General features: G+C 38.1%; 1 protein-coding gene across 1 annotated transcript; it reads left to right on the top strand.

Annotated features, from left to right (window-relative positions):
- Positions 1-18,264: 18,264 nt before the first annotated feature.
- On the top strand, positions 18,265-55,490 carry GRXCR1 (glutaredoxin and cysteine rich domain containing 1; the record flags this gene model as incomplete). The annotated part of the gene is made up of 4 exons (XM_082282522.1): positions 18,265-18,711; positions 45,724-45,963; positions 53,334-53,399; positions 55,311-55,490. 4 exons carry the CDS (start codon positions 18,265-18,267, stop codon positions 55,488-55,490), a joined length of 933 nt encoding a protein of 310 aa, XP_082138648.1.
- Between the last annotated feature and the right edge of the window lie 16,599 nt (positions 55,491-72,089).

Raw genomic sequence — 72,089 nt, 5'->3', positions numbered from 1 at the left:
GTGTGCACCTTATTGATGCTGTGTAATACTGCTATTTAGTCATATTTTGTCATGTTGCAGTATATCAAATACCTTATAGGGCTGTGTGGATTACATCTGCTTAGTTATTTTAAATCATCAAAGCCTATGCTCTTAAGAAATGCAATTAGATTTGTTTGACAAAGATGATGTATTTCCCATATACCATGTTGACTGACTGACTGATTCCCACAACTCTTAATCAATTAAATCGTGTACCATTTCCTCCTTGAATTTATCTAGGAGTGAGGTCATGCAAAATTATGCTCTTTTGAGTCCTTTTCTGTTCCTGTTTTGCAAACACTTCCTACCAAGAAACCCATAATAGACAGTACGTTTGTATACAGCAGCTGGGCAGTTGAAAATGCATTAATTAGTATATTTTAGCAGTGACACTTATTATTTATTATGCTATCATCAGAGAACACAATTAAGTTATTGTAGAGTTGCTATGGTTTCCAAAGGAGATACAGTGCAGACTAATTACCTCAAGATGCCAGATGGTGCTGAATAATTCCTGAGCAAATGCCTCATCACCTCTGCCTCTCCATGTTTGTATAGTAAACAAAACATGAATAAAATGGAGGCTGAGAATGTAGTGATTTCCCTTTATAGGTCTCCACAGGTTTGTGTTTGCCCTGAGCATATTTACATTCTTTAGACTATATTGTTTAAATTTCTCCCATCTGTGCAAATATCCTAATGAATGAACTACAAAAAAGCATGGAAGAAAACTCTGCTGCTGGACATTTTGACTCAAAATGTTTCACCTGCACTATACATGCAGTTTCTGTATTGTCTGTCATGTCTATCCCAAGAATATGTCAGATAGAAAGATACTTTATCCTGTTCACAGGGCAAGTAAGCTCTAAGAGACACTTTAAGCATAGTCTACACCCAGGATTTCCCTTTAGCCTAAAAACTTTGCAGACCATGTGACATCCTGGGCTGCAGCAATGCAGATGAACATCATTTGGACCGTAAGCCTATAGGGTGCTCCACATAGCAATGTACATGCAATCACTGGGAATCAGAAACATTACAAAGCTTAAAGACATTGACGTTTGAGGCCACTCAGTCTTACAGACAATATTGTTTGTAGATCTGTGCCTGATCTCATGACTGCTTTCTTGTATCTTTCAGTGATCACAGTTTAATTGGATATCTCCAAAACCTTCAATTTTACAACCTGAGGGGCAGATAACTAGTTGAGCTCCAGGTCTGCATGTGTAGAAAGTACCAAACTACAGCTTTGCCATCAAGGGATGCAACAAAATATAAGGCCACAAAGAAAAGTCTTTGGGATAGTGTGTCAGAAAGACACATGCCATAGTGCAAAATTTCTGACTGACTGTAGTGTCAGTGGGTATAACCTGAAGCATCAGGTCAGTACAATAAATAGGTCAGTCTTTGAGCAAGGGCTTTTGTGCCCAACTTCTGCCACCTCTGTCATAGGATTGTCAACACATGACCATAAGAAACAGCTTTTTAATTTAATATATTTAGTATATACTCAGAGTTTAAATTCAGATTTGCTCTGTGGTTGGTCTAGGAAATCAGCCATGGAAAACCATAACAGCAAATGTTTCCCCTCCAGATTCAGAGCTTACCTATACAGAGATTGCTTAGGCTTTTCCAGATATGTGCAGTTACTTAACTGATATTTCACTTCTACAAAGCTTCATGGGGCTTACTTTTCTCTGAGCTGGTCCATGCTGTTGGGATTCTGTGTTCTTTTAGCTTCTCTGCAGGGTTTCAGTGGTTCGTGCTATGGGGACTCTTATGAGCACAGCTAACAGAGGCAGCCACAGGTGTGACAGCTTTTATGGGTTCTTCTTAGGGAGCTTCTGGGCCTTCTGGGGACAAGATCCAGGATTGGTGAGGAATGGCCGTGAAACCTCTGAGAAAATTAAGGGTGCCTGCTGCTGTCAGATAAGGATGAGGTAAGAGGAGATAAAAGGGTGCACAGTGTCCATACCTAGTCCTAAGGTAAGTGCTGCCTCTGGAGAAGTGAAAGGATGGAAGCTGGTGACTTCTAGCACCAAGAGGAAGGATCCTGCACTATCTAAGGGCTTACAAGTACAAGATAGGTCCACTACACTCAAAAGTGAAGAGGAGCCAGATATGCCTTCAAGAAAAAGGTCTGGTCCACCTTTGATTCGTAAAGAAGAGTTTGGTCAAAGGAAAGGAGATGCAAGAGTGGCAAAAAGGTGGTTCTAGAAATAGAATAAATTAGAATAAGGAGTGATATCAGGTAAGGAACACAGGAGGGGGTGAAACTTCTGATGCCAGGAGCACAGATATCTACAAACAGTGAAGCTGACTTGTAAACTGAGATATTGGCCCATCTTCTGGGATGCTGGAGGGAGCTCTCCTAGACAACCCATGGAGCTTTCCATGAGGTCTATGTCTGAAAGATTTGGTGTGGGGTATGGTAAAGATAGGTGGATTTGCAGCCATGTGCTGAGTGGTGGTGGGTGGAAAGGGGGTGATAGAGCTCTAATTCAGTAGTAGTTTTGTGTGTTTCATAATACTTGAGTGATAATAGCTTTGTAATTGTATGCAATAATTATCCAAAATTATGCAGCTAAATCAGAAGTAGTGAGATGCCTATTATTTAATTATATTATTAGGTAATTACTTTCTTAGTAGTGTATTACTAAATCAGTAAATGCTTAATCATTATTTCAATATTGTATATTTTAAGCCTGCAATTTAGGGAGTGTGAGTTAGGCCCATGAAGCAACAGTGTCCAAAGGAAAATATACATAAACCAACAAAGATGTAAATATCAACTCTTACTTTGCAGTGTTGGACTTTAAGTACGAAATGAGTCTCTGCCTTGTCAGATTGTTTGAATATTTAAACACGAAATTAGTTTAATAAATGGGCATTGGAATCATTGCCTCAGTTCAAGCTACATTTGTAAATGTAATTTAATTTCTTATTCCTGCATAAATTTTGTTTTGTTCTTGATTTCAGAAAAGGAAACAATAATTGAAATGCTCAGATCAAATGAAATATTACAAATTTTCCCTTAAAATAATAGGTTCCTAGGAGCACTGAAGATAGATAACTTTCTCAGGCCAAACTGTAAAAAAAACGCTGTTAAAGTATCAGCCAATTTACTAGGAATATGTATGTTTCCCAAGATAACACATGAAGCTCTAGTTAGTTTGAGGATAATACATATGATTCTGGTGTAATAAAATTATTTTATTACAGGAGCCAGAGAGGTAGGAAATCACTTCTTGAATTACACCATCTATTGATCATGAAACAGCAAATTGCATAGTTTGATAATTTGGTGGGAAATGACTTGGCTGTAATCTATCTTTTTCCAGTCAGAGGAATTATGCATTTCTTGTGTATAGCTAATAAACCATGACTAACTGAAAATAAATTCTTATACTGCTGAAAGCTTACAATCTAGACATTCTAAATAATAATTTTGTTTTACTGTAAAAAGTAGTGTAGAGATTCGCTCCTCCAAGGAAGGATCAACAAAAGAGATCAGGAAGAAGCAGGTAAAGCAGCAAGGCTTGAGTGGAGGAGGAGAAGGTGAGCAAGGGGTTCAGAGCAGTAGAGAAAAAAAAGGACTGTGAAAACTTTGTTCAATGTTTCTGCTCTGAATACTCTATTTGCCAGGAATTTTGAATCTGATTAAAAGGCTTTCAGACAATTTGCCATAATAAAATATTTGCTCCTAATTAAATCATTGCATATGAGAATAATGGAAATTTTTATACCAATTAATGTCTTTCCCACTCTGTTTTCTTGTTAATAGTGCCTGAAAGTCAGAGAAAAATGTTTTAAACTGAGAGAAGTTCGGACAGAGAAAGGGAGGTGCAAGGACTTCAAATGTGACACTGAAACACACATGCGAATAGTTTGTCGTGTTGAACAACATATGGCAAAGAAATTGTGATATACACATGAAATACATCAATATGTGTTTGCTAAAAATGAAAGATCATAAGCATTATTAATTTTCTGTAAGGTAAAGTGAGACTCTTGACTCCAGCTGATGGCACCAAATTCAATTACTGTGCACCAAGAAACCTACTAGCTCTTGAAATCTGTCATCTCATATGCTGGCTAGTGTAGTCTTATGAAGTAAGGGCTACAACTATGCACCAACAGACAGGAAACAATCCTAATTTTCTTCCAAAAAGAAAAATAAGACACATTCATGCATTTCATTCCAGTGAGTGTGCATCTGTGTAGTTCTGCTCCAGTTGTAGTCACAGAAAACCAAAAATGGGATTTAAACTTCAAGTTTATTCAAATCAATTATTTATCAGCATAAAACAGCATTTTACAGCACATATGTATTTTCAGTAATACAATCATGGTATTCTTGTAAGTGATATCATCACACTATATGCCAACTTTTGTCCCAGAATGCACATTTGTTCAGGTCTATGAACGATATAAAATGATAAGTAATAAGTCCTAAGAAGCAGAAATATATGTAGCCACAAGTGTAGAAATTTCTAATGTGTTCAGATACAGTGTTTACTTTAAGTATTCCTTGTATAATTGTGGACATAATATGTATAAAAATTGACATTCTTGTCTATAAGGAAAGAAATCAATCTGTATTACATGAACAGATAATGGTAATACAGAGCTCATAAAAGCATGGAAAGGCATTCTGTGAGAATTTCTTTATTTCTGCTCCCTATTTGACAAATAGTATTTTTTAAAAAGCAGTATTTTAGCAAAGTCTTTAGGCAAATACATTGTTAAAGCTGTAGCTGAGATTCCAAAACCAAAGAACCCTGCCTGTCAGTGACTGAATCACGAACTCAGACCAGCAGGGAACGGGAATCGTTTATTCAAAGGAGGGAGCTGGTTTTACACATTTTTCCAAGGCACAGTGTTTCCTTATGTGGCGTGACCTATCCCGTGTTGCCACATCAGCAGCACACTTTGTAGGGGTCTGCTGAGTGACACCTCCTCCCCCCAGGGCCCAGTGGACACAAGGCTCTCTGTGCTGCCATGTGCTCCCTTGTTCTGCCATGTGCCTCTGCAGGCAGGTTTTACAGCTCACAACCTAATTCTCTCTTATAATTCCCATACCTGCCCTTAGTGTTTCTGACAGGAACTTTATCCCATTTGCTCATGCAAATTATAACTTGATTCCCTGCAATACTCTGTGTTGCCCTCCACTGTCAAGCTGCTGAAGGGAGACATCAGAAAAAGCCCCCACTTCACCACTTGACTCTGTCTTGACTCAGTGAGGCTTTAACCTTGTGCCTTACTGTGTGCTTGTGATATTTTTAAAGGAAAGAGGGACTGAAACAACAAAAATAAAATTTGACAGGTGGTCTAGGGTTCAACTTTTTCATCAAGAAAGACTGGTCCAGCCATCTAAATGCTAATGGTGGGGCAGCTCAGGTAAATGCTGTACAGTACCACAGTTGCTGTGTAGTCTTTGAGCTGCTCAAAAATTCTGTCTCCTATCATAAGACTTAGGCCTGTGCAGGAGGGCTGAAGTGCCTGAGTATCACTGGGGACCTGGGAAATGCCATAGCATCTATGATTACTTGGAAGGTCAGAGTGCTTCTTCCACCAGCTGCTGGCATCCATACTGTGTTCACATAACCTTCACACGTCACCCCTGTAGCAGGCAATGTGAGTATCCCTCTGAGAAAGGTCTGTGTTGACCCGGGCTGTAATTAAACATCAAAATGCTATCACTAAAATACCAGGTAGGACAATAAAGGCCATGTGAAATATAGATGGGTCTGTATCCAGCATCTATAAATTCACCCTGAGGTCTCTTCACATCTGGAGTCCTCCCACAGCAAGTGGTGGCAATTTGCTACCCAGCTGTTCCCTGATTAAGCAATGCGGATTGCTGATGAGTGGTTTTGCATCACATTGTGAAGATATTTTAAAATAAGGTTAGGTGCTTATCCACTGTGGTAATATGGACCTGGCAAACTTAACAGTAGAAATACATGTAAACGGTGGCTGATGGATTATCAGATGCCAGGTGTTGAGATCTCACTGAATAACTTTTGCTGTGTGAGTTAATGGCTATATCTTTTGCTAGCCTATCTTGATACAACAGACTATACGGAAGAGGTTCAAGAGAGGTGCAAGGTGCTGTATGCACCCTGCTGCAACTCACCCTAAGAGACTAGTTTTGGCAATCCTTGCAATTTTGTTGTATCACAGTGACCAGCGAGCTTCAGCACAAGGTTGGAAAATGTCATTGCTCAAAACCTGACTGGATGTGGTCGTGGGCGATTGTATAACTGCTGAAGTGAAAGGATTGCATGGAGATCTTAGCTTCTCTGAAAAAATGTGATTGTTCTCTGTGTTGTTGCAAGGAAAGGTTTGAAATTAACAAATGAGTTCAAGATCAAAGAGAAAAGAAATATGCACATTTTATAATTGTACTATATTTACCCAGTCTTAAGATTTTAGGGGACCTGGCTCAGTATTTCCAAACATTTAGAAAATGCCATTGATAACTAAGATTCATTTGTGTCACTGACTGGGTCATCCTTAAAAAATCTGATCTCTGTGCTAGAGATACACCATCAAAATGCTTCACTTTTTAAAAGGAGTCTTTGCCTGACCAGCTGATTTAGCTTTCATCTGGGTTATTTTTGCTGAAAATAAACAAAGCCTGCTGTAGAAAAATGAGAAACTCTCCATCAAAATGTAAGATACAGAAAGATTTGTGAGGATAAACCTCATAAATTACTTGGCCTGGAACTGAAGTCCCAGCAAAAGGAGATTTTTGATCCAATAAATACATGCCTTTGGAGACCACAATAAAAGGAATTCTAGTGACAGAGCATGTCTATGAAAATTCACTGCAGTATCAGACATCCCAGGTTCCTAATTTATCAAGAATCATTATGCTGCTCAGTGTTCCAGGGACAGGTCTGGACAATGAAATAGCTTTTACATTCAAAGAGGTGACATTTAGTCACCAGGCATTTAACTGCCAGGCATAAAGGCCACTGCTTGTGAATGGGGTTTGTTTGAGACCTCTGTGGTTAACTGGAGACTAAGGGTAAACTTTAGAATTAAGTATGCTGCAGCTCAGTCAATATCTTGAGCTCAACATCATTGGTGGGGGGTGATGAGGCAGTTTGAGTTCCTGCTGAGCTTATTTAGAATTGGGACTGCCACAGAACCTCACCAAAGATTTGGTTTGAAATTGTGCCTTTGAGAATACTTACTTCAAATGTAAAAACCCAATAAAATGAGAGTGTATGTTTGAATTTGCCTCTGATGAATACATATCACAAAAGAAATAGTCATGTTTATATATGTGTTCAGCTGAAGGCTGCATCCTTTGGGAACTGATATAATTCAGCTCCGTGGAGCAAACAAGAAATAACAAGTTAACAGTTACAGTAAAACCAATGAAACCAAAACAATTCAATGCAAAACAAAAAGCCCCTCCAAAAGGTATTCTAACCAGAAAGTCATTTATAAATTAAGGAATCTCACACTTACAGAAGGAATCTCATAACTAAAAGGTGGAATAGCATTGTGATGAGTAATAATGCTGTGAGGCTGGCTGCATTGGAAAAGCCTGTACAGGCAGGCTCAGGATACAGCCCTCAGACATGCCTTCTGGAAACAGCGCTGAATGCTGTCACTGTCTCTCAGCAGTGACAAATCAAGGTAGAGCTAGAAAGACAAAGATTTGGAGAGAGAAAAATTATTTCTTTTGTTTTGAAACAGCTTTAAGGTAAATCAGAAAAAAAAAAAAAAAAAAAGATTTAGCATACAAGCCTTTTGTCAAGTCAGTCGTTATTTGTAAAGATTTTACCAGGAAGCCTACAGAGAAATTCACACGCAACTTAGTATATAGTGGAGAAAAATAGCTACAATTTTCCTTTCAGTTTCTTTTGCCACTATTGGATCCTATTTTGGATTGCAGGTATAAGAAATCAGACTGATGCTGCATCAGAAGCTCCTGAGATTTTAAGACCCAGAGACCATTCTGACATTGAGAATTCCTGTGGAGATACACTGTCTTCCACTTTCATTTGCAGTCTGGTTAATGAGCCTGTAAATTGAATTAACTCAGCTGAAGTCCTCAAAACCCAAGCTGAAATGAAAACAAGATAAGGGAAGTGTATGGCAGCAATACTTGGTACCTTTGGCTTCCTGAGGAATGTAGTAAGACTGAAATAATAATAATAGTAGTAGCAATGATAACAACAACAATGACAACTGAATATGTGACTGAAGATACATGATTCATTATAATTTACAAAGCAAGCTATTAAACAGTGTTCATATATCAGAGTGCTGGGTACTCAGTGAGTCAGTGTTTCCCAGTTCTAAAGAGCAGTCTCTAAAGAGATTAAGAGTAGCTAAAGAGGAAAGCTTCATATTTTAATTTTTTCCCTGGTACTATGGTATGTGCATATCCTTTTGGATGATGTTTGGCATCTCTTTTTTAAATAGAAAATGAGTGGCCCAGGGAAGTGACTGCAAATTGGAATAGTAAATAAATAGATTTATGATAGCAACAGTGCACTGAAGTGCAGGGAAAAAGGTGGATATCACTGCATCATTTTTTCCCAGTGGTTTTGAAACAATCAGTGACAGAAGAAAAAAACCATAATCTGTCCTTCCTCTATAGATGAAAAAGTACCTGTTTCTTTGTTGGCAAACAGAAAAGAAAGGCCTACCTCCTCTGTTGGTGGTGCCTCTCCAGCCCCCCTGCACCTGCCTGGGGCTGCTGTGTGCCAGCATCACCCAGAGACTGGCTCTGACAGAACCTGACATCCCTGCGCCAGGGCGTGAATCACTGCCCCGGCTGCTCATTTGCACTGACTACACTCTGAATTTCTATTGGTATGAGGCAGTGATTTCATCCAGCTTCAGCGTGGTTTCATCAGTCAGTCCAGACATGCATTTGCTGACATTGTTTCCCTGCTCACAGTAAGGGTTTCTCTGAATCAGACTGAGTGAGGTGATTCCCCATTTGTTTGCTGAGATAACAGAGCCTAAGTGACTTAATGATTCATCCCTCTTGCAATTACCTCAGCCATTAAACAGACCATGCCCTAATGCCCTGCCCTCTGTCTGTCTTTCTCTGCCTCTAGACTCAGTTTTGGTTTACTGTCAGGTGGAAAAGTCAAACCTGTCTCACCTCTTCTGTGTCCATGAATGGTTCTTCTGCCTCAGGTGTCATAAACATTTACCTTTGTGAAGTCATGGCTATTAACTCTCCCCAGAGGCTCACAAGAGAAAGCTGATATGTTTCTGATATCCTGAAGGCTGTATGAAATGCCATCTAGGTTTGAATATATTTGTATATAAATAAATATTTCTGTCACAAAAACTGATATCCACCTTAAATTAAAAACAGCACAGCAATCCAGGGATTGGATGGCATTTCTTATCAGCTGATGCATGTATGGGGAATCACCGTGTATGCAAATCATCTTCTTTATACAGGAGTCAATCTGATGTCATGTTCAACAAGAGAATTTGGAAAAAACCCAACTTCACAAAATTTTTTCTTGTCTCAGCTGAGAAAACTGAAGACATGGAGAACAAACATACAGAGATTTATCAAGTTTTGAATGAAAGAAACTTGCAGCAAGAATACTAGAGGTGATATCAGTTAGTGACAATGGAACTAAATGAAAGTCCTTTGTCTTATTTTCATCACTTTTATTCCTGGGTATGAAATGAGACCTAAACTGCATTATTATATATTATAATCACTAGAGTATCTGCTGTCTACTATCACAATAATGACGTGATTTTCTGGGGAGAAAAAAATGATAGGAAGAAAGCCCTGAATATATTTTTTCTCCTGTGAAAGCCGTAGATAACTAGTAGTCATGTATTGGCTCAAAAACAAATGTGAAAAGTAGTACATAGTGGAGGGAGGCATGCAAGATATGTGCTTCAAGTCAGATCAAGGGTTCTGTTAGACATTTGCATGCTCAGCAGCAGAATTTTCTGTCTTGTTAAGATCTGGTTATTAAAATTATTAGGGAGATGTCTCTGCCCAAATTAAGGTGCAAACAAGACCACATACCAAAGTCAATAGTATGGATTTTAATTTAACAGTAAATGTGAGGTAGAGAGGGAGAGGGAGAAAGAAATAGGAAAAGAGAGAATCTGTGGATCCTCCAGCCAAGGTGTGCACGCCCACTGCATCTGAGCTGTTAAGTGGTTGATTGTTTGAGTCATTAAACATTAACAATCCAGTCTCTCACAAGTCTGCAAGCAGTAACTACCACAGAAGAATAAATCTGACCAAAAAAAGGGCTACTTACATGTTGTTAGCATTGATTCCCTCAGAGTGAGAGCCCCAAAATAACTTTTGCCCATCCAAAAAATCTGGTTGGATATAAACCAATCTAAAAAACATTTCTATAACCTAAGAATAAAATTTAAGAAAACATAAGCCTACTCACAGTACTTATAAGTTCTTTTCATTTCTCGATAAGAATCTCTGAGTAATTCCATTAAAACGATATAATTAAACTTTTCTTGCCTCCAAGGAACATTTGGGAAATATGTTTAAATAAGGCTACTCAATAATGAAGTTTAGAGCTCAGCAATAGGACTCAGAAGCTGTTTAACAGAACAGAAGAATGTGTGTGGGGAAGACCACCACCTTCAAAATTTAACAATGCAGCATTTAATGATGTACTTGGTGTTTGTCCAAAATATTGAAAGCAACATGTAGGCCTAATATACCTACCTTAAAAGAGCTATAAGGATTTTGTGTCTGATAAATATATATGTACTTATGAGCCAAAAAACGACAGAAGTTTGATAGAATTTGAAATTTTATTTAGATGATATTACCCAGACATGCTATCCGTAAAAATGGATACCCTGGAAAGCATACTTGTGGTACTTAATAAATGGTTATAAATCACATGAGAAAGAGCAGCACTAAACTGAATTTCACTAGAGTGTTAGTTCTTTCCAATGTAATTGAATGCCAGGTCCCTTTATTCCTTATACTTGTCTTGTTTATATTTTCCAACAGGCCAAACACAGAAAGATGGCCTATATCGCTAGTGGGAGGTAAGAGAAATAGATGTATGAGGAATTTCAGGACAGGATTCAGGTATCTCTGCTGCTGCTGAGACTGTTTTGTGTGGAGCTCTGAGAATGGAAATGACTCTCTGAAGCTTTCATGTTGATTTTTTCATTGTTTGCAATGAAGAGAGACTGTTTGCAATACTTGAAAACGAGCCTTGAAAACTGTCATCAATCATTTTTCTTTACAAGCCAAGAGTATATCTCTTTTTAAAGTTCCTGGTTGTTCCTTAGTCATTGAAACAATGACAAATGCAGGGGATATTCTTTCTAGTGAATCAGTGCTTCCTGTAGTAGGTTCTTCTTCCAAAGCTCTAGTATTTGGATTGGGACATGTGATAGAGAAGTGGTATCAGATATTAGGTCAGATTTCAAACAAAAGTGTCATAAACTAACCAAAAAATATGGGAAGACATTTTCACATTTAGGAAATTTAAGCAGGACTTACAAGGACTGTGTACAAATATTTTGCTCTGCTATTATCTTCTAATCTCAATTGCTTTCTTTCACAACACAGGCCTACCTATAGTTTCCAGTACAAATGACAGTAAATCCAAGCCCAGAGGAGTTCAGACAGAGCCACTGGAATCATCAGACAGAAAACAACATTTTTGTCTTTTTTTTTTAATGGTTGCTCCACAGCCTAACAACCCTTTAGTTTAGCCTCAGATGTGTCCCGTGCTAGATTCTGGCACGTAGATATCCTTCCCTGGGACTTGCCTGTCAATAGGGATGTGGATTGGTGGAGGGGTCCACACTCTGTTCTTAATCCTACCCCCAAGTAGGACATGTCTTGTGGCACCACAAACTGGTGGTGGTACTTGGGTGAGTGGAACTTAATGTCTATTCTAATATCTGGCCAGTACATCACATGAAGAAACAGTCTGGCTGAGTTATTACATCTTACAACATACTTTTTCCATTCTCTGCTGAACTGAAGATTTTTTTCTCTGATGCATCATGTCTATAAAACAATTTTTTTCACAACAAATTTTTTCTTTCCTCTACAAGCTGCTGCTCTAATGGAAATATTTTTCTGTCATTTTTTTTCCTGTTCAACTAGAACACAGGAGAACATGTAACAGAACTCTTAATGGAGCTCAGCATTGGAATTCAGTCCTAATATAGACTGTAAAATTTGTGTCCACCAAAAACTTTGGCATCTAGCTACAGGCTAGAGCTTCTGGAGAGACAGCTAACATTTACACACATCCTATGATGACCACTTACATGCCTTGAAGAAAAAAGAGCTACAAACAATGAATTTTGATACCAGCTAGGTAAGAACAGTAATATAAAATAATGCTTGCTATCAGCTATCTGACATGGATCCAAATTTCCAGCCACTATTCTTGCTACTACAGGTAGTAGGCTGTAAGTGTTTTCCAGGACCTCCTGAAGGAAAACTGGTCTTTGCCTTGCATGACTCAGACATGTAACACATGTAAGAGCTGATCTTTTACTTTGTCCAGAGTAAATAAACAAATTGAGTCTTGAAGTACCACATAATGACAGAAGCTTTTCACATACTGTTGCTTCTGTGTTTAGCTCAGCAGCTTGACTCCTATGGAAACCTACAGTGGGAAAAGTATAAATGAATGAAGTGTTGAAATGGCTGTGAATTTCAAGTTCAGAATAGTAATTGTTTGCATTTCCAAAGGCAATGTAGAGCATTTCTCCCTAAAAATTTTGGAAATGGAGGCTTTCTGCTTACCCTGGCAAAAAGGATAGCAGAAAGAACCCATATATCCCTCTATGTCCTTGTGCACTTGTGTGCATGGCCTAGACACAGGTCTTGATTTCCTCATTCATTTAATTCCTTCATTGTATAAATTGAACAAACAATGCACCCAATTTACTAATGTAAACAGAAACGCTGGCATTCTGTCTAACTGTTTAACAGAAGTAAAATGAAATCTACTAATAAAATGAAATTACAGTGTAAAGCACTTGTCATATGAATTATTAGGCATTATAACAGCAACAGTATGCTTGCTTTGTTCTTGTCCATATTATTTCCATTTAGCAGCTGCTACACCTGACAAACAACTGCCAGATGCAAGAGTTCCCTGATGGGGACCTGAATGTGCTCTGTGTGTCCTCATGAACTTTAATACAGTTAAAATGTTCTCCAGGACCTGCAGAAAAGTAGACAGATGTTTTGCCAACTTAGCAAATTGGAAAATTCCTTCTCTGAGCAAGTGGGAAATGCACTAAATCTGTCTCAGATAGAAACAATTTGGATAGCATTCACATTCAAATCATCTGCTTTTGTAATCTCTAAAACATGGAGCATGTTGTTCACAAACTTACTTGTAGCAAAATAAACAAACTCAGCTTACCACACATGCTTTTACAAACCAAAACACCTGCTCTCCAACAGCAGGTGGGAAATCCAGATCTTTTAAATATCTGTGTCCTGATGATTCCTCTGCTAATTTTGCATTAAGAGTTAGAGATTACAGAATATGCTTCTGCTTACTACCAGTGTAATAGAGCTTGGGACAGTTGCAAACAGTCTTTTTTAGAGTGAAAAAACCACCTAGCATCACAAGACTTGTCACTGTGAATTCATACCATCTGTCTAATGATGAATGACACCAGTGTGGATGGTATCAAGTCAGCCTACAGATTTGCTATATATACTTATTATCCTGCAAATACATCACACAAAATGGCCCTGCACACACTGTGCATCAAAACAGAGCATATAATGCTTTATCACAGGGTAGACTGGTCTATTAAAGTGATCATGTGTTCAGAAATGAAGAAGGCAGTTGTTGATTTCAGCCTATAATTTCTTTTTGTGGCATTTTTTCTCCTGAAGTCTCATTTCATGATTCACATTCCATTTTGCTGCTATTTGAATACTACAAATTCTGTTATTTTTTTATACCTTTTATTCTCTGATCCATGGGAATGTCACAAGGTACATTTTTATAGTCATTTCAAACAGCACACTCTACACTTCTCCAGCAAAGTGCAAGCAATCTTTGCTGCTTAATACATATCTAGATACTCTTTCAAAAATTTTGCTGCAGTTTAATGTTATTGATTTGTGGTTCTTTCCTGAGGTGAATCTGGTAGTGTTCCAAACTTAGTGAAATGGAACACCTAGGACAGATTGTCTACTTGTGTAAGCTGCAGAAAATTGAAATATGTTTATGTATGATGAACTCTGACAGCAAGATTTACCCATATATTAAAGATATTACATCAGAATTATAAATGAGATTAGAGTTTCCTTCTATTCCCTTCTGCTCTTTTTTCCCCCTTCCTGATACAGCTATAAGGCTCTCACTTGGCATAATGTGATTGCTACTTCAGCTTCGTTTTTTCATTTTAAAAGTATTAAAGGCTTTGGCTCATATGACCTAATATCAGTGATTTAAGAGGTAAATATTGAGACTAAGTTTATTATCTAGACTTCCTCTACTTTGTCACGGATAAAAGATGTGATGAGTTGCCTCTGCAGGTACCTTCTTTCATGGAGTGTGAATTCTCAGGTGTCAGTCTCAGAGTAGATATTTGTCTTGCAGTTTGCCATGTAGTTTTCATCTAGTAGCGGTATCTTAGTTCTATGTCAAGCAGAAGCATCAGAAGCCAACAGCTAGCAGAAACATCATCTTCTTTGTTCCTTTCAACTTAGTGATATTTTGAACATGATAAAATCTGCGGATTTTATTGGCAGTCATATTATTTATGACAACATCAGGGTAATGGCTTGGTCCAGTTCCTTGTGAAATGAAACAAAGTCACATAAGAGGCAATTTACAAGTGTTTGCTGTTCTTTTTAACAGAGTGCTTCTCTGTTCAGGGAAGATCTCTACTTCCTGTGTGCTTTGACTTTATGGCTTCTGGACCCCCTGGCCTCAAATTATTCAGTGGCAGAACATTAGAACCAAACTAAGCAGAAACAAAATCTAACAATAGCCAAATGATTCAGAAAGAATAATAATTATGGACAAGAAATATCTCATTACTGCAAAATCCCACCACGTTAGTTTTTAATAGATACTGCTCACTAAATGAAATAAGCCTTTGAATGAAAAGAAGGGTGTGTAGGGAAGCTAAAAATGATAAAGAGAAATTTAACAGTTGGCAGGGTGCAGCATCAAACAGCACAAATTGAGTTAGTTTAAGCATTTAATACAGTTTTAGTCTACAGGAGGGACAGACATGCTTAGTCAAGTTTTATCCTTTCTGCTGTTGAGAGCATACACCCAGGCAGATGGTACAAATATGTGCATCTCAGGTTTTTGAACTCTCAAATGTCTTATGTCACAAATACAACCTGCTTAGAGTCTGTAATCTGTTTACTACTGGATATGTGCACTTAGCCCCCAAGTCACATATTTGCTCACAGAAGGTCCACAGCTGGAACATCAGGATGGAATCTTATGCATGTAAATGGTTCTGTCAAGGGGCACGCTCCACTTCACTTAATTTTTTTTTTTGCGGAGAAAATTGTGCATAGAGTCTCTTATTTGTCATAACCAGACATAAAAATATTTCCCAGCGAATAATGGAATTGCCACAAAACTAAACAACAAGCTGATTTCCTACTAACAGAGAACAAGATGCGAACAGTATTTGGAATGTTTTTAAAATGGGGTACTGATTAATTCTGCATTTATTCAACACTACATTAACTTTTTAAGTCACTCAGGTAGCATCAAATTCTTTGCTCTCCAGACAATACAAGTTTCCTCATTGCCTGCAACAGCAGTAAAATGGTTTCTGTTAAAGGATATATAGTGCAATTGTAGAAGAAAAAAATATTATAAAATTTTTGTGCAAAATATTTTCGTTGTAGAAGCTCAGATTTTTTAATGTGTGGCAATTAATAGAAAAACAGTTGGGTTGTATTATTTATATAAAAATTAATTAACAAATTTAATTACTCCAGGTTTCCAAGCCACTCATATAATCATGGAAACAGTACGATACAGTTAACTTTGGCATAGGTAGCAGACTAAGTAATTTCTCCAGGTATCTTGCAGCCCTGTTTGGATAATTCCGTAAAAGATACTTTGAAATATTCATTCTGCTACAGAATGCTCTTTGTTCTGAGTCACATTTTAGTAATAATGAACTATATTTCTTGTCAAAACTCCTGTGGGCAAGTGGCTATGACACAATCAATGTGATTCAGCATCCTCCTCCTCAAATGAATTTCACAAAAAATCTTATAACTGCATTCAATATTAGTACAGACTTTGATACAAGATGTTTCTTTTCTTTGAAAGATAAGTAACAATGTATTTTAACTCTTGTAACTTATTATTTTTACCTATTTTTTCTGTATTAATTGTAGTAGTTAATAATATGGTGAGTCATCTTATTTAGGAAAGTGTGGCAAACACTTGTGCTATGAAATGCCACTAATCATTGTGTTTCCATTTTGTGGATCGGAAATAAGTAATTTTAGACTTCAGACTTAAAAATCGTGATTTCATTTGGGCTGAAGAGCAATATTTTCATCACTCTTGTTTGAAATAAAGTCACAGTAACTCCCACATAATTGTTGAAAGATTTGAGCCTGCATTTCTGAAATCTTGACCAGAAAGTCTCTGATGCTTGAAGCTCTGCAGCTGCTCGTGACTGCAGGCATTACCATTCTGGGTTGGTTGAGGATCTAGGGACTCATTTCATGCCTACACTATTGAGGGGTCACTGGCTTCAGGAGGCAATTCAATATTCATGAACCTAGAGAAAAAAATGAAGCTGTAGAGAGTGTCTAGGGAATGTTTGTCAGGAAAGTGAGAAGGGGATTGAGTTCTTGATGCTGCATTTTTCTTTAAATGGAGAAAACACAGAAATAGCACTGTAAGTAGGAATCATCATGCAAACTCAGAACCAGCTTGGGGGTTTAAGGTGCTACTACACGATATTGAGTAGACATAGGCAGAAACCTCAAGTGTGGGTTGGGTATTTTTACATCTAGAGCTGAGTGCTAAACACCATGGCAAACGCTACTTGTGATTTGCTAGGATAGAGCAATGTGATTCCCCATGGATGAATCCACGCTACCCTACTTCTCATTGTTGATCCTTGACACCTCAATTTATTAGCTTTCTCCTACTCCTTGTTCAGATTTCTTTGCCCAGTCCCTGACAAAACAGAACATGCACTGTGATTGCTGTGTGGTACTAGCCTAGCTATGGCTCAGTTTTATTTAATAACATTGTGTTACTCTGTGCAACAAATTCTGACTAATTGCTTCCCACCACTCTGCCAGTCTTGTGAAAAGGTCAGCATTGAAAACCATCAAGTCAAAGCACCCTGCCGAATCTCCATAAGGCTGTACAAAAATAGCAGACGTTGGTGAATGAGGTCTGACTGGTAGGGAAGTTAAGTGTTTTGATGAAAGAAATGTGCTCATCATTGATTCAGGTGCTGAAGTTTTGATTTTCCCCCCAGGTGCAATGAACATAAACAGTTTTGACTTTGTAGATCTTGTGAAAAACTCTTCCTTTTTGCCTTTTTTAGCAAATGAAACTACTTTCATATAAACTTGTGTAATTGCTGTTAATTAGTTTATTGCAGAATCACAGACTCAGAGAATATTATGAGTTAGAAGGGATCTATGAGGATCATCTAAGTCCAAGTCCTGGCCCTGCGCAGGACGCCCCAAGAGGTCCTTGCGCCTGAGAGCATTGTCCAAATGCTTCTTGAACTCTGTTGGGCTTGGTGCTCCTCTCCTCTCCTCTCCTCTCCTCTCCTCTCCTCTCCTCTCCTCTCCTCTCCTCTCCTCTCCTCTCCTCTCCTCTCCTCTCCTCTCCTCTCCTCTCCTCTCCTCTCCTCTCCTCTCCTCTCCTCTCCTCTCCTCTCCTCTCCTCTCCTCTCCTCTCCTCTCCTCTCCTCTCCTCTCCTCTCCTCTCCTCTCCTCTCCCTCTCCTCTCCTCTCCTCAGCTTGAATTTTTATTTTAATCAATGAATATAATTTCTCCCTTTCTTGCTTTCTTCCTTAGTGCTAAAAAGTACACAATGTCTTTTTAATATTTAATTAATGAGATCACTTTACAGGTGTTAGTTTAAAGGTAACCATAGCACAAATGCATCCATTATTAACTGCAGAACTACAGTGGCTTCTTGGGAACCCTCTTCAGTTTAATATGAGAACCCCTGTCAACAGAAAACAGCGCTGATATTGTTGTTAAGTGTGACAGACTGGCAAATGCAATGGGCACCACGCTGGAACAATGCAAACTGCTCATATCAATGAAAGAGGCAACGTTTAAAAGCGAGGTGAAGGCGGACAGCGAGAGGCTGGCCAGGAAGGTTCGGTTCCGCGTGGCGTCCTCGCACAGCGGGCGGGTGCTGAAGGAGGTGTACGCTGATGGGGAGGCTGCCGACTCTCTGGACTCCGAGTATGCCAGTAGCTCAGAGACTGACCAAACCAGCCGGCTGAGTGAAGTGGACGGGCAGCAGAATGGACACGTAGGGTCGGAGTGTGATGAAAATGAGAATGAGCAGGATGACTTGCTCATTTTAGTCAGAGCCACTAAAGAGAAAGGATTTGGTACAAAGAGAGTCAACATCCTCAGCAAAAATGGCACAGTCAGGGGAGTCAAGCATAAAGTCAGCGCTGGTCAAACCCTTTTTGACAATTTGGCAAAAGTATTTCAGGTAGGTGATGCAGATCTACTGTCTGTAAGCCTTCTCTCTGTCCCTTTTAACTCCATACATTATTCTTTGCTTTCTTCAAACTGCGCTCATTTTGGATTTCTCAATATTCTGTCTCGTTCCCATTGCTATCCACCTGCTGTTGTTGCACAAGAGAGGCACACTGGTCCTTCTAGTACAAAACAGCTCCGCACTCCATATTGACTGTGAACTTTGTTCTTCAAAATTGACCCAATATTTGCTGAGTAGAAATACGTGTGTTGTGCTTCCCATGCATGGATTAGGAAAGAAATGTAACAGAGGATTTAACTGGGGCTTTTCTGGAGATCCATACAGGTCTCCTGTACAGGGATGTGTCATGTTTCCACTCCTGCTGTATTAAGTCTAATGAGTTTACGATGTTATCTACTGTCCCCTACATGTAAATATGTATACTTGCAAATTCCATTCTGTTTAATCTGCAAAGTAGATCGAATTAGGTGCAGGGTGGCAGCAATGGTGGTTTTCCCATATGAAAATTTCAGGGGAATGAAATCTTAGTTGGAGGTCTCTTTTATCTATTTTCTATCTATTTTGTAGAAGGAGCAGAATATCTGTATTTGAAACAGTATATGCCACACTAATGCCTTAGGCAGAGAAACACAGGCCTTCAGAAAAATTAAGATAAAAGTTCTAAAATATTTATCTCATATGTATAATTTATCTATATATGCTATTCAAGCCTTTCAACCATTAATCTTCACACAGATAGCAACAAGTGTGCAACCAGACCCTTTCTCAAGTTTCTTAGAATCCAGAATTATGCTTTTCAATTAAATTATCCTGTGATGGCTTCAGGGCATTATTTTAAAACTTTTATGCAGTTTTAAATCATGGGGAATTTGATATTAATAATGAGTGTTTTTGCATTTTGAAATTACTTTGAAATGAGGTAATTTCATATTACATTAATAAATGGCAATAGATTAAAATTCTCTTGCTTCTGGATATGAATTTATCCTCTATGTGGTACCTAAATTAACAGTCTTTTTGTCAATATGAATGTTCCTGTAGAAGTTGAAGTTTCAGAGAAGAATCGCCTGTTAATTTTTGTTCTTTACGTCACATCACACAGCACTGAAGTAGTTTGCTTTCTTCCAAGCTGCTCAAAGAAGAGTTTGTCCTTCATTCCTTACTCTGGTAAAATTTGTAACAAACTCACTTTTTCTAAGTAGATTTGAATTTGTGAGTATTAACTGAGGCATGTTTGGGTTCTTATCTAGCTTCAATTCCACTGTTCTGTGCTATTTCATTATGTGGAGTACACCATTTCACCCCACTAACCTCATTCTCTTCTAAAAGCTGTCTTCTACTACATCAGTAACATCAAGCTAAGAAATTTGAATCAGCTAGATAAACAGATCTGCTTGAAGACATATGCACCTTAATTAGTGTCCTTGCCATATTGCTTTTTCTGTCTCCAGTTTTAGATTGGAAGTTCTTCAGGAAAGCCCATGGACTGAAATCAATGTACTTTGATTGCAAAGCTTCTTGTATTCCTAGCAGAGTTAATGCTAGGACCAGGGCTGTTTCCATGAGGTGTTTTGCCAGGAGAAAGTATTTTCTTGAAAGGAGGCATATCCATCTTATAACTTCAGAAAATTACATGTATCCAAGTCTACCACAGAAGTCCTTAATTAAAACCTGTAAAAGAATGAGTGATTTAAAAGGTGGTAAGGATTTTTTTAATTGACAATATTTTACTGCAGAAGAAAGGGGAAAAATTAAATTATCAGATGAAAACAAACCAAAGTTTTTCATATAGCATTACTATGAAAAACTCTCTGCTACAGGCATTATAAAGTCCAAAAGAAAAGGCAGATTTTCAAAGTGGATGAGGAAAATATATGTGGAACTGAGAAGCTTCTTCCAAGGCAGGTCTAGATGAGTGATTTCCGAAAATAACTGTATATTCTTACATTAAGCATCTACTGGATCAAAGACATATATTTAATAATACAGAGAATATAATGGTTTGAGGTTTCTACTCAACTTCCCATTTCCCCAGAGATAAAGTTCTAAGTCTAGTGAAAAAGAATGACGGTTTGCATGTCTTTTATGCCATACTGTGAGCCAATTGTGTATGCCACATGGTGAGCACAGAGGAGAGCAAAACACAAAAGTTGGCTTTGAGATGGATTTGAAACTACTCTATCCTAATGAGAAATGATTGAAATCTGTCCAATTACAAATGAAATAATGGCCTTTAGAAAGAGATTAGAGAATGATTTCTAGTTTTCTGTAAGCATGTTCCAGACAATTAATTGAGCTGTAATACCAGTTAGAGAACAACAAGCATTCTTCTTTCAAAGATTTAGTAATATAGAAAGATGTCTTTATTAGCAGGTAAAACACAAAATCTCCTTATCTGGGCAAGTTTCTAAGTTACCCCCTTGATTATGTGAGGTCATCTCCAGTTACATGTTTCTCTTAGATAAGCAGCAGCAGATGTATAACAATAGCTAAGAGGAGAATGCCCCTCCCTGAGGAGAGGTTCAGCATTTGATGGTTCAGCAGCAGGAACTCGTATGAGATGAATTCATTGTGCATTTCTCAGAGTTAGTGTCAAAGTCAGTATTTTTAATCACAGAGTATGCATATGAGCTCTTGACAATCCTGTATTCTAGGCACTGATAAATTCTTGTATGCAAACACTTCTTATTTAGTATTTACTATATCACTTCCTCACTAAAATGTGTATGTAAGAAGCCAAATACTGAGTGTGTGTGAGTGTCTTGTGACCCTGAAACTAGGCGGTGTTTTTTTACTGTAATATCAGCATTCTGCTTCTTCAGACTATATCTGCAAACTCTTCTAATATACTATTTCCCCAAATCCCTAGAGGCTGCCTGTGATAGAGGAGAGATCCTTTAAAGCAAATCACTTTGCTCAGATATTCTAGGGATAAGCATGGATTCATTAACTGGGCTTCATTATGATGTGCAGTCAAGACCTTTGATTTTGTTTGTTCAAGTACCTGTGCTAAAAGCACTCATGTATTTTAATATTCTATGGAAATATTTGGATTTTTGAATTTTTTTTACACATTTTCTTACTACAGCCTTTCTACAGAATAGGTTCAGACGCTTTCTTCCCACAAACTTATCTGAAAAAAATCACACCTTCTGGAGCTTTTTTCAATTTTAAGAGAGTGATGTAATGCAGGAAGTATTTCTAGAAGAAAAGGTGTTTCTGGTTGTTGCTTCTATATGATACAAGCCTGGTTTGACAACGTATATCTAGTAGATGTGTGTCCCCTGCTACATCTTCCCATGGTCACGCACTGAGTGCTTCTCTCACCCTCTCAATCCATCACCTCTCATTTCCACTGTTCCCTGAGAAGCTGAGTCCTTCACATTACTCTGAGGACTGTCTGTGTCCCCAGAGGAGAGCTGCTCCAATGCTGTGACAGTGAAAGGTCTCCCACAGGTCATCCCTGCACAGCTGGTGAAGCTGCTGCCAGGTGAGTGGGAGCAGCTGTGGCAGCTGGGGCTAATACAGCCATGGGGATGGAATGTGGGACAGAGCAGGAATGTGGGACAGAGCAGGACACATCCAGGGGTTGTCTCAGCTTCATGGAAGAACATTCTGGGGGAAGAAAGGTGGGGAAGAGACCAGCTCTATTGATGCTACAGGAGAGCATGGTTTCCATGGCAACCCCTCCAGCCTTTTCCTCCTTGGGGTGGATGCCACAGGGAGACTGTTGACATAGCAACCACATCCTGGCGGGGTGAGACAGTGGTGGGTGGGGTGATGATGGGTGTTGACATAACAACCGCTCCGGTGGGGAAAGCGGGAGGGAGGTCACCGGTGGTCATTGGTGGAGGGCAGGGACAGCCACATGTATCACCCAGCCTCCACTAGCACCTAACCTGGGCCTGGGGGTAGCCTCCCACAGTGCTGGAAATACAGGCGTCAGACAGCTGGGAACATTTTATTTGTGAGAAACACACACTACTGAAAATCCTGAAAAGCAGGAGGGGGCTGGAGCTCCCAGTCTCCCTGTTCATGTATCTCCTTGGTATAAATTTTCTCTGGCTGAGACACTAAAACTGACAGCATTAGCAGCTCTGAAGGTGGGGACATGACTTGCCAATTATGTCAGAAGCATAAGCCCCTTCTTATCTGAAGTAATTGTGGTTGTATTTCAGAACACTATCAGAAATTTTGTTTTCTAATATCACAATACTGTTTAAATGCAAATGGGTATGAATATTTCCTGCATCTTTATGTAAAAAGTAGTAGAGAAATAGTTCTTTTTTCCTTGAAATAAATACAATTCTCTTCACAACCAATTTTTATGACTAAGCCATTCCTATGATGGCTTCCGAGTCACATAGAGCAAAAATCCTTGGTTTGTCTAATATATTACTAGGGAGTGCAATGATTATTGTATGCCAAACTGGGTTTCCATCCCAATGTGCAATGTAATGGAGCTCAGCCAAAGGTTTTACACAGGTCTCTCCTCATTTTCCACTGTTTCAGCACGGGTATTTTTCTTCCATTTCCATACTTACACACTCCACTGGCCTTCCAGCCTCCTCTGAAAGGTCACGTTCTGCTAAATTAGCCACAGACCTCATTCTCAGGCAGGGCTTGCTGACATCTATTGCAAAAGGGCAGGCCTGGTTAACAGACCTGATGAATGTCTTTGTGAGCATTGTGTCAGAGACGATATGGGTGAAGAGTCAGACATAATATACTCAGTCTTTACAATATTTCCAAGCACAGTTTCTCAGGTAGAGCTCACCTTTAAGATTGCGAAGTGCAAGTCATTATTCAGCCTGATGAAGAATGAGCTCATTAATGTTTAGAAAGGTGGGAAAGAATAAAGAATCATTGTGGAAGTTAAGAGGAGAGATTTTGGGGTGGTTAAGGGCACTTTGATATTTCTTTACTTGTAGATGACCTGGAAAAGTCAATACACAGCAGGACATGCAGAGCTTACAAACTGATAGGGCTAACTATACCACAGACAAAATAAAGTGAAAAACAGCAGGAAAACCAACCATCTTCCAAAGAAGACAGAGGCTAAAAAGTGATGTTAAGGAAAGTTTCTTGTGTCATAGTACAAGCAAAGGTTTTTAGGGTGGATGGCATGCTGTATACCACTCCAGGCTCTGCGTGATATATCACTACAATCCCCAAAAGTCTGGGGAGACAAGAGAGAGATCTGCACCTTCACTGGAGAAGTCACGATACTCTCTTCCTCTCTGATCAGCTGATGATCAGCGCTGGCACTCCAGAAATCATTGGACTATTTGAATTCAACATCCTCTTCTAGGACTGGACAAAGATTGTAAAAACTCTCCTGAACTTTGCCTTCATATTCTCCTCCATACACACTACTCTGTGACTCCCAAATGGACATAGCCCACCAAAGAAAACAATGGACTGGATTGCTTGCATAGATCATTTGTTGTAGTAATGTCCCTTGTATTGATAGAGATAAATCCCAGTGAGCTGCAGGTATCTGAGGTAGAAACATCCAGTGTATTTTCCTAATATTAGCAAGTCTGGAAGACTAATTATTGAACAGTGTTACACTGAAATCCACTGGAGAACAGGAAAAAATGTAATGACATGGAGGATGAAGTGATTATGAAAAGCAGGATTTCGCTTGTTACAGAAAATTCAGAGTTAGAAGGACAACTGGATCACTGCTGGGATGGGCATAGCATCCCTTCACCACTTGCTCTGTACCTTCAGAAGGGCTTTGATCTGTGACCACACTGCATGGGACAGTGATTCATCTGATGCCATTGATCATGTCACAGTTAAAACAAGTGGTTTCGGAGCTGATATCTGAGCAGACACACTGAATTAGAAAGGAAGATGTTCAGGTCTGTGAGCTTTTAACTAGAACCTGGATTTGGCCAGTACTTAGGGTATTGGTTTTTTATTGTTCACATGTTCTTGTAGAAATCAGCTATAAAGCACTGAGGTCAGACAGGTCTATTACTAGACTATTCAGGACATTTTAGGATTTGCTTCTGTTGAACTTGAAATATGTGTTTGACATAGACTTGAAATGATCAGTAAATAGACTTTTAAATATCTAAACCTCTGGAAGTGATATACAAGTTTTGAGTTAAAAATGAGACTTACCTGTCTCATTTTCAAAAACTGGAGATATGGGATGTCTTGACTTCTCAATACAGTCAACACTGGGAAGCTTACCAACAAAACTGTGATTAAATGTATTACTCTTTTGAGACTGAATCAATAACTGAAGAAAAAAAATTGTAGGCTTTTATGCTGGCAGTCTGACCAGCATGTACTGGACATCTGTCCAACCTTCCAGTGCACTGCATGGCCTCAAAATTAGTCTTGCTGTGATGAGCAAGATCTTGATCCTTGTGAAGTGTCCATAAATGAGGTCAGTGTTCTTGAGACGCCTCGTCCCTTGCATGGGAAAGGGCATAGCAAGGAAGCTGTGGTATTACTGCAGTGATTATGTGTACACAGAATATGTAGTACTAGAGGGAATCAAGATTTTAGGTATGGATTCAAAAAACTCACAGGCCTCTGTGAGGAAGGACTTAGACATCAAGCTCCAAAACCAAGATTCTCCAAATCTCTCTTTGGTGTACCCTTGCATCAAAGGCGGCAAGAGCCTTTCCTTAATGAAAATTTGACTAATTCTCTGCCTTGGCCACATGCCTCAGCATTTCAGGATTGACAGGACCCGACAGTTACTTACTACTTGTGTCCTATGGGACCTGTAAAATAAGGGTTCCATTGCCTGTCCCACCTGCATGGCTTCATGCAGTAGGTGTTCCATGAGCATGCCTGGTGCATCAGCTCCTATACAAACTACACATAAACAGATGCTGCTTTGTTATGAATTGTGCCTGCAGGAGGCAGTGGTGGGAAATATACTTTGAAATAGTCACAAGATAGTGAGAATAAGTTGTTGGAGCAGGAGTAGAACACAGGCTTGCTGATTCTCAACTTGCCATAGCAAATACTACTGTGCTCTTCAGCATCATGCTTCCCTTCCCTTCCCTTCCCCTTCCCCTTCCCCTTCCCCTTCCCCTTCCCCTTCCCCTTCCCCTTCCCCTTCCCCTTCCCCTTCCCCTTCCTTTTTCTCTTAAGCACTATAGGGATCACATTGTTCCAGCATAGAAGCATCCTAGAAAAACTTGTAGCCTGTGACTTGCTTGTTAGGGAAAAGAGGTAGGGAGGAGACTGAATCAGGTATTCAAGACACGAGAGATTGCAAATTATGATGTTCTGCCACCTTGTTTCATCCTCTCTCTTTTAATCTAAAAATAGATTTTCTTTCTTTTTGAAAGAATAAATGCAAATGCCAAATGGAAAAAGGCTTCCTGGTTGTACTAAGTGGGATTCCTAAATCATATTGGCCTCAGGAAATTCTCTGATCTGAAAATAGTCATAAAATGAAACAGTATTAGTAGGAAATGCCATATATACTTTCCAGACTCTTACTTTTAATTGTCTGTCTGGTAGATGGCCTGGGATACCAGATGAGCACTAGGTCTGAGCCTATGTATTGCTCTGGGACTCTTACATAATGTCCCTTTGGGGGGCTGCTCAATAAGGTGCTCAGCCTTTGAATTACCATGGAAAATGCTTCATCTTGCTTCAAACTAACTTGAAAAAGAGTCATGTTACACAAGCAGCCTATCAAAAAAATCTTAGGATGCTAGTACATAATTTTTTTCTACTTATTCTAAGAGTAAGATTTTTTTTCCCCCTGAATTAGCCTCTTACAACAGAGATGAAAAAGATGAACTGATTAGCAGCCTTAATCATTAATTAGTAGCGATAGCTCTTGTCTTTTGCCATCTGTGAAGCTCAATTTGGTAACTCAGCAGGAAAATAAGGAGAAAATATCTTTTGAAGTATTCTTAAAACTAGGACTATCAAGAAAATTTGGGGCTATTCACTTTTCTTTGACATGGTAAAACAGGCTGCCTGCTAGTTCATTGCCCCATAATCTTTGCATGCCTTTGACACAGCAAATACAAATATTGTAGAACACATAAAGATGAAATAAATTGCCTATTTGCTTAATTCCTATCATCATACTTGGTCATTGACCCTTTATTTTGTGTACAAATAAATTACTCTGCAGCCAAATATTTAAGGGTCCTCATTGCACTTGAGTGTCTTAGGTGAAGTATCTTTTACTTAAAACTTTACAAACATGGAAGCAAATATTTGGCTACATTGGGCTAATTTGTCACCAGAGTGCACAGCTGTGCAATTGCAAAAATATGGTAATAATGAAGATGAAAAAACAGCTCCTTTATTAAAACTTAAAAAAATTTTCTAACAAGTTAAGTGCATTAAAATCCCATTATTTAGTTTGCAGATCTCAAAACTGTTTCAGTTCTTAACTAGGATTTGCAAATACTAGGATTTGTGTAGGTTTACGCAAGCTAGGAAATATCAATGTATATGTGCCACAGGTGTTGTGTTTCTAGACTGCTCTGTTCTGTCAACAGCTTGCTGTGATATTTGTCTACTAGGGTTGGCAGTTTATTACATACTGCACCAAAACAAGGTACATGATTAACAGCTTGAAAGAAAGAAATGGTCAAAGACATCATATTTTTTTTTGGCTAGAACTTTAGCCTGTGACTGCAACATTTGGTGTTACCATAACTTTGTAGCTGAAATATAATAAAACATTCTTCAGAATGGAATTTGCTACCAGAGAGAAAAGGGTACAGCTTTCATGCATGAAAACCTTTCTAATTGCTGCAACATCCATTGCAAGGTAGTACAAAACATGAAAATCAAACCTCAGTGAATTTTCCCAAAGCTTGGAAGAGGAATAATAAATAAGACAGCATCCCCAGCATGGTGGTTTTGAAAAGAAGCTGGAAAGTTACAGCTCCCCATCCAAACAGGAAATCTTGTGGTTTTGCTTGATGCAGGAGTTATATTGTGGAGAAGCTGTCACAGCACGACTCTTTATAGCCTCCATCATAGAAAGCAACAGAAATGGTCACAGATGAGCAGCTGGATTCACTGAGGGAGAGACTCATTTCACGCATGGCAAGAAAGAAGACAGAAAAACTTCACTCATTGCTAGTACAAATTGTGGAAAGCATTTTAACAGCCTTAGTACCATTTTGCTTTAGAATTTTATCTAGAGACACCATCCATCAATGTCAGACAAGTATGTCTTCTATGCTGCAGTAAAACCACACACAGACTCATTCTTTCTCCATTTCTCAAAAAGAAATATAAAAAGCCTTACTGGCCAATATTTGCACACATTTATAACACCATGCAGTGTTATGAGCTGCATTGACAAATCAGCCAATGCTGCTACAAAGGCAAAGAATAGTTTCTTTGAAATTCACTCTCAGTACCCTTGTTTTGAATATTACTGATTGCTAATTATCTAACAAGCTTTAAAACTACTGGGAGTTGTCAGGAGTCATACACTGTTATTTAAGAAAAATCTGTTTCTCCTTGCAAATTCTGTAAGACAGAAAGAACTCAGTCTCTAAAGAACTTACAGCTTTTTAAAGAAAATGTGATATTTTCCTGCCCAGCTGCTCATATCTTGCAATTGGTTTGCTATACCTAAATGCAACGGACTCTCCCTCCTAGCCCTACAGGCAAATATGAAACATTTCATTGTTGTTCAAGTGGAGGATATCCTAAGAGGCAGACTGATAGACACAGTGAAAAAAGGAGAGCTTTAAGCATTATTGCTTCTTTCCACCTGTCACAGGTCATAATCCATACCTTGAGAACTTCCCTTTCCAGGTGTTGGCTGATGAGGTCTCTGGTGAGACCCCACCTGAAGTGCTGTGTCACCTCTGGATTTCAATGCGGGAGGGTTATTGTCCTGTTGGAGCAAGTCCAGAGAAAGGCCACCAAGCTGATCAGGCCCCTCTTATGAAGAAAGGCGGAGAGAATTTGGTTTGTTCAGCCTGGGAAAGACAAGTCTTTGGTGTGATCTAATTGTGGACTTCCAGTCCAAAGGGAACTTAGAGGAAAGATGGGGCAAGACTCTTTACAAGAGCATGTAGTGACAGACAAGGGGGAATGGGTTCAAATTCAAAGACAGTAGGTTTAGATTAGATCTTAGGAAAAAATTCCTTACTGTGAGGGTGGTGAGGCACTGGAACAGGTTGCCCAGGGAAGTTGTGAATACCTCAACCCTGGAAGTGTTCAAGGCCAGGTTGGATGAGTCTCTGAGTAACCTGGTCTAGTGAAAGGTGTCCTGCTGATGCCTTCTATGATTCTATGAGAGTTTCAATCGGATTCACTCATGCAGTGGGTAAATCTGGTTGTTCTTTCAAATCCCACAATGATTCAAAAATATAAGCACCTACTCAGACCCTCCAAGTTCAAACTTAAACTTGTCATAAGGATTTAAAAGGCTCAGTTTCTAAATGACTTGTTCAGGAAATAGATTCTGTTCATCTAACTGTCTGCAAAATGTTGCCATGACAGCTATTGTTGTATTTGCTGGGTGGTCAAGCCTTTTGCAAACTGGTCTGCTTGGTGGGTGATGTTCTTGTGCATCCTCATGTGGAAGATTGTGGGGTGGAAGGACACTTTTACTGGCCAATATTTGCAGCTGAATGTAGGTAACTAATACTATGGGGAGCTTTTTTAGCTGTTTGTGAGTGGGAACAGACTTGAATAATGTAGTTCCTTCACCCAGGTGGTTTCATCATCAGCTGCTCCAGCAGTTCTCTTTTGAAGACACAAGAGATAACAGCAAGAGGTTTCCAAAATGGAGAACTGTCTAGTGAACCTTCTGACCTGCTCTTTATGCTGTCTCAATTCTCACTTTGGCAGGCTATTCAGCTGGCAGAAGTGCAATCAAGTATGGAGTTTCAGCATTGTTTGAAGACATGATATGAAATTAGAATAAATGTTGTTATTGATTGTTCTTGCTACATGGTATTAAATGATATCTATGCAAAGAAGCCATTGAAATGTTGCTCCAAAAGAAAAGCAGACAGATGATTTAATAATCTCAGCTTCTTCATTTGTAGTCTTACTCCTTGAGCAGAACACATTTAACTCTATGACATGATATAGATGATATGATATAGCCCCATTGTAAGAAAATTATTATATGAAAAGTATGATTATATGAACATGAGTTTCTGTTTTATTTAAAAAAATACACATCTCTGGGCGGAATCCTGAATCAGACTAGAATGTAAAGCTGCTTACACTGACCTTGCTAAAACATTAGTTCAACTGCAGATGTGATATATACAGAATAACTAACTCGGTGGCTATTTTGACCAACAGGTTTAGGACCTGCTATAAACCATACAACCTGCTATATTCTGGTTTCCAGACATTATACCTACATGGTTAAAAACCGAAAGAAAACAGAAGCTTATGCCTTAGTGCTTTTCCAGCAATGAAGTTTATAATTCTGCTTCATGAAGTTGACTTGTATTTTGCTCACATGGAACTGGTGGATGAGTCACCTGTCCCCTTTCATACCTCAAGGCTAGCTGTGACAGTATAGGCTATTCTAGGTCAGAGCTCATTTAGGTATGCTGTCTAGGAGTTGTATCTGCATAAAAATCTCAAGCTCTCTGCCTTTTTTGAAAATCTATTGCTTAAAAAAGAAATTAACCTCTTCAAGTGTGCAATGTAGATGGATCTTTAATTTAAAAAATGGATATTGAGTATATAAGTAATAATTAACTACTCAAGGTTTGAAGATGAAGGTACCAAATATCTAGGTATTATTAAGTAATGAGATAGCTGAGAGCATAGTTCCAATTAGGTTAAGTAATATAGCAGGGAAACAAGGTCCTTCATCACTCAGTGCTAATGCAGAACAAAGTAGTGCTATAACTACAAGATACTCCTTTGCATCACTTCCATAAATTGAGTGATAGGGCTCTCTGAGAGGTGAGGACTGAATCAGCACTTTGGTGCACCAATCCCACTGTAACTTTGATCTTTGCCTCGTTCAAAGGTCTGTGCAGAATTCATTACCAGTTGCTGAGTGCTTTGTGACCCCAGGTGAGATAATGCTTCGTGTCCACCTGACAAATGGTTGTCCTTTTCTTTAACTGTGTAGTGCAAATGACAACTCCAACCTTTACAGAATAGCCTGTTTTTATCTCCACCCACGAGTAACATTTTCAGCTAGACTTCAAGTTGTATAAGGTGTTAGGAAAGAAAAAGTACATCGTTTGTCAGATGTTTGGCATTGAAAATTAAGGGAGGGTGGTGGTTTCTCTGATTTGCTCAACATTCCTTGAGAGTTTCAAGATTTTAGTGAATCTCATTTCAGCTTCCATTTGTAGAAATGCAGTAAAAGATAAAATAACTTTTGACAGAAAGCTTATTATCTGCTGAACATAAAAACTCCATGTATCCCAAATCAAAACCAGAATTTTTTTAACCCTGTCCTCTCATTTTATTGCTTAAGAAGGTTAATTGTGAAGAATTGATAGTAATTTTTCAATTTTCTCTGTTGATGATTGCAGTTGAGAATGACACTTATTTCATTAACGTTATTACCTTCTTTAGTTGTTTTTTGAGTGAGGAGTTCTGTTATATATGACAGACTGACTCTAGGCTGTAATTAATCCATGACAGTCTGAAACACTTTTCAATGAAAATGCAATATATTTTTGATTGAGCTAACTGATTAGGGCTTTCCTGAATACCAGTTTTACTTGCTGATTCTCTCTAGCACTAGGAGAATCACCAGTTGCAACACTGGTGCAAATATAATAAGTAATGGACTATTGTGCTGTTTCCTATCTGGTATATTGAAAGTAAGTGTTGGGAAAACAGGTCCACTTACCACACAAAGCATAGCTGACAAAGAAGGAAGAGCCATGAAATATCGTAAGCAGGATCTCACCAGTTTCATTCTCCAGTCAGAAATATGATGAATGGCATTTGTAAGAAGCTCAACAGACTAGAATACAGTTTTCATAGACCTCTAATGCCTGTTAATTAACCAAACTAACTGACATTTGGGAACTATAAAGGGGGTCACTGCATGAGTTAAGTGCACCTGGCAATGTTTAAATGTAAAATGAGTCAGAGATCCCTGTATGTATGTATTATTATTATGTTATTATTAGCATTTATCAGTCTCTCCAGCAGTCTAAAGACACCAAGGGAATATTTTAGAAAGAATGAGTAGGGAACTGGTGAAAGGGAGGAGCATGAGAAAGAGGGAAGGGATAGAAATCTGCTTTTTTTAAAACTTCATCTGCCTACCAGAGAACACTATACAGGGTATTCCAAAGCTGCTGCCAAGTTTAAAAGAAATGGACCAGAGTAGACACTGTAATTTTCATGGCAGCCATTTGCTGCTGATCACACAAGCCTGTTGCTCTGAAGCATGAAATGTTCTACTGAATGAAGCAGAAGTGATTACAGACAGATGGGGTCAGGGTTCACAAACAAGGACTCACTCAGAGCCATGCTGTTAGCTCACTTCTTCACATAGTCTGAGATAGCAAACACTTTCATCTTTATCTGTCTATTCTCAGCAAGTCCTGTTCTAGTTCACTCCTGACTAAAGCCATCCTTACTTGCAGAATATTCTCAGAGAGGACATGAGCTGGCCAATGATTGTCCCCAGATAGACAACATAGGTTCAAACATCTAGAACACTGTGGTAATAAGAAGCAAAATGAAAAGCTGGTCATGAGAAGAGAAAATAGGATTTGAACTCCACAACTGCTGTTTCAAGCAAATGTATTGCGTTTGTTTTTTAACAAGTCAGGGTGTCATCGTGGGAAATGGTACATAAAAACCCAGTAGAATTACCACCAAAGTCTGAGTATGTAGTAGGATTAAACGTTCCCTTCCAAGAGAATGAAACATATTTTAAAAATTCTATTAATATTATTAGAAAGAAATCCACAAAGTAGCTTAAAATGTGAATTGGTGGTATCAAAAATAATTATGTCAGAAAAATAACTAGTCATTTATCAAGTATTTCATACATGCATCCAAATATAAACAATTCTAGAAGTGTTTAAAGGTCCTTTTTGGTCAAGTGACCAAACACTAAGTGCTAAACAGAACACTTTCAAATGGACCTACATGCCCCCTCCTTTTATTTCCAGCCCTTCTTGTTTTGAGTAGAGCCCAGAAAACAGAAAGGCCCAGAAGAAAAAAAAAAGGAAAAATTAAACAATATTTTTTAAACTTGAGAAAATTTTCAATTTATTGAAGTTCAATTTTCATTTTACTCAGTCTATGTATTCCTGTTGCTAGTGATAAAAGATAAAAATGAAATAAACACTGATCAACTGTTGAATAATAATTATTTTTCATACTCCCACATGTAACTGTTATCACCAAGTGGTAACTCGTAACTGTTAAGCAGCAGGAAATTAAATGATGTAATCTAGAACAAATCTTCTTCTAAGAACGGAGACTTATTCTCAGATTTCTGGGGATTGAAATTTGTTTAGAATTGTGTAATTAATACTAACATTATTCTCATGACCCATCTGTGATCCATTGTTTCAGTTCTCTGGTCTTCCACACTATTTACAGGCACAGCTTCAGGTAGGCATATGCTATGCAGCTCAAGCCATACATTTTTAATTTACCGATAGCAGCATTTCCTTAGGTGACATGCTGTAGTCTTATTTTCCCTCTTTTACATTAATTCGTTTCTGTTTGCAAGGTACATTGAAATAACAGTGACCTTCAAATTTGCCTGTTCTCTAACTATGTGTTATCTGTTAGTAGACACAGAAAATGTGTAGGAATGATAAACTGTGAACAATTTTTACTTTCACATTTAGTTTTACTTCTGCATTTCCCAGCCACTTTAAAGTGCCTGTATCTTACTCATGTCCAAGGCACACTGCGTAAAGTGTTATGCTGCTGTTCTGTGAGCAAAGTCTTCAGTAAACTTTCTCCAGATAAACAGCTGAAAATAGCCAAAGAAATTCAGCTCTCTCCTTGTCCTTTCTCACTGATGTAACGAAGTCATAAACCCTCACTGGGATAATTGAAAAGCTGGGTCCCCTTAGTTTCACATAGATCAGACATTTACTGTAGCAGCAGAAGAAAGGCTTCCACATGCTGGCAGCATTAGAGGAAATGAAATCGCTCCTGGAGGCCTGGCAAAATTGTGTGTTCATTTTAAAACTTATTTTAAAATTAATGAATTTGATGTGGAAGAGAGATAAAGAACAACCAGGCTTTCTGGAGGGAAAGGGAAGCTTACTCTGCAATCTGGTCAGATCTTTGAAATAAAGAAAGAAAAAGGGATGAGGGAAACATGTTTTCAATTACAGCTTGAATTCAGAAATTTTGGCAAAGACAGATTAACGGGAGTATGTAGGAGGTTTTTTAACACTGTACTTCAACCACACTTGTTGGTGACCAACAGTAAGATAATCCTTTTGTCTGTTCTTTTGATTACAGCTTAAAAATACCTATATTTTAACCCCATATTATGGTGAATTTTCTTTGTAACTTTTTTAGCTAAAAGAAAAAACTGTATTGTCATTTCCACCAGAACTACTGTTCTGACCACAAGGGAATTTGAAGTTTTGCAAAATTTGTGCAGTTTTTACCATTTAATTTTCCCGAATTCAGCTCTTCATCTGTACCTGACTGGCACAGTCTATTTCTTAAGAAGCAGTAATAAAATTTAATAAACACTTCTAATCAGTATTTATTTAATGCAGTTGAAGACCCAAGAAGCAAATCAGAGAGCTGATATAACCTATAACACTGTAACACAATTGTGCAGAAGTATGGGTTTCAATTTCCTGATCCAATGATTACATCAAACAAAGAAAAAATGTTTATATTGCCACTCAGATTGTTCAGCTGAAAGCCATTCATCAAACATAGCAGATAATCAAACATCAGGAACATTAGCTTATAAATCTCCTACTAGCACTGCACCTGTGGAAAACAAATATTTCCCTGGTTGGATGCCAGATTACAGCACACTACAATGAGCCTTGCAATACAGAGTAGGCACAGAGGGGAAATATGGCATAACCCAATGCCAAAGGAAATTCATTTTTAGGATAGGCGCCGATTGGAGTTTGCACCGTGTGGAGCCACAGAACCATAGGATGGTTTGGTTTGGAAGTGACCTTAAAGATGATTCAGTTCCAACCCCCTGCCATGGGGAGGGATGCCACTTGCTAGATGAGGTTGCCCAGAGTCCCATCTAGCCAGGCCTTGAACACTTCCATGGATGGGGAATTCACAACTTCTCTGGGCAATGATGTATTCTGCATAGGTTAAGGTAGGTATTAAGAATGTTCATATTAAATATACTATAAAACAGCTATGAAAAGCAAAAAGCTACTTATTAGAAACAGCAGCATTTCCCCACTGAAAAACTTAGCTGTTTTGCTGGAAAGAAAAGTTTTATGGTCTAGTGTTGTTTCCTGTCCCAAAGGAGCCATTTTGCAAATACTGTGTTTACAAGTAAAGTGATGCCAGCACCTTTCCTCTTGTACAGGAAATCTTGTTGCTCTTAAATGAATTGATGAGGGAAGAAGAGGGTAATATATGAACAGGCTGTTTGATTAACAGCATCAGAGCAATCATTAACTTTTTTTACTCTCTCCTTTCGCAATCAGTTTGTTTCAGAGATGACAAAATACGGTTACTGAACTAACAGACGAAAAGACAAGGCCAGAATGTGCCATGGCCCTGCCACTGAAGGCTGAGAAGCATTCAAGCTCTCAGTGAAGATGAAGATCAATGTCAGAAAAAGCAAGTGTACTTCCCATGTGGTCTGAGACCATTTTGCTCACCTGACAAGAAAACACTGTATTTGGTAAAATGCATACACTAGCTCCCATGGAACTTTATCCAGGTGAATAGTCACTAATGTATGCTCAAAGAATTGTGCTCCAAGAGATGGAAAATAAATTTATGAATATACCTCCAGTCAACCTTCTCAATGACAAATAAATTCCCTTTGCCTAGTGTATTCTAGGAAATACTGCTGTTTCATTCACTTTATTTAGTGAATGCCTTGTGAATGACAGAGCATTCTCTCCGTCACATTTACTTTTACAAGGCTGAATCTTGGTTATCAGCTAGAACTGGTTAAAGACCTTGAAATGTATCTGTATTGTTAGTCAGATGAATAGATATAAAATAATAATCCTAGAGTAGTTCCTTCCATGGTTTGCAATGATTGATATGCTCAAAGGAATCAAAGCAATGGGACAACACCCAATTCCTAATTTGAAGGAATCCAGGAAGTATGTGGCTACAGAGACACATTTTGTAGGAGAGATCATAATGAGGCTGAAAGGTTGTATATGAGGTTTCAATTGTCTATTTTGGTGTGAGATCCCACAGCACACTTTGAAAATGAAGGGGAACGTTATCATATGCCTTGCTGAACCGTGGCTTAGATATTTTCTCACTGCTGCCTCAATGTTGCACTGGGAGATTCCTGCTGTAAATGGAAAAGAACTGAATCTGTGTTTCCTAAGAAAATTATTGCATATTATTTTTGTATGGTGATTGTGATGGCTGATGAAAATTTTCTGAAATAATTTTCTCTGGCTAATGCAGTTAAGAAAATTGTACTACACTGAATTTTGTGTTGGATTTTTCTGATGTGAAAGAAGTCATAAAAATGTTGTGATAGGACTAGAGAGAATAACTTCCAACAGAATGAGAGTAGGTTGAGATTAGATACTAGAAAGAAATTCTTTACTTTGTGGGTGGTGAGGCACTGGAGCAGGTTGCCCAGAAAAGTTGTGGAAGCCCAAGCCCTGGAAGTGTTCAAGACCAGGCTGGATGGGGTTTTGAGCAACCTGGTCAAGTGGAATGTGTCCCTGCCCATAACATGGGGGGTGCAACTAGGTAGTCTTCGAGTTCTACTTCCAACCCAAACCATTCTATGATCCTATGATTTTCTTTGATAATGGAAATTTCAAAGTTATTGTCAGTGCAACTTTTTACAGGCAAAAAGATTACCTGTGGGATGATGTGACTGGCTCTAATATTGTATTGATGTTTGCTTCATAATATTGTATTTTACTTGGTGTCTTTATAAGGCTAACGTGAGGGGAAGGGGACACTAGCAAATTGAATCACACAGATCTCTGCAACAATTAAGGGGTATTGAAATAATAGTAACAGCTCAGCTATTACCTCTCTTAGCCTATTCCCCACACAGGAGTCTCTACCTGAAGCGGCTTCATATAAATCTCACAGGACAGACTAGGTACATCTTGTCTGGCTTCTGCTGAATGCAGGAACAGCTCAAAGAACTGCACAATGTGAAAGGAGGTTGCTGGACACTCCTTATTTTGGCTTCTTGTGCCTCACCTAAACTGCTGAGAACAAAACTATTGTCAGTAGCTCCTGCCTCTTCCCCTTCAATCTTTGTGAGGAGTGTCCTTGCAGAACAAAGAAATGCTTGTCCTTTCTTACAAACCAGAGTAACATTTCCAGGACTCTTCTCAGAGACTCTCTCATTTTTCTATTTGAGAAGAATTTCTTGGAGATGTAAAATTGATAAATATGAGGAGAGAGGGAAATAAGGATTGAGCAAGCAAAAGAGAAACAAGAATTACATTACAGTGTTTCATCCCAGGAGAAGTGCAGACTAGGTTAGGTTTAATCACAGGATCATCTTTTGCTTCTGATTTTCAAATGTTTCATTTTATCCCATCATACACTGAACGGCATAAATACACTAATAAGAAAATACTGATAGAACTTTCAGCACTTGATAAATAAAATCCAATTAGACGTGGACAGATAGAGATCTTCTTTCAACTAATTTGAACATATTTCTCATTTATTTTAAATAAATTTTGCCCCAGCTGACTTCACAGCATTGCTGTGCCCTGTTGAACAGGAGCTGCTTTTACCCCAGAGTCAGTGCTACACCTGTATCACACAGTTTGACTCTAGAGGATACAGTGTCTCACAGAGACCATGAGCCCTGGGCAGATAACCTGTTCTCTTATCGGAGCTCAGGTCACCTGTGAGCAGGCTGTAACCTGGTTGTATGAGTGTGTGCTGGATGAGCAGCAGCAAGGACGCTGGGAGGTGAGCTCAGCTGCAGCCTTTGTGCCTTCTGAACCTGACCATAGCTGAAGCATTACAAAGAGCAGGGAGAGGCCAGGTCATGCCTTGCACTCCTTTGCTGTCGTATTATAAGTATTCTTCTGCTTCGAAATCAAAGCCCTTTGATATCCCTGATATATGAACTTCTCTGTGCAGAAGATATGTGGAGAAGTCTGAAGTGGCAGAAAAAGAGATGTGATGTTATATGGTATTATTTGAGGAACAGAAATGGTGACAACACACATATACATGGTGTCAGAGGATGGAAAGACTTCCTTTTGGTTTTTCATTTTTTAGTATACTGCCAAGTGGTTTTAGGATAAAAGGAACAGTATAAATATCACAAGTAATATTGTTACTACTTTTGTTATTTCCTCTGACATCCCCAACATTGACACACAGTCTGAAAAGTACAAATGAATTACAGATATAAATATGCTATACCAATATCTGAGGTATAATTGCATTCTGTATCTATTTTACTCTACAGTTGAACAATTTTGAGGATGTCAACCTTCAGGAGGTAAAAGTACACTATTTTACAAACAGCAGTATATGTTGTGTGTGTAGATAAGAGAGACAAGAATTGCCCAGGAGCTAGAAGACCAAAGAATTTAGGCTGTTGCTGGATCATAGGCCTTCTCTGTAACTGTGCCCAGCTCCTCAGAGTTATCCAGCCCTATGAAATGCAAACAGGGACAAAAGGCATGTCTCATGTCCTGTGTTATGACAGGTAGAGGAGCCTGGGCTCCTACACAGCTTTTGGAAACTGATGTATTCTTAGAGCTGCTGTTTGTGGGTGAGGTGAGTTACAGCGCACAGCCCGAAAAAAGCCACACAAGTATTTGTGCTGTTTTAAAGCCTGAGGAAAACAGTGACCTGACCACTTTTTTGGAGAAAGCAAAGCTAGTGCCTCTTTGGGAGTGTCCCAGACTCTCTAGCTACCTTGTTTAGGAGTGCAGCTCTTGATAGCCTCGCATGTAAATTGGTATTGGTGGACCTTCCCACCTTGCTGATAGTTATGAGGATGGTAACTGGTCATATCATTTCAGCGCCCTAAGGGGTCACATATTACAAGTCCTACATTTTATACTCCCTTTAATTGCCAAAACTGCATAAGAAAAAGTATAGTGTTATTTCAAGACAAGGCCAGTACATGCTTTGACTTGAGTGTATGAGTGCTGTGTTGCAGAAATCAGTCTTCATTCTATTGAGCTTTTCTAACATGCACAGTTTCCTGAATTTAATAAAGTTCTGAATTTTACTGAATATTGATGTAGTGCTGGGTCCTTGAAGGCAATGCAAAGAGTACTGCAGTCTTAATGTAGTAAAGCACTTAAGAGAGAGTGTAAATTCAAAATTATGTGGGCACTGTGCTTTTCTGTGTGAGACCCCATAAAGGGCTGGACTGCAAACAGTGACATGTAAGGGATGTGATTTCATACCAAGAGTACATGCCACGACTGGGGACTGCTTGCAACAGCTTCAGTAGGTGTAAACAGATCTTACTTGCCAAAGAAAAAACATTTTACTTTGGTAGATTAAGTCTGTGTGTTGGAAGAGATCTTATGACCAGCAAATCAATTCTTCTGGGAAGATAGCATTAAAACTTTAATTTGAACCAGACAACCAATAGACAGAATGGACTGGTCCACAACACCATTAGCATTGTTCTGTGTGGTTATGATAGCAAATATTGTGGTTTTTGCTAGAACACAGGTCTTCAATCTTCAGCCATCTCATCCAAAGAATGTTGCATATTTTCTCATAAACAGTGACTTGATGAAAAGTATGTTTTTCATTAAATGCTATACATTTTTGAAAACATGTATGTTCTCATGAAGTAGCACATAGAAAAACAATGAAACATTTTGGTCATAGCTTTTGAGTTTCAAATTATATTTCAGAAAGTATTCACTATTATTTGTATGTATTTTGGAAGTCTTTTAAAATGCAAAAGCTAGTAAAAGCTTTTAAATCTTGCAGAAATGAAATGCTTAATTTTTTTTTTTCTGCAGAACTTCTTCAACAAGAAAGTCATCGCTATTTTCTTAACTTCATTTTCTGAGTGTAAAATAAAAACAGAAAGTCCAAACCAGATTGTGATCAGAAAGTTGGATCACAATTCTTCTTGCCACTCAGTTATTGATACAAATTCAAGCTATAAATGATGTAACGACAATTATGAAGTGAGCACTTTAATTCAATTTTAGATATGCAAGCATACATACAAAATATATATATGCATAACTCATTTTCATTTTCTCAACATTTTTGTTAGATCATGAGAGTTGCATTTACTCACTGAAGCATCTCTGGCACAGGGTTTGTAATGTGCTCTAGATTCCTGCCTCAGCCTACTTAGTGAAGCAGATACTTCTGCCAGTCTGATAGTATCTAATTACAGAGCCATGGGGTGCATAATTCAGCAGAATGCTCTGAGATGCTGAAAGATGATATTCTGAGACAGAGAAGGGTATATCAGCCCTTGATTTAGGTCACACAAGCAATTCAGTACTGCATGAATAACATGCTGAATGTTATACCTGAACATAGTAAAAACCTTTAGAAATCTCTTATGTGATAAAGCTTTTCAGCTTTTACCAAACTACTATACCAGCTTATTTTTTTTTTCACTTATAACTTTCTTCTTCAAAAGAATCGAGTGTAAATTTGTGGATGATGCTTCCATCAAAATTAATGATATATGAATATGCATGTAAATAGCTATTCTTTTCAACTAATGGGGTTAAAACACATGCTTATACTTTCTACTTAGAGAGAGGATTAAAACACATCCCATGACTACTTTGGTAGTGTTGCTCTCATGGTTTTCATTTGCAACCAAATAAAAATGAGGTTAGCATCATGAGTATAGTATTCCTCTCACTGATGGACTTGTCTGTTTACTTGTTTGCAGACATGGTCATATACAAAGGTTTTCAAAAAGCAAATTTCACCACTGTTTTAGGAGAAATCCCTTTATGCCCCAAGGTATAGCAGTTGTCCTTACAGTACAAGCAGAGAAGCGTTGGCTTGGACCACTGTTAGCTATTAACTGTGCTGCAAAAATGTCCATGTTAAGGGTTTTGGTGAAAAGATAACAAGCCACTCAAAGCCAGCAAGGCAGAGAAAAATGTCATAAAACATATTAAAGAAAATCTATAGAGTGTGTTTAGAGAGTGATTAATGGCAAATACAATGAAGAATTAATTTAGCATTGTTTTTCAATAGTTAATTTTATAAATTCCCCTCACAAACAGGAGAGAAATATCTGCTCAGACTGGTGGGACTGGTCAGGGCCAAGGTAACTATGAAACCAATAGAAAAACACGGACACTTCTGCTGCTGCTTCAGTTGCAGCTGGACCCAGAAGTCAGGGATAAGAGATGGTGGGGAAAGTCTGAACTCAGAGATATTCATGAGAGATTTATGGTGTTTATCTGGCTTTCAGAAGCACCATGGAAACACCTGACTGTTGTACTGTTTTTTCAGAGCTACTGAGACGTCTGTTATTATTGATGAGGCAACTGTTATACAGAAAATGTAAATGCTCAAAGACATGTTTTAAGAGTGTGATTCTCAAATATTTCATATTTCTGAAGCTCCGGTAATACACAACTTTTTTTTTAAAGACATTCCAAAATTTTTAAGTAACTTGGAAATTCACATATTCTGTAATATATTTGTTGTACAGTTACACTGACTACTGGGATTTCTTTTAAAAAAGGTTCAGGATGTCTTATTTTGGTGACCTTCTCCCTGTTTTATCATGTACTTTGTTTTGTTTTACTGCCTGTCTCTTTGTTATTTTTTCATGCTTTTATTTCTACATTTGGTCTCTACTACTCTTCCTCTGTCAGTATTCTGACATTTTAGGTTTTAGTTTATCATCTGGTTTTAGTTAGTTCTGTATTTTCAGTCCTTTTTCAGTCCCCAGCATCCCTACATTTTGTTGCTTATCTGCTTGCTCTATTAAGCCTTCTCTTTTCCAGCAGCAATTTCTTCCTATCTTTTGTGGTCCCTCTTGATAATGAGCTCACAAATTTCACCTCATGGGTGAAAATCCCTCGTGTTGCTTGCAGAAGATTTGCCCAGTTAAGGATTACATTGAGTTGCAACCACGTCAGATGGACAGCAGTGGGATGGCAGAGGGATTGATTTCCCCCAGTTGTACACCAGGACCAGGATGGACAAGGCTTTGAACAACCTGGTCTAGTGGGAGGCGTCCATGCTCATGCCAGGGTGTTGGAACTAGATGGTCCTTAAGGTCTCTTACATCCCAAACCATTCTATGATTCTATGACTCTGTGATTTGCAAAAGCCCTGATTGACCTGATGAAGAAGTCTAGGAAAAGACTGAGTCAGGCACAAAGGAAGTAACATGGTTTTTCGTGTTCAATCATGGACAGGATTGAAGCAATTACTTTTTCTCTCTAGACAGAAAAAAAGGGGCAGCTGTTTCTTAGTCACTGGAAGTGGCAGCTCTGCTGTGAAATGATGCAGGTCATGCTAATGCTGTTTCTGGCTGCTTGACGCTCCCAAGAAAAATGCAAGCTCTTCAGGCTGAGGCAGTAAAGCAGAATGTGCCCTTTGACTATTGGGGAGATGGTAACACTAAAGATAGTTAAACTAAGAGCTGTAAATGATGTAGAGGATTGTTACTAAAGCAAATTTAGTTTCCCCTGAAAACTTAAATCCCTTCCTTGGCAGTCTTTCTATTCAGACTCTTTCTCTGAACCACAATCTTGGCCCATGTGCACAGAGTTTCCTGAATCTGACACAATAGTTGCCGCCTTCAACCAAACGGTAATCTGTAAGTGTTGCCTATAACCGAGAGAAAAACCCCTTGCAACAGTGTTAGAATAGTAAAGTAAAAAGCAGACCTTTATTTGGAAGCTTCCAGGTGTCCCAGTGGTGATGGGCACACCCAGCACCGGATTTCTACAATTTTTATAAGGTTAATTAATTAGGATATCAAATGGGTACATCCAATAGGAGATTCAGTTGCCCCAGTAACCCAGCCCTGGGTCAGCCCCTTGGAGCTGGTCCAAGGGCTTCTTTGTCCCCCTTCTTGCTATGATTTCTCAGATTCTGGTTGGAAAACAAAACGTTTTTCTTGTAGGTCCTCTTCCTGACAATAAGACTAAACAGTATTTGAGGAATGTATTACAAGGTTAGCTTGCTGTTCTAAAATCTAAGGGGAAAAGGTAGGAAAATACTGGAGCTGCAGCCATTCATTTGCAATCTATCAAGCTACAAAGATATGAAAAATACATAAAAAGCTTAGGCATCATAAGCTTCTTGCTTCAATGAGAATTCCACCTACAAGAAGTGCAAATAAGTGGTTAATGTAAGTTGCTCCAAATCTTTTGGTACATTCATCTGTCTAATTTCCACAGCTTTATTAAAGTTTTGTCATGCCCATTAACCAGAGAATTCTCTTTAATTTCACCCGGAGTTTTATGTGTATTTATGAGTTACATGGGGTGATTCTAATTTCAAGTTTACAAAGCAAAATTGTAAAAGTTTATTTTCTAAAGTGTCTTTCTTTTCATTTGTTTACATTGCTTGTTATTAATTATGCTTTTGCCACAGTTACAACCTAGAAAGGAAAAACACAGTGTTTACTGGTTTACTTCAAGAGTGTATCCTGGTAATTAAATATTACAGTTTGCAGCCTCTATATTGTTTAGAAAAATAAGAATTAACATAGATTCTTATTATAAACCTCCAGTTTTTAGTTACCAATGTGGTTTTCAGACAGGTGACTGACAAGAAGGATTTTCGTGCCATGATAAAAGTCCTTGCAAGGACAAATTGTGAACATTTGTAGCACAGAAAACAAGGTTTTTATCAAAACTTCCCTGAAGAATTATTTAATCCATGTCCTTGATACTTCTTTGCAGGGCAAAAAATGGTATTTCTTTACTGCAACATTAGGAAAAAATAAAGGAATAAACATAAAAGTGACTCTTTGTACACACCTTCCACTTGATATCTTTCCAGATCACTTTACAACTTTCCATTTTTCCATCTCTTCAGCTGCTTATTTGTATGCTGTAGGGACACCACAGTTCTGATGCTTCACTAGATAATGACTGTCTGTACCCATGCTGCCAGCCTCTGGTGTCTGGGAACAAACAGCATTAGAGATTAGAGCTATGGAGGAACAAGAGCTTTCATCCTGTTGAATAGTTTTGCTCTTCAAAACATATTGTCACTCCAAAGAGGAAGAAATGATGAATGTGTGAAATTTTCTATTTAAGTAATATTTTAGAAACTTCTTTTGGTTACTTATGAAAACAACGAACTCCTCTTCCTTCAAGCAACCCATGTGTGGTTACTGAAATATTTTGCAGTATTTATGTAGAGTACTTGTCTTTTACATAGAGAATGAGCTAATTCTCTCACTTGGAATGTGTGAACAATGTGCTGGAGAAGAGTCAATGCTGCAGTAGCAGTATAACAGATTTTCAACCTAGAAAACGGGCTGGAGAAAAGCAGCCCGTTTTCATAACACTTGTTCCTAAAATTGAATTTCTGACATCCATTCAAAGAGAAAAAATATTGACCTATCACAACATGGTTCCTTTCCAGAATGGGAGATGAAAGCCATGGTTACATATGTTGGCAATTGCACTTCCAGTGCTCTGTAAGTGATCTGTGAAATGCAAATATTTTTCCTAGGAACTCTTTACCATATGAAGAACTTTGTAAACACCTCTCTAAGCAGAATATACTTTTTGCAAGGGTCTTTTTTTTTTTGTATTTAGGTAGTAAGATAAATCATGACTGGTTATATTGCAAAATCTGCAATGGCATCTGCCCCATTTAACAACTATGTTTTTATAGCTATTGCATGACATGGGTAGAAAATTATCTATTCACCTGTCAAAGTTCATTTTCTGTACAGTGTTACAGTATAGTAGAGGTATCCTTGCTTTTTGTTTTCTAACTTGTGTTTTGACACCTGGAATACTGATGAAATAATTCAATAAAATTTGCTTAATATAATGGACATTTGGAAAGCTTGGAATTGCATTACCACCCTTTTAAAAACTGGCATTTTAGTTATATATTTGAACATAATGTCTTTGTTTAGACTAATGATTCTCAGGCTTCTTGAAAATTTATCACTCTCTTGGGCAAAATAATCCTTGTAGTATTTACACTATCTAATTATTTTCATCCTAGAAAGGAAAGAAGCAGCATAAACTTTTACATGAGGAGAAGTGGGGTAAAAAGTCAAATCTGATCTGTAGAGTGAAACTTTTTCCATCTAGCTGCAGTAGGTTTTTGATTGGACATTGAATACACACAAAATATACCTTTTTATTGCTGTTTGGATGTTAGAGTAATTTGTTGTGGAACTACCTTAAAAATTAGGGATACATCTGTATCTTCTGCAGTCATAATCTAGTTCAGCATGGAGACCCAAAGTATTCTGAGTTAATGTTAGCTCATGGATGTGCTAAGGCGTAGCTCAGGCTCTTGTCTTGAAGGAGATTGTCAACAACACCTAAGGCAGAAAGTTTAGTCTTATTGTGGGTACTACCAGACTCTGTGTGTGCAAACACAAGTGACTGTATTGACAGAATCAGACATCAGCAGAACAGTGTCAAATTATTCACATTTGGAATTCCACCAGGATCTAAAATATATCTGTTTGTTGAAAATATAGAAGTTGACTCACCATCTCTAAGGCTTTCCAGAAAAAGTCAAGTTGCACCTTAGTTAAACCACTTAAATTGCCTTAAGTTGGTGTTTTCAAGAACTTCATTCCTCCTGTTCCATCTTCACATTTGAAAAAAAGATGAATGTTGGACTGTGTTTTTAAGATACTGTTTGGTTTTGTTTTTCTTAAATAATATATTAAATAAAATTACTCAATGCTTGGAAGCTACTGACACTTCTCAATGTAATGAGAACTACTTTTTTTTTCAGGTCTCAACAGTCCCAGAGTTTGGCCGCATAGTAATTTATACTACCAGTCTTCGTGTGGTGAGAACCACTTTTGAAAGATGTGAACTGGTTAGAAAGATATTTCAAAATCACAGAGTTAAATTTGAAGAAAAAAACATTGCTCTGAACAGTGATTATGGAAAAGAACTAGATGAAAGATGCAGAAGTGTCTGTGTAGTTCCCTCACTCCCTGTTGTGTTTATTGATGGCCATTATCTCGGGGTAAGTAAAGCATGAACTTATGTTTTATCTTAGAGTTGGGAAGAGCGGATGAAAGTCTTGATGAATGAGAAGCAGGAGTTTTAGAAAATTGTCTGCAGTGCTGCGGAGAGGACAACAATCAAATACAGAAATCCTTTTGTAGTATGCACTGCACAGATCCTCACTGATAAATTTTATCTAAAGATGCAAAAGATAACCAGAGAGAAACTATCTGGAGGAGTGTAAGAGGCAGTAATACATCTAAGATATCATCTGTTTCTTAAAAAATATCTTATTCTGTAATTGAAACCATGAAAATAGAGATGAATGGATTTTTTCCTCATGAGAACCTGCATGTATGAGTGACTCAGGAAGAATATATATAGCATAAACCTGTCATTTAGTAATATCTGTGTTGAATATGAGACTAACACCTTGGGGTGTCAGGCTTTAAATACACATTGAATTTTGGATGATGTAGTTTGTATCAGGACCTATAGTCAGCTGAACATATTTTAGATACAAAATTGGCTAATACTTACTTTTAAAAAAGCCTAGCTATAGAAGAGAAAAAACCCCAGCCCAATTCTGCCCTATTATAAGACATAAACTCCAAATGGAAAACTCTAATCCCCATTTTTACACTAGTATTCTAGGTCTAGAAGCCTATTGATATTTGAAATCACCTTTTCATTGAATCTGTACTTTTGAAATGTATTCCTCATAGACAGAAAAAAAAAATTAAAAGAAAAAGATTCTGGAAAGTGGCATAAAGAAAACAGGCTGGAAGCTCAGAGCAGGTATTTGTTTGGAGTTGTAAAAAGCTAGCAATTAGCACCGACTGCGAGACTGTGATTGTGAAGGAAAACTATATTTAAACACAGTGAGGTTATTGTGTTTGCATCACTTAAGGCTTTCATTTTCACAAAACATTTAAGCAACAAAATGCAGTGTAACCAACAATCAGGGATAATAAATATTGGGCCTGTATGAACACTTCTCCTTTTCCCCATGCCTTCCTAGCTTTCCATGTGTTCTGCATGATTTAGACTTCCCTGAGCACTAAAACAAGATCGTTTGCTGTCATAGGCCTTGCCAGTCCACTATAGCAGCTGTAAAATCACCTGTGTGCAGAGTATTAACAGGCAGTGATTTTTACTTCATGGTAGAATATGCTTCTATAAAAACTCTGATTTGGAGAGTTCTCCAGCCAGCTAGGAGTAGAGTGCTGCATTCAAAAGCAGCTTAAAATTCAACAGGGTTCAGACTAAGATTTTCTTATCTAATTATCATGTTGAAAGTGTAAGTGGTGAGTTATGATTGACTCCAAGAAAATCTCAGTCCACATATGATCAATTTGTCAAAAGAATTCAGATAAGATACTGAAATTGATAAAATATGTTATTTGCTTACCTGTGGGAAATGCCTGGATACAGTCGTTTTGGTATGATGGATGGCCCATCAAGTCACTGCCAGGTGGTATTTTTTCTGTTTGATTGTTTTTAAAGATTGTGAGAAACTTGTTTTCTCTCATTAAAACTCTCTAAGTACTGTATGAGATATTTTGGAGGGGTATAGAAAAGAAGTAAAGTGAATTAGGAAGATAGCTTTCTGTGGAAGAGACAAATATACCTCCTATAGATAATGAAAAATGAAATAATTTGGTGTTCTGATCTACAAACATTTACTGCAGCGAGGCAACTGCACTTACGTTGTTTAGCACAAGAAAACTAAAAGCTGTGGCCTGCTGAAAACCAGGAAAAGCCCCAGATATGGAGTGTGTTTTCTTGCTTCTTTTCCTTTCTCTTTTTTTTTTTTTCTTAAATTGATGAGGCACACTGTAGTTAACTGGAACAAATTTTAGTTTCATGAGAGAATTAAAGCTATTCCATGTAAAAGTGACATTATTTGTGGAAAAGCAGATTTGCAGGCAGGGAACAGTGCATGAGACGCCTCCTCTGCTCACAGAGAGCTCATGGCAGCGTGTGCCTCACCCCTGCTCCCACATGAGGTTCGTGCCCTGCACTGCTCTCCACTGTCACCATGGGAGGCACTGCTGCTTGCTGCAGCACCACTCTGGGGTGCTTTAGCTGAGACGGACCATGATGAGAAAGCCAAGTTTGGTGTGAGCGGGGCTAAATTGGGCAGCGCACTGTGACTGCAAACAGAGCACCTGTGGCTAGCAGGGACGTGGGAAAGGAGAGCCCCAGGATGAGCCTGTCACCTGCCCTGGCAAGGGACCTGTGTGTACTCATTGTTTGGTAAATGTGGCAAGCCCCATTATTTTATGGAAGTTTTTTCTCTGTCTTATGGCTTCACAAGAATTTGAAACTCATTCATTTAGGGAAATAAGGAGCGGGGCACTAGGCACGTTGAGAAGGTCTGGCAGTGAAGTATTCACCCCCCGTCTCTGTCAATTCACCTTCAGAAAACAGTGCATCATGATCCCAAAGGCAGAATATTGGCTGGAACCTGTGCTAGGCTTGTGTTTCATTAAAATGCAATTGAGAACTAATTACAGAATTTGGTCTCGTTGGTAACAGTGGATATTTCTATAGTGTCTTTTATAATAATTAACTTCTGATATGCAAATGAAACACAAAATCCCAAAGCCTAGTGTGACAGTAAACAAATCATGCGATATTTTCCTCTTTTTTTCTCTCTCTTTTTTTTTGAATTTTGAATATTTATTTCCTGAAAAATCCCTCCCTGAAGGAAATTGCATGTAGCAATGCAAACAAGAATCTATATCGAGCTTTTAATGAGTCATAAGTAGAAAAAACCCCAACCCTGAACTAAAATATGAACAGTTTTGAAAGGTGAAAGATCATTCTTAATGAGATAAAAGTAACAAAAGCACCAAACCCCAGCATATGTGCACCTGATAGAGTATATGGTACCCAAGCTGTTCAGAAGCATGGACGAAGTTGTTTGAGCACTGCAGGCTGTGGGGATAAATATTCACACTGCTGTGGAATTTATCATTGCCTGCACAGGGACAATGTAACAAATCCATGACTTGGGCAGAAGCAATAGAAAAATCGTATTTAGCCCCTGTCAAGCAAAGTCCTGCATGCTGCAGTACAGGAGGGCTTTTAATCTTCTCATTTTTTTCAGGATTGAATCATTGTATTTCTTGACACATGCTGTCTAAATATCAGTCTGTCAGGAAATTGCTGTTTCTTTCTGCTGCATGCTCTTTACAGGCTGATCTAATCCCTTCTTTTCACCTGAGGTTGTCTCCATCTGAAATGGAATTATGCCATCTGCTGGGATACCAATGCAGAATAAAAAATTACTTCCAGAAAACAGAGAGCCACACAGGAAAAAATAATGGAACATTCATTTACTCTTATAAAGGCATTTAGAATTGTTAAAGTTTGATGTTCTGCAAAGACCCACTCTCCTGAAAAAGGGATGCAAGTAAAACAGGCAAATGAAGTCATTCTTTGTAAAAATGTTAACTCACAGAATAATTTTTTAAAAATACATGTATTTGTTTTTTCTACTTGAAATATGTGATTGAATTCCAGCATTCACTTGCCATACAAAACTACTCAATTTGTTTCAGATATGTGAATTTAAGACTGTTTTTTCTGAGGAAAATATTTCCTGTTTAGTTTTCCCAGCTATAATGAATCCAAAACAGCATGAGGTTTATAGTATTGACACATTGGTTACAATCATTTCCAAAGAATGATGAGGCTGTTTTTGTAGCTGACTTTTTGGAAAATACATGTGTAAAATATTTTTTTTGTGAAACAGGAATTAACAGTTTCCTTTTAGCTGATTTCCAGTGGCCATGTGTATTTTAGCTCTCTACAACCTCCATGTTTTGTTAAATACCTTCTTCTGGTATTCACTTGATGGGAGAATATGAATGGCTCTGTGACAGTAAAAGTATTATGTAATTATTGCATTCAGTCACCTAGCATTTCCCCCCTTGTTTCCTTCATTTTTCAGTTTTAACATGTCAGGAAATGCAGGATTCAATTGCTTTTTACACATCACCCTTTCCTGTTCTTTGAATATCAAATCCAGAATTCTGGTGCTGGTACTATACCGCAGTGTCACTTTTCTCAGTCTGTGGGCAGATTTCCAGGCAGTTGTTTGTACCCTCTGTGTATCTGCTGCCAAGGGGCCCCTGGCTGCGAGAGGTGTGGTGTTGCACACTGAAAGGGAGTGTGAGCTGTGGCCAAAGACAGGGGAGCACACAGCCCAACTCCTTGCCACGCCACGGTGAAGAGCATGGCAGGGCCAGTGATGGTGAAGGGTGTGAGTGCATTTTTGCTGCCTTAACAAGAGGCCTTTCTTATGTGCTTAGCAAAACAGGAAACAGGGCAGGCAATTTATCTGCAGTGCAAGCGTGTCCACAAGAGGGATGTTGCAGTGCCTTGCTAATTTTTCTCAGGGTATAAGGAATGATGTGGAAGAGAGGCTGCTTCCCAAAACCAGCAGGTATTCTAGTAAAGCCAAGTGCAGAGCTGTATATCTGTGTTTATTCCTTGATGAAGAATTACATCATGGAAATAGTAATGGTTTATATCCAAGATAGGTAGCAGCAGACAGGTTCATTGACAGGACAGAATGGGGGCAGTAGAAAAAGTAGTGGACCTTGTCCTAGTTCTACAGTTAAAGGGAATTATATATGGGATTTTAATAGCTGAAATATGATGTTAATTTCTGAATGTTCTCAAGGGATAATTGGGAAAATAATGTTATTAATTAAGATTGTCTGGAAAAATTGTCTAATGATTTAGCCAAGTGTGTGGCATTTCCTTGCCAAAAGAAGGGCAAATGTCTGACTGCAACCCCTGGCCTCCTCTGACATGGCAAAGACTCAGCAAAGTGAGTAGATAAAGGATTCACAGGCTTCTGCTTTGAAATCTAACTGGGTAACAAAACTGAAAAGTCCCTTCTCCCTGCTGATTCTCCAAAGATTATGCCCACTGTCCCTCATGCTCTTTATGTTGCTCTCTGGAGGGACAGGTTATTTAATGCTTTACATACCTTTGTGAGTAATTGTGGACTGAGCACCACCTAGGAAATGAAAGGCATCACTTTCTGGTCATAAAGCAGCTATTGGACTTACTTAACAGCTGCTTTAATTATTCTATTAATTATAGACTCTGTGTGTTAGGACTCAAAGATCCAAAGGGAAGGTTGACCTCTGCAGATTGTATTTATATTTCACTTGGGCAGCCACTAATCAGAGAAGACAGACTGGAACACTTAAAAACATTGACAGCCATTCTGATGCTTGGGTTTTAATTAAAAAACCATAGCTTTCTACCTTGAAAAGAACACAGCTGACTGACTGACTGTCATCAGAAATATAAATAATTAAAAATATAAATCTATAATGGGAAACCTGTCAAATTTTAACTACTGTGCTGTAAAAGTCAGTTAGCATTATCATACAACATCACTGTAACATGGGGCAGAACTCACAGGAATGTTTTTGCCTGTGGCAACAGAGAAGAGATCCTTTCCTAAAGGGGGCAAATTGAGGCTTGTCTAGCTTAAGGAATTTGGAGTGCTGCAGTCCCATCATCAATAAAGTTGCAAATCCTTAATGTCTCTGCTTCGGATGACCAGCACAAGCTTTGTCTTAAGCTGCTGCAGTGTATTTAGGCCCCAAGCCAATACTCCATGGGCTGCCTTGGCCAGCCCTCACTGTTGTACCAATGACTCCCATTGGCTGCTCTGTGTGAAAGCAGGGAAAGATGAGAGACAAGCGTGAAAGGGCCCAACAGACTGCTAAAAGCTGCTCTGCTGGGAACACAGCCTAATGCATGTGTGGGAGCTGGTGCGCTCTTTGCCCATGATCTATAATGGATTTCAATAGAAGAATCAGTACAATAAGGTTAGCTGATCAGTCCCCTGTCATATTCTGTGATTAACTACAACTAATTACCTTGTGTGATACTTCTTTTTTTAAATAACTCTTTGAAAGTATAACACTGTAAGAGTAGTGTCCACTGAAAAAGTGGCTTTCCACACCCACTAAAATATTTTCATTTTCCTTTTTAACTAAAATTAAAATCATAAAATAAGAGTCAAATGTGCTTCTCTTTTGTATGAAGCCAGAGCAAAAAGACTTTCGACAGGGAAAATAACCTTAGTAGGGTGTCATACAAAGACCTTTGAAAGGTTTGGTTGCCTTTAGTTGCCATTTGGGCTACACACTTGTAGCCTCTGTAGTTCCCAGCAAGGTGCTGTGAATGGTTTGACATTTAGAGGAATATTCGAGACACACATACGTTCTCTGTGCTCACCAGCAGCTTTTCCTGCCCCTCCCAGAAACTGGGAGAGGTGCTGTTGGGGAGCTGGGGCTGATTACAGGCAGCTCAAACTAATGGCATATCTGAGACCTGTGCCAGCATCCCACTGCACCTCAGCCCTGTGCCAGTGCCCCACCACATCTTCTAGGTAATGCTGGAAGCAAACTCAAAGACAAAATTTAGAAATCTGGTTATGCAGGGACCAGCAAACTGGGGCAGCACAACGGCATGAACTCACCACACGGCGAAGATGTGGCCAATTGCCCCTGGCAGCAAGTAAGGCCTGTGTATCTGTGCCTCAGTTTCCTCACCTTTTGTGGGTTTCTGATTAGAAGTATCTGCAAGTGTTTCACAATATTTAGTATTCAATGAATTTGGCTACATAAGTGAAGTATAGACATTCAAATAGGGCCCTCTAATTAGAAGAGGAGAAAACAAAAAGTTCCATATCCTCCCTGACACTTTAATTTTGCCTGCAAATCTCTTTGCATTTACTTTCAGGAGGAAAAAAGTCCCCAACACTTCATTAGAGCCTTGGTTCAGGACACAGAAACCCTAAGAGGCCTGATGTAGTCAGACTAAGTTATTATTACTTATTGTTGTGTCTGACTTTAATGTTGTCATTATATTTTCAATACTCTTTTTCTCCTTGTGTTATACATTAGGCACATTATGTCTTAATTCAGTGCTCAGCTGCCAGAATATTTGAAATACAATCTCCTCTTCTCATTTTGCTACATTCTCTTGTGTATTGAACATTTATATAATTGTAATTTTTTTACATAATAACTAGAAATATTTCTTATTGTGTCAGGAAACATACCCTGTAAAATAAAGGGAACACAATCAGAATTTCCAAGGTGTATCACCTTTTAGAGAAAAGGCAATGTGATGTGTCACCTGGTGACAAACTTCAGGCATTAATATCAGACCTGTGATTAGATTCTCCACTCCTTCTAGCTTTACTAAGTTTGACCTAATTGCAATATAATTAATGTGAGTCAAATTTGTCCTCAGCCTGTTTAAAATTTCAAGACCAAATCTTCTAATCATCTCTGGTTTTCTCATGGTAAAATGGCTGACATTTTTCATCTTTTTCCCTGATAGGGTGCTGAGAAAATTTTACTAATGAATGAATCTGGGGAACTGCAGGATCTCTTAACCAAAATTGAGGTAATTGTATTTCTGCAAATAAATATAGGGAATATACATTTACTACTTGTAATCGAGTATATTTTCTTCTTTACCATTTTCTTTTCTTCTGCTATAAACTGATGATCCCAAATGCTTTTTTTGTTTTATTCTTTTTTGCACTCTGTTTTGGGGAGGGAGCCCTATATTGTTATTACCTAGACTAATTTATGTCGTAATCTTCCGAGAAAAAGTACATATATAAGACAAAAAATGTCATACAACAGGAAACTGATAACTGCTCACTGAATACAACCAATGCTTCACTGCCTTTTGATGTTTTTTTGGAGTGTTTGGTAGGTTTGTTTTATAATTTCTATTTTTCTTTTGTTTTTTTTTCTCTCAAAAATGGGTTTGCTACAATTGCAAGGGGCAGTCAGGTTTCTTCATTACTGGAGATGCAGAAAGTGGTTGCATAAACTGCCATCTGCTCAAGGAGGAAATGGCCATTGTTCAAGAAACTGAGCTAAGCAATTTTGCTTTGTTTTCTCAACTTTTGTTAGTTCCCTTAACTACATCCAGGGGTATCTATATATTTACAAGCTTAACAAGCAAAAATGAATGTAAAGAATATAAATATTATTCTCTTAAAATTTTTAGATTATTTCAAATAATGTTCAATGAAGTAAACAATCATCAAAAATTATGAAGGATGGGAGCACACTTGAGATAAAAAGAATGTTAATTTTACATTAAATATTTGTAAAGGTTGTCCCTGGGTGAGCTAATAGTAATAGGATCTGTTTGCCTTGTGAAGAAGAACAGCAAGTATATGAGCTACAGAACAAAAAGAAAAAAATGCCTGTTTTGCATGTTCATCTGAGTTTTCAATAGATTAATACTGTTATTAATGGGTTTGCAGAAATTTTTCATTTTTCTTGATGGTGCTCCAGGTACTACATTTTCTGTGGGTATTTTAGTATACTCTGGTAATAATTAGTCTCTAATTTTAAGTGGTACATAATTCCTCAGACAAACACTAGCAGGAATTGTATGGATTTTTGTTCTTTTTTGTGAATAAACCTGTAAAGTCTTTACTCAACAGTGCAATGCTAAAACATGTGGTAAATTCCCGAAATGGCACACCTTTCCTTTCTCTGGTTTGAACTTCAAGGCAATCATTAAATAAATTAGCCACATTTTCAGCAAGTGAAACTTAAAAGTGTCTTTGAAATGTATTCTGTTCTCCACTGTCTTTAATCCAATAAAAAATAGAGTAAATTTATGGTTTTACTTGGGAATCGGGACAACTGAGAGGCCTCAAGCCTTGCTTGAAGCAATTTTCTCCGGATATAAATGTTGAACACTGATGATCTTTCTTCTTTACACTTAAAGCTTCAGCATTCTACACCCATAAATTTTAATACACCATTTATTTCCTTGAGTACTGTTTGTCAGAAGCTATGAATTGCTTTTTGATATCATCAGCTTTATCTGTAATAGGTATAATATGTTCAGCATGAGCATGCAAATACTGAAAGTCATAATATCTTAACATACGGCATAGAAAACACAACATCATCATAAAGTGCCTGGAGTTTGGATTCAATCATTGCAATATCTCCTAGATTTAATCTAACCTAAACAACATCCAAGTAATGCATACAAGCTATCCTTTAGCTTGCTATTTTGGCAAGTATAAATGCAGGCTACTGAGGTGTAAAATGACCAATGAACCTGCAGTGAGCCTCTCTGACATTGCATGTGGATCTGACCAAAGGAAATACAGACTTACTGGTCTTCTGCAGGGGTTTTCCATGGGATGGGGTGGTGGATCTTGCCCGAAATGGGAACCAGAATGTGTATTTTTAGCTGTCCTGGAGCCCTCATTGTCCTAGACCTTATGGTGGTTGATGAGGTAACATTTTTGTCTTTCTTACATTCTTTGAGCAGAGAGTCCAGCTTCCTCAAGAGTGCCCCTCCTGCGGGGGCTTTGGTTTCCTGCCGTGCTCAGCGTGCCATGGGAGCAAGATGTCTGTGTTCCGCAACTGCTTTACGGACTCGTTCAAAGCCCTCAAGTGTACTGCTTGCAATGAGAATGGGCTACAGCGCTGCAGGAGCTGTGCAGGCTAAAAAGGGCATCTCCACTTGTTCAAACTAGTTTTATGGTACTGCACCAGTTTGTAATATGACTTTTTTTAAATTAATCAGTTTATCCAAAACAGTCAATAAAAATCCATTTGTTGTATACTTCTGGTTTGAGCATTTGAGCTTTTTAATCTTTGATTGTCGACGATATAATGAACTCTAAAATACATCTTTCTAGTTTCCTTATAGAGAGATTTGTAGTCTGGAAAACTTATCACATTATGTGAGTGCTTCCTTTTTCTGTATGGGATCATCAGCAATTGTATGTGTCTTTGAACAAAGCACTCAAAATTACAGCAAAATGAAGCTTAAACTTCAGGTTATTGAGTAGTGCTGCTTTCAAAATCAGTGAGAATAAAGATTTTGTGATATGGAGTAGCCCAAGACTCTTCCACACAGCACTTCCCTGAAAAGTCACCTGGGCTGAATTCTGTCCTGAATTCTATGTGGCAACAGAAGAACAGAAATATTTCTTGCAAGTCCCATGAATCAGCTTTCTCTTTAGTACTGCTTTCTGTTTGTTACAAAATTAATGTTGTTAGACAAAGTTCATAGACATTTAACATAGTAGATGTTCATAACCATGACAGTATCTCAGAGCTTTATGATTCTATATATGACAATAGATCTTATAATGATTCAGTGAGAATGCCTGACAACTTTGTAAATTGCATATAAAGAAATTGAGGATGAGATTTCAGCTTTTTCAGCTTAGCAACTGTTGTGGTTTTATGACTAGCCTGGCATGAGTGTTTCAGGACATCTGTTCTCCAGGGAGGCCCAGGTCTATGCCCAGACAACAAAGGTATATACAATACCTTTGCCATTTTTGGTGGATTTCCCCAACACAAGCACAAGAGTATTAGCCAGTGATTAGTCTCAATGAACTGTGGGCTCTCCATACTGAATATATTCCAGTTTGGAAGTGCATTACCAATCATGCACTTCCAAAGAATATTTTTTAACAGGATAACTTTAGCGGGCCATCACCAACTGCTCATTTTGACATTGCACGTTTGCATCATGTTCCTGCTGTCAGTCTGTACTGGCACAAGAAGTAGAAAGGTAGTAGAAAGCACCTTGCTGAGATTGGTGTTGGCTAGAAAACACTTCCCTGGTAGCCATTTCACCCTGACCAAACTGTGTTAGCAAGTGTTAAGCCACCTTGCTTTATGCTTCTTGCCTTATTCTTTGTAAAGCTATGCTGGCTGTAGTTTAGGGAAGTGCGGTTGGCTTTACTAGATGTTGCTTACTCTGGTTGGGTACCCCATTTCCCTTCCCTCTTTCCCATATAACCTTCCTTAATGTCTCTGTGATGAAAAACTCAAGTATTCTTTCAGTGTTTTGGTAACAGCATAGCTGTGGTGTAAACCAGGATAGCCACAGCTGCACAAAACATGGCTTGCAAAAAAAGCTGTGTCTGAAAACACTTGTTTTTCTGATGCCTTATTTTCCTCACCTGAATCATCAGACAATCATCTTTCCTCCACCTCCCTTCCACTTGCTATGTCTAGAGGTGGTGGCTGGTGCTGAATAGTTGGACAAGCTGAGCTTACTTGTATTTTTGAACATTTGAATCTAAGGGACTTACACAAATTCTATTACATATTGAATGTGCAGGCTTGAAAGTGCTTGTATGATCCTACTGCTCCTACAGCTTGTACCTTAAGGCTCAGAGGAAGCATCTGGATCTTTGGCATTACATGAGAGAGACTAAATTTTATGCAGAAGCCATTCATAATGCTTAGCAGCACCTCAGCTATAAAACTCTGACTTGCAGATGTGCTTACTTTTTTACTGCATGGGTAAGAAGAAAAGAAAGAAAATACATTACCCTTCTTTATTTAATAGTCGTGTGCCTTCTATTTCTGGCTAGTATTGCAGTCCAGACTGGTATGATACAGAACGAAAGGCAGCATAAAGCAGAATACTGATGATCAGAATGTCATCATTTCTGATGCATTAAAACAATTTTTTTTAGTTGTTAACTTGCTGTGGATCTAGAGAGTGAGATCATTCACTGTAGTGAATACTGAACTCAAGATGGCATAATCAAATTCATCCTTGAGGGAAATTACTAGTGAAGAAAATGCCAGTGCATTTGTGATACTGTAATTCCACAGTCTGCACCCCTGAGAAGACATACTGCTTGATGAGATGGTCCATATCACTATTCACCCACTGAAGCCACATATGACCAAATTACTATGACTGGTCAAAGTATGTTAAACATTTTCAGTTTCACTGAAAATGAAGTTTCTTCATTGACCTGGAAGAAGGGTTCGAAGTTGGTTTTCTTCCCATTCAGGCAATCAGAAAATGACTTCTCTTCAGAGTGGGACAAATGCACTAAATCCCATTTCTTTCCTCATTTATCTCCAGGGGCTGTGAAAGAAACCTAGAGAGAGACTGTCCTAGCCAAAGCTCTAACCCTTCAGAGGCACTTAATGTCAATGAGAAAAGATAAGGCAAAACCTCCTTAGTTTTCTTTTTTAGAAGGAGAATGGTGAAAGCAAAAGGTCAAGTTTTGCAGAACTTTTTTTCCCCAAGGATTTTTATGGGAGACACAGGACGCCTAACACTGACAAATACAGCATTCTTCAGGCACTGCATATTTGTCAGTGTACTAGAAAAATATCTTTTCTCCTCTCACATCAACTGAATTACTAGCTTTTTCTCTCCAGCTATATTTTTCTTCTAACAGCCTACATGAAAAACAAAAACTTTTTTTTTTTTTTAAAGGGTCATTTTTACTGTATTGTTTACAGTCTTTCCTAGGGTTTTGGGTCTGAGTGCTCAGCTCTCCACAGCCATCCTAGAAACACTGAGTGTGGAAGAATGACAACATTACTAAGGCAAGCCCAGGAGCCAGTTGAGGGATATGATGATTTCTATTACAACAGATGTAACAGGCAGCTAACAATATAGCTTTTAAGTCAGTCTGAAATAAAATGAGGTATGCAGCTCTGTTCTGATTTACACCCGCAGTGCCTCTTTACTTCCAAGGAGTTAGCAGCCATCTCCTCTGGTATAACAAACAAGACTCATCCAACTGCATCTTTGTATGGGAAATTTTCTATTTCTAAATGCATCAAGCTCTGCTTCTCTTGTTTCTGGCCCTCATGACAAGGTCGAAGTAAGGGTCCAAGTAAATGTCTCTGCCTGACAGCTCAGCATATTGACATATATGAGAGCAATTATCAGAGAGGAAGGTAATCCTTAGGCTGTTTGCTTTGCAAAAGTCTTTCTGAGCTTAAGAAAGAGAATGGTTTGGAGTTCTCAGTCCAATAGCTTTCAGCACTCTTTCCAGTGGACTATGTGAGCATAAGATTTCTCTTTAACTCCGTAGAGAATTTTGCTGCCATGAGAGCAGAGGGTAAGAAAATTTCTTACTCTAAATAGTGAGGATGACATAACGCAGGGTGTTTGTTCTCACATTTTTTTTTCTTTGTAATGGGTTATTTAAGAGTAATGTGCTTCTCACTTGCACTAAAAGACTAGGGATTATGAATTTTATTTAATATTGCACTATTTAATAAACATATTTGGGTTTGTTCTGTTGGGGAGTAGTTTGCACTTTTAACACAACAATGGGCATTAATTTTCTGTGGGAAAAAAATCTGGGCATTTTCAATAGGAAATAGTGCATCTGGGAGTTGATTTCCATTCAAACTTTATTTTCTTGGTGTATTCTTTCTAAAGATACCTCAAACAGATAGACTATCTTATGTGTCTACAGCCTACTGTAATAAAATATTTTATATTAATTTGGAATGGTGAGAGTTTATGCAGACAGTGCTGCAAAAACAATCTTGGCCTTTTACTTAAAGCGAAAAACTACATCAGACATACATCTTACCAACCTCCATACTTAATTCTGAAGTTTTCTGACCTCAGCCATGGTCCTGTCAAATCAATGAGAACCATTCTACTGATTTAAGTTCCTGGTCAACTGGGTCTAACCTATCTTCCCTTTACAGGTGAAGTGATGTGAAACATAGAATTATGTAAGTAATGCTTTATTGTGTATAGTATAAATTCCTCTCCTAAAGTAAGAATATGGTGTCTTGAAGTCCTCCAAAATGTTCACTCACTCTGTGATTCATTTCTCTTATACCTGTGAACACATAACAGTGAACGAAAAGAATCTGATAGATCTTGAAATAAGAGAAGTTAATTCAGCTGTAAGTAAACATGCATTGTAAGAAAACTTGCTACTTTTGACTCTCGTGTACTGTGAAAAATGTAACAAGAAATTCATGAGTATTTTGGGGCTTTATTAATGAAAATAAGGAATGAATTCTACTGAGATGAATTTCAAAATTTTGTGAGTGAATACATAATGGAAGACACTTCAGCTACTTTTCCTAGCTATTGCCATTGTATAATTGCATTAAAATGAATTTCATTCTCTTAGCTTGAGATACATTATTTGACCACAAAAGCATTCAACAGGAAACATTTATGGCCTAAATAATTTAGTAGGGAGAAGAATTAAGATTGCTTAGCTTTAAATAATTTAGAGATGATAGTAAAGGACATTGTAATCCAACAATAACTTGAAAAGTAAAAATTATTAGAACTTAATCTTTATGTTTAATCCAATTTTTCTTTCTTCTAGCATTAATTTGCTTAGGGATAGTGAATAAGAAAATAATTGCTTTAGAAGGAAATGACTGTGAAAAAGCACTTGCAGTTTAAGCTTCTTCTAGCTTATCAGCTCTACTTTGAAAAATTGATTTCAAATGAGTAAAAAGATTTATGAAAACCAGTAAGTTTTCCACTCAAGAAAAACCACACTGCAACAAGACATATACTGCCCGTTTTTCTTTGAGGTCTCATATTTTTGCCACTGATGGAAAAATCATCTTAATGAAAACAAAGGTTTATTTAAAAGACTCTATGCCATCCCAATAATAAAAAATTAATTTCAACAAAAATCATTATCTTTTAGTGGATTGAAATTTGGAAGTTTTTATAAAAGAAATATGCTGCAGGTTAGATGCTACCCTTTGGCAGCTGACAGTTATATTTTGATCTGGAGAAAAAGCTTGTTGTGACAACACAAGCAATAGTTTTATGACCAGTCAGAAGAGTTGACTATAAGCTGCTATTTTTATTATTGATCATGATCTGTTTAAAGTAGGCAAATAATGATCAATAAAAATTCATCAAACGTCATCATTGAAATGTGATCATTCATCAACTCACTACTTAGAAGTGGCTATTTTACTCTATAAATATTTAATCTGGTGGATGAATTCTTGTCTGTCAGATAAGGGAAAAATTCCCTCTGATTTCAAGTCAGGTAAATTATAAATGAGTGAAGGTGACAAATATACAGAATACCATCTAAATGTGGATCCTTTCTGAGCTAACTCAGAGTACCAACATTATATTATTTATTTGGAACTCTGCCCCTGATTTGAGCCAACATCCGAGACTTTGAAGAACATCTAGACCCTGTCTTGCCCTCAAAATTCATTTGCACATTAATTTTCCCCATCATATGTCATGTGGGAATAGCACACAGTAGGACAGAGATCTTGCACTCCAGCAGAAATCCTCCAAACCTGTGGGATGATATATTTAATCCTTATGCCTCAATAGAGCTGCACAGGCAATGAATGCTTTATACTGCCTCAGGGATCTAACCAGACAGACGGAACAAAAGATCAATACTTCAGCCTGCAAAATTAAGGGACTCAGTAAAAACTTGTCCTTTTTTCTGTTAAGTATAAGCAGAAGAATAATAAACAGTCATCATCATTACTCTTATATGTGAGATATTGCAATCATTCCTTTTAACATTATAAGAAAATCATGCTGCCTCTCATTATAGCTTGATGGTAATAGCTGATGCTGATAAGTTATCCTTTCCAACATAGTCACAGAGTAAAATTTAATAGAACACTATCAAGCATCAGAACTGTACTTTTAAACATAAGTAGAATATTATTATCATTATTAGTCCCTCCATCATTCAGGCTCTCTCTCAGGAAAAGCCAAAATAACCAAAGCAGGATTAGCAGACAAACCTATCAGAGAGTTTAGTCTGTAATCCTCTTCCTCAGTGTTTTAGAGAGATCCCTTAATGCATCTTCTATGGGATGCAGAGTTTCCCAACACGGCTTCTTGGTATTTGATGTTGTACTCTTGTGATATCCCCAACAGGGCACACAGTGCTCCGAGACAGGTGGTGCTGTGCTGCCTTTTTCCGCATCCCGTGTTCTTTTACTGGTTTGGAACATAATGATCCTAAATTTGTCAGTCTTTTCTCATCTTCTTAACTAAATGTACACATCCTGTATCAAAGTAAAGTTAACAATTAAACCCTCTCCTCTCTTTATAGCCACCAAATCTCATCTTCTAAGACATTCTTCATGAACAATATGGTTTGAAAAACCCTGGAATATTTTTCCGCATTTATTCTCCACTCCTTTGTCAGTTCTATGACGGCAATAAGTCTTTCCTATTGCAGCCTCTACCTCTTGCAGAGCACCTAATGTTCAGTAATGCCAAATTTGTCATGCCACATTTTATGCTTGCTTTCAGCCAACTTGGTATATCTACTAACAGCATGATTTATAGACTCAGGGCCTATTCACAAATCCTATTGTCCTCTCTTGGACATTTTCTACCTTCTGTCTCTGCTGTACTATGAATTAGGGTCCACAACACCTTGCTATAACATAACTTGGTTTTAGAATTTGATCCCAGATTATTAGTTGCATCCTCTTTCCTTCATACTGTTTATCTGCTCTGCTTAGTAGAGGTAGTTTTTCCCACCCTTCTCTCCTAAATCCTCAACTGGTGTCACCTTTGTCCTTCAGATCTCCTGACAACCACCTCAGGGGTGGCTACTAACCTACTGTAAGCAGCTGTCTTTATCCAATACACCTACAGAGAAACAGCATAAAGCCAAAGCAGACAGTATCTTTTCAGCTTAACTTCAGAGTGAGCTTTGTTCTTTTCAAGTTATACTAAATCCCCAAAGCACTTTTTTTCCTTACATGGCATTTCATATTGATAATGACAGTAAAAATTACAAACTGATAAAGGACTATTTGGCTGTGAATCTGTAAGTATTTCATAAACAGAGAAGACCAGCACAACAATACTGAATGGTAAATCGGATTTAATACCCCTGTTTTAACATCCCAGCTTGTCTCAGAGGCACAGAATCTAAATCTCCAGACAAAAAAAAAAATGTATTGATGCCCAGATTCGAGTAGATGTTATCAACCAGAAATTGGAATACACTAAGTCTTCTACCCCTAAAAAAATTTCTTTGAGGTATTTATCTTTTTTAAGTATAAAGTTTTACCAAAAGCTTTATACCTGAGAAACTAAGTCTCTAACTTTCCTTCTTTCCTTCCTCCATTGATGTTATTAGATTCCTAGAAATAATTAAATATTAAACATCGATATAACATCTGCTTTAACTTTTAAAATCTCGTTGTGTGTAAGAATCAAATGGGTTGCAAAGTACATAAAAAATTTATCTTTCTGTTGCAAATTTGTTCCTAACATGAAGCAGCAGATTCTCCGTGTCATCACTGCTCATTAGGGATAGATGTCAATAGTGACATGCTAGTAGCAAGTTTGGTAACTTTTTAAATCTTTATCAGTATTTCATTTTATGGCATTAAATACCTATTAAGATCATCATCAGCCATTATATTTTGAGTGTTTTTATGTGATAGCACAAAAGGGTCAGACTATGTTGTCTTGGTTTGAAAGGCAGCTGTCTGCTAAGGAAGGCAGGAGCCTCCCTTGGAATGACAGATGCGACCCCCCTTCCCTCCAAGTTATTATAATTTTGAAATCAAGGGGGCTTTTAGGCAAAGATGTGGGAAATAGGAATAACTTATAATTTACTATTATATATCTATAATGTGTATAACCAGTCAAACAAACAGCAATAACTCTGGCAGTACCAGCAAACAATCACAAACCCAGTGCCAGCCTTCTCGGCTGTCGGGCCCTTTCCCCTCGGGTGCAGTTCCGCTCGCAGCCGGCAGGGGCGCTGGCGGCTCCCGGTGAGCAGGGCAGGTGCGATGGTTCCCCCGCGGCTGCAGGGGGCGCTCCGGAGCGAGCTCGGGGAGCACGCGGCACTGGCGGCCTGGGATCCCGGGAAGGGATGGGACAAAGGCTTCACAAACCCCTGGGCAGCCGATCCCGGTGTCCGGCCGGACCCTCGGGAACAGCAGGCTGGAACAGCAGGGACGAGCACAAATCCCAGATGGCAGACGAGATGTACCCAAAGAGGGAACCCCCCGGGAGGTCTGGGCAGGCAGGGTGAGCACGGCTACAACGTAGCGAAGGCTCGAAGCAACAGCAGGGGCAGGGCAGCCACAGCCCGGCTCCCAGCGGGGCAGGGAAGGCGGGCTGGGGATCCTGGGTTTTCTCCAGCCGAAGGTAAAGGCAGCCCAAGAAAGCAGCCTCTCTCTCTGTCCAAATGCCAATCGACGCGCACCCGGGTGAAACAAAAGAGTAGCCAGATGCACCCCACCCTTAGTGGGTAGCTCTTTGTTTTTCTTAAATACCCAGCCATTTGTCCCCCTAGCAACACATACGGGGAAAATTCCTTTAACAGAAAAAAAAACAAAACAGGAGAGCTCCTGAAACCCCAACATGTGTCTACAGAAGCAAGGATTTACATTTCATAATAACAGAGGTTGTCACAATTTTTTGGAAAATTTTTCTACTTTGAGCATTGTGCTAGTGATAAATTTTTTCTCCTGTAAGTTGCAATTGAAACTGACTGCCAATATTTTGTCATTTCACACAGAAAGGTGAGAATTTTTCAGTGCTTTTTCTATTGACCAAATACTAGAAAATGTGTGTTATCCATGAAGGACAACTATTACCTTGATTTCAAGAGAAAGAACTTAATGATGACACATACATTTTCTGGATACTTTATCTAGTTGAAATAAAAATATCTACCACTCTTCAGGGTTGAAATAGTTTATGAATTTTGCTATTAAATGCAATCAACCAAATAAAGATTTATTAACTACAGTTCAGCTTCCTACTCTCATGCACTTTTGTTCTAGAACTTGTTATATGTGCAATCTGCTCATAATGTTTGCTTTCATTTGAAGGAAAATCATGAAAAAAAGGAAGCATTATATTTACCACAAGTGACATCAGCTAGGGCCTAAGCACTCACATAGCTAAAACCAAAACTTAGAACAGTAAAGCGCCATTTTTACTCCTTTGTTTCTGAAGAGAATAACTTGATCATTTGTGTCACTGTACTCAGCAATTTGTTTTGCTACTCTCACGATGCCATGTTCCATTCTCATTTTTATTGCAAAATTCTCAGAAGTGGGCCCAAAGCTGTGCTTGGAAGAACCTTTTCCTGGCACAATACTTAGAGGAGTTGCTCTAGACTCTACTGGAGCAGACTAGTTCACATTCTCCATTAGTACTTTTAGTCCTGTGTGAGACTTGTGGAAAGACTGCAGCACTTCAGCAGAGGTTTTGGATATCATGTCATGCCCTACATATAACCATGCCTTCTGCAGCCTACTGTGAGTGAATTTTGGATGCTGTAGCACATATTGGCAGGTCTCCTAATATGCCTCCAGGAACTGGCCAAAATCTGTGCCATAGCTTGGAACACATGATAGATCTTAGGTAAGGTTTCTGTTTCACAAAATAAACTTAACTATCTGTCATGTTACTCAACACAAATGTGATTACCCTGATTTTTTGTTACAGTTTAGAAGTACCTCCTTCTAGCGTTTTACTTTATGTCACCTATTTTAAGCTTAGAAATTCCTACTAGTAAGTGTGTATAGACCTACAGCTCATACAAGAACTTCATAAGAAACAAATAAGAAACAAACACTTCTGTTCACACCTGAAAATAAAAAGAAAATAAAATGCAATCTGAAGTATTCTGTTTAGAACGGGAGCTTGTGTATCTTCAGTTCCCTTTTCTCAGTAACCCCTTCATTTCCGAAAGAAATGTGCAGAGAAACATTTTTATCTATAAAAAATATACAATGAATCAGTAGCAGTGTTTATACTTATTAATTAAAAGATGCCCAGTAATTACTGTGTATGCTGCAAGAACAGTCAGAGTGATTTATCCTGGACCATATGCATTCATGGACACTGTAGGACAATCCTTCTCGCAAGATCCCATATTCGGCCACTTACTTCTAGTGCTCTCCAATAACATTCCACCAAGTAAAAGTTTAAATGCCAGTTCTTACAGATGAAAGAGATTATACCAATTCAGCTCTTAAACTAGTGAAATTCAACCAGCTAATTAAAATTTTTAAAAAAGTGCTTGCCCTAAACAAACATAAGCAGTGTGTTCAGTTATTTTTTTATATAACTTTAAAATAACCACAAATAAAACCCCCTCCAAAAATGCATAAGTTCACATCAGTCATTTAATAGTAGTAAAATCATGCCATTTCAAACATTTTCCATATATTTATCTGGTAGTTTTCCAGCCTTTCAGTCACTGCACAAAGGAGAGACTCTTCACAACTTTTCTCTTGCCCATGAGTATCTCATCTCAATGATAAATGGAATGCTTTCTCTTCCAGTATGTTCTCAGTGGCACAGCCTAACAGGGTCTTACACAGACCTCACAGCTTCCTCTCTACAGTTCTGGAAGGCTCTTTGCTACATTTTACTGGGTCTGCTAACTTCTTAGGTTTTCTTTCTATTATGGATATTCTTCAGTCATTTTCTTTCTTTTATACCAAAGAACCTTGAGTTTTTCACAGAGACCTGGGTTTAACCTTTTTGAGAGAAAATATGAAGAAGTGATAACCTTTCTGGTCTGTGGTGGGGCAGGACTCATTACCCCTGGGATAGGGAATTACATGAAATGATGAGATCATGTCTCCTTTGTTGTTTGCTGGACTATTTTTTGTTCTGGAAGGCAACTATGACACAATCCAAGTCAATCTTGCTACTCTGAATAGTGTCCCTCTCAAGTACACAGTTAAATCTCTGGCATTGGCTTCTTGACCAGTTCCCTTTAGGCAACTTGCTTTGTTTCAAATTTCTACAGTGCCAGTAATCCACCTAAGAGAATAAAATAAGCTAAACTTTTGTGTTCTGTATAAAAGTTACATTATATAACAGTTTAATTCCTAATTATTTGAATAGTGAAAAGGTTTCCTTGGTGCAAAACATTGCTGGCATCAGAGTCTCCTAGTGTAAATTTTCTTTCCATTAGAATGAATTCCTTTTTTTAATAACAGGGAAAATTAACCTGATTAAATTTATCACAACCTTATAACAAGTGGAAACTGCTGCCTCGGTCCAGAGTCAGTGATCATGTAAAATGATCATGTAAAATTGAAACTAAGAGCATTCCCCAAAATGGCATTTAAGTAGCTTCGATGTGCATCTTTGCAAAAAAAGTCACATCTCTGATGACACGGTGGTCTCATGTTGCCTGTAATAAAAAAAGAAATGAAGCTGAGTTGCATTCTAATATTAACTGCCAATGTTCCTGCTGTGAAAGTACTATGTTACTGTTTGGTTGGGGTTTTTTTCTATCCTATGATACTGGAACAAATCACCATCCAGTACAATGCATTTCATAATAGCTTTACTAGAAGCCATGTCCCTTCTCCTTAATATAACTTAATTTATGCATACTTTGTTTCTTGGGAGGAAAAAGACTGAATAGAATAGCCCTAAACTGGAAGCAGTCGGTTAGGCAAACCAGAACAGATAGTGAGACTGAGAGACTTGTAACGGGCGGAAAAAATGATGATACATGATACTGTAGTTTCTTTAAGTTATGCCATGCAGCCTTTTATTGAGTTTCTAGCAACTGTGGGATTTTTAGCTCTTTACCTTCTGCTGCAAGCTTTGTAGTATTGTAGGAGATCTACAGCAGCTGATCTTGGAAATGCAGTTTTAGAATAGATTTTTGGCAGCACTGAGTTCTTTAATAGAAGAAAGGATTTGAGATTGTACTCAGTAATAGCTGTAGATAAGACAGAGACTGAGCAGAAATGTTGTCTAGATGTCTTCAAAGTTATTTGATCTGGAGGTAGTCATTTGTTGGTCTACTTTTACTTCATGGGGGAAGGTCATGGAATCCTGAAAAATACTGCTGGAAAATGACAGCCTGCCCACAGTAATCTTGCAAGGATCACATGTCTTCTGGATTGGATGCAACAGAAATTCTGGCACAGCACAAGTGATGTTGAAAGACTTTTAAAGCAATCCTAAAGTAATTGGTATGACAACCAAAGGGGCAGAAGGGTTATTTAATTCTAGGGAATGTAGAGATATCTTTGAAGAAGAATCATTAGCCAAAAGTTGTCACTGCATGTCTCAAATCATGCTAAATGATGCAACTATATACATGATATAAATAAGATGGAGATTGCTGCAAATGAGAGATATGATGACCAGGACTGAACAGGAAGTGAAACCATTCCTGTTTTGTAATGATGATGATGATGATTTCCTTTGGATTTTAAATTCCTCATCAAAGTAGATGCTGGTTCCACCTCTCTTAATCTAGGGGGTTGCTCACTCTAATTTCAGCTGCTCTAAACTCATGATTTAGGTGCATATTGTATATCACAAGAGATCATAAGTTAGATGAGCTGGCTGAATTTTAATGATGTGGTGGGAGAAATCCCCTTTGAGAGGGTTCCCAGTGATCCAGTGCCGTAGCTCAGGTGCCAAAGTTATGCAAATAGTCACAGCATCACTTGTCCCTAAATGTTTATATGTATTTTCTTGGAAGAAAATACCTTCTGCTTAAATTCTTTGCATCTCTTGTCTCACATGGCCATAGCACCTGAACTGACAGCAGGCCCTGGCCTATTACATTACCCAGTACTTCAATCTGAAATGTGACACAGGGGAACTATGTAACCTCTGCAGTACGACACACATTGGAGCCATGATGTCAGGAAGTCATGATATCTTTGGAAGGCAAATAAAAATATTGACTGTCAAAAAAAAATTTAATGCTGGTCTCAGTTTGTAAGGTACCTTGTCAACTTTGGCACATATTTATTAGAGTCCTAGAAATCAAAAAGAATGTTTCATAATATATTTGGGATTTGGTTGGTTTTCCGTCCTCAGTGATAACATACTAAGAATGAGGGAATGAAGATAAATAATTTGTCTATTGATAAATCCTTGAAACATTGTGAAATAAGTAGGTATTACAATCAAAGTCTACTTTTTCTCATCTTGAACTAAAGAATAATAACAAACAAATAGACAGGATTTTACTAGTACAGCAATACAAGAGATTGATTGCTTACAGGAAAAAGGAGAGCCTATCTACACTAGTTCCAAAAGATGAGATTTCATTTTAGAATTAAAATGATTATTTGGAATATATCACATGACTTTAGAGTCTTGAAGAAAGTGAAAAATAATAAATTCCCTATCAAATAAATTCTAAAAGCTCAGAGCTGAGGCTGCTCTTCCCTTCTCACTTCTTTAGTCTTGTTTGACAAATCCAGACTTATTAGCAGAGCTGTTGAGTGCCTTTAGCTTGAGCACTTCTTGAAGGATTTCTTGAAGCACCTTTCAGAAAGGTCCAAAGTGAAGATGTAGAAGAACTGAAGTGCTCCCCTTTGCTTTCTTACCGCTGTTCTGAATTATTAAGGTGGACAAAAGATAGGAAAGAACCTGTCTTTGGCAGGATGGAGCTTAATACCTCTTTTAAATCTGCAGCATTTCTTATGAGTGCCTCATGTTTGATTTTCCCCACTTGGAAAGCAAAAGTGTGTAGGTGGAGGTATAGTCAAAAACTCCTTTGTATGGTTTGTGCTAGGAACTTTTACATCACGATGACAGCCATTTCTGGAAGTACAAAATACTTGGTTTGTAGTGCTGGCAGTGAACCGCAGGGATCTGAAGAAATATTACCAACAATATACAAGAAAACAGTGATACCACAACTCTGATGAAAACAGCACCTGGAGGACAGCAGAGGAAAATGTTCTTCCTAATATGGCTGTGAATGAGAACCCAGCAGAGTAGGTAGACGTCCATGTGGGAAATGTTGTATATTATCAGTGAACTTCTTTCCTGAAAGCATTTTATTGTCAGGAGTTTTATAGATACCAGAAGCAATTCAAAATGGTTAGAAAGCTCCTTAATGACTATATTGTTCACACGTTAGGGAAAATTTGTGGTCACACTGAGACATCTAGTGATACCATGGACATGCTGTAACACAGTGTTACAGTACACTTTTGTCATATTTTTGTCTTTTCCGACAATAAAAAAATGTGCAAGAGCAAAAAATTTGGAAGAAAGTGGCTGAACTTGCTGGTTATTCAAGAGTGTTTTCTGCAGTCCCAGTTGTTTCTGTCCCAGGCAATTCAGCTCTATAAGCTTATCCTCAAGCTCTCTTTTATCATGATGGCAAAACTGTCATTGCTTTTCCCAAAGCTACTCTTGCTTCTTGAGGGCTAAATCTGTGTACCGTGAAGAGGGAAAGATCTGTTTACTTGCCTACTGCTTTCTCCACTGGCAGCACAATTCCCTGCTTCCCTGTTTTGTTACTCAGAAAGCTTCTGTCACTTTGATAAAAATGAATCATAAGAAAAAAGGCACAGCAAAAGAAGAGAAACAATTTCTGTTTGAATAAGAGAATCTGTAGTTCCCAAAATCTTCAGCACAGCGTAAGGTTAAAAGTGGAGGACAAAGCCTCCAGCTCTGGAGCAGTGGTTTTATGTTGTCTCAAGAATAATTAGCTGCCTGTGGAAAAGGGCTGCTCTTTTTCACAGGAAATATATTACACGGAGACAATCCAAACAACTTTACTGCTGGATAAGGAGAAGTCTGGTGAGCATCAGTGCTAGCTGAGGACCTTTATTCACAAGCAGTTACACAGAAAGAGAGGCAGCCTCAGCTGAGATTAAAGGGATAAATAATGAACAAACACAAAAGGGAACTACTTCTTTTGCTCTAATGTCTTTAAACCATAGCTTAAAAGAATCTGCTTCAAAGAAATAGTCTTCTTCAGTGAGTCAACTTTTTCCAACCCAGAGAAATGTACAACTAAATTGTTGTTGTGGTACTTTCTCTTCTGACCCATGAAAATATTACTGCATTTAGGCTAGCAAAAATGAATTAAAATAAATTTTTTTAAATGCTTATGATTATTTGGATGATGTAAACAGGTTTGAAAATGTAAGAGTGAATCTATAGTGTTTGGACAACTTTAAATATAAGCATATAATTTTTTCCAAAATGAAACCATGTCTCAGGATGTCTTAAGTAGGTCATGCGTATGTTAATTATAGACAAATATGTAAATATATATCTATAAGTATATACTATTGCTATAGCATCTATATGTATAAACACAGACATAAACAAAAAAATTTACACCATGAACAGCCATATGGGCCTCTTTAAGCCTTCCCTTTAATGCTTTGACATGCATCATCATGCTCATATTTAGAGTGCATGCTCTTTAGGGCACTGAATCATCCCTTACATTTTATGTTAAATATATTCACTGGAGAAAGTGTAATAAATAACTAGAATATTTACAAACAATGTTATATGTATATGAGTTTATAATTTTTCAGAGGTCTTACAGCACCTCTAAGAGTTCAATAAACAAGACTGATCATGACATAGTAAGACAGATTATTTTGCCTCCAGACTTGACTCTGAAAGAGAACCAGATTAAACATTATCCTTACAGGGCATTTCTGTACTCTGGGAAGAGGTGGTAGATTATAATGAAGTTGATGAGTTCATGTAGGAAGCTATCAAGGTAGAACTGTCTCTATATAAAAAATAATTATCATAAACAGAGAAAGTGTGAAAATATATTGATCATTGATGATACTATAAACCACAGATGAAAAGGTAAAATAAATTGCACTTGTATGGAATAACATTTATTGTAACTTTTATTTTCCCCCTGAAAAAAAAAATCCTGCTACTACAGTTTTCATTTGGCAATGAGGATAAATTTATATCAGATAGATGTTTTAATAGTAATTGCTCAGTTGGGGACATACAAAGATTTTAGGCTCTCCCATATGGAGGAAAAAAGCTATTTTAGCTCCTAATTTCAAACCAGTGGTGTTACTCCTGTTCCTGTTCTTTCCTTCCTCTGTCACCAAACCCTGCTCTGACCCAGCACAGTCCTTCAAATGGGAGATAAAAAGTATGGTATGGCACGCCAGGCTCCTGTGATTCCCACTGAAACACCATGGAGTAAAGAAAACCTGTTGGGTGGAAAACCTGCTGATCCTTAGGGATGACTTGGAGGACATTTTGCCTTTATAGCTTCATCCCTTGCCAGACTATAACTCACTTGCATTTTTGTTAACAACTTCATCAATGTAAGACTATGACCTTATTGAATATTCCTGTGCTATAAAACTTTCTGTACTCTGTGTTCTTAATTGACTGATACATGAGAGCAGAAAGACAATAGAGCCATTATAGTGATTATTTTGCTGTCTGCTAGGAAATAAAATGAAAGGCAGGACCTTTGCAAATGATTTTTACATGCCTTTGAAAAGACAGCAAGTGAAAGGGCAAGTGGCCTTAACCAGCAAAAATCACAAAAAAGCCACAGAAAGGCAC

The sequence above is a fragment of the Coloeus monedula genome, assembly GCF_965178545.1.
Source record: "Coloeus monedula genome assembly, chromosome: 5".
In the NCBI taxonomy this organism is placed as follows: domain Eukaryota; kingdom Metazoa; phylum Chordata; class Aves; order Passeriformes; family Corvidae; genus Coloeus; species Coloeus monedula.
This window is presented reverse-complemented; position numbering and strand designations above follow the sequence as displayed.